This window comes from Monodelphis domestica, chromosome 8, assembly GCF_027887165.1.
Source record: "Monodelphis domestica isolate mMonDom1 chromosome 8, mMonDom1.pri, whole genome shotgun sequence".
Classification (NCBI taxonomy): domain Eukaryota; kingdom Metazoa; phylum Chordata; class Mammalia; order Didelphimorphia; family Didelphidae; genus Monodelphis; species Monodelphis domestica.
Window position 1 is genome coordinate 67,896,204 of NC_077234.1, and position 72,089 is coordinate 67,968,292.

Sequence of the window (72,089 nt, forward strand, 5' to 3'; positions counted from 1 at the left end):
TCTAATTTAAAAGGGGATAAATAAAAGTAGGGTTAATAATTCTATTTTTAAAAACTCTTTTTTAAAAACTTTTTTTAACCCTTACCTTCCATTTTTGAACTGTGTATTGGTTGGTTCCAAGGGAGAAGAATGGTAAGGGTTAGGCAATGGAGATTGAATGACTTGCCCAGGGTCACACAGCTATAAAGTGTCTTGGTCATATTTGAACCCAGGTCCTCCCAACTCCATGCCTGGCTCTATCCACTATGCTGCCTACTGGCTTCCCAAGCATTCTTAAGTCTAGGTAAGCCTCCGCTGGGCTGTGTTGAATGCTTCTCTTCTTTACTCCACAACTACCTCCAAAGTTTCTTCCCCAAATGGCTCTGGATACTCGGTGGTGATTCTGTGCTTATGGGTATCACTAGCCTTTGTCCTTGGAGAGTTTGGGGCCAGATTGCTCTCTGAGAGTGGAATATTGTCTGGTCTTCACACGCTGAAACCCAAATGAGACCTTCTGCCTCTCCCACCTCTGGATGGGCTCAGTCATAGACAGGCAGCAGACAAACATATCCTGGCCTTATTAGAAAAAAAAAAAACTGTCTGAAGCAGACTTGCCAACGGCTTTCTTTGGCCCCAATTATACTGGGCTCTGCTTGACAGGTTTAGCCTGACAGGCAAGGCTTGCCTCAGCATGAGCCCCTGAGGAGGTGTGTGTTTATGTGCCCAAGTAGGGGCAAAATCCTGGACTAACACACCATTCCAGATGTTTTCACAAGACACTAAGGAACCACTTTTCCAAGAGAACTCCTTTTGCTATGGCAGGACCCAAGGGCTTTTTGAGCAGGGGATAAAGGAAAACTTTAGTTAGGTTGGATTCTTCTGCCAACCCACTGTCACCCATCTCTGAGTACATAAATTTTCTTCTCTCTAAAACTCTTTGTAATTATATGGTTATGGACTATTTAATTTATACGATCGTAGGTTCAGAGCTGGAAGAAAACTCAGAATCTTTCTAGCTCAACACCTCATAGTACAGATTTGGAAACTGAGGTCTAGGAAGTTTCCATGATATCATGTGTAGCAGGTGAGTGCAGCCACTAGAATTCCGGAATTTTCTTTCCTTTTCTTCCCAGCCAAAGACTACAACTCTTTGTCTACCAAATCAGAACACCTAGAACTTGGAAGACCCAGAGTTGTTTTCTCCCATGTAAATGTATTGCCTAAGGAAGGTATGGGTGCTAAGGAATATCTCATCCTGCTTGCACCCTCCTAACTTTAACACCAACTGGGAATTCCCAATCCTACTTTATTTTTTTTTTAATTTTTAATTTTTAGACCTTTACCTTCCATCTTGGAGTCAATACTGTGTATTGGCTCCAAGGTAGAAGAGTGGTAAGGGCTAGGCAATGGGGGACAAGTGACTTGCCCAGGGTCACACAGCTGGGAAATGTCTGAGGTCAGATTTGAACCCAGGACCTCCCCTCTCTAGGCCTGACTCTCAATCCACTGAGCTACCCAGCTGCCCGCTACCCCAATCCTACTTTAGAGAAAGGCAAGTTCTTTGATTTTATTGCTCAGGGCTGGAGAAGACATGTCCCTGCTGTCCCAAAATAGAACTTGAAATCTAATTCTTTTACAAAATCAATATTATCAATGGTATTTTATTATTCCTCAAATAATAAAATGAGCATTTCACTTCTGTCATGTTACGGGTCAAATAGGCTTTTGTGATTGGAAGAAGAGCTATGCCCACCATTTGTAACATCATTTGTAAGGGAGATTGGGTTTCAAGTTCCGCCCAATTTTCTTTTGACACACAGTTGGAGGACTGTTTGCATTAGTAAGGAATTTATAAAAATCTCTCTAATAAAACTTTTTCTTTCATCTGAAAAAAAAAACACAAGTTTTTTTTTAGCCTAGGCCCCTCTAACCCTCTTGTGGTATGAACTAATCTTTTTTTCCTTTTTTGTCTTTATCTCTCCTTCTGCCTCTGTATTCTTTCTTGACTCCCATCTATTTCCCATCCCCCCTTATAGGGTTTCTCTTTTCTCCCTTAAATCTGTTGGTAATCCTTCATGAAGTCATGTTTGAAAGCCCCTTACTCCTCTTATTCTCCCCTTTAGAAGGGCCGCCTTTGCCTTGGCCTTTCTTTTAACATCTTGGAGGTTTCCCTAGGCTTTTTTTTTTCCATGCACGTGGATTTATTAGTATAATTTCATTACCTGCTTCTGGCGTTTTTGCTGCATTCAATGCCAGTAATGAGCAATGAGCCTGGAGAATCTTCAGCACTTCCCAGATGGATTAATGAACACTTGTTGTATGTTTTATTAAATTAATGACTACCCTCTCCCCTATTAAATGTGGCATTCATAAGGATCATTTTCACTGTAACAGTGCCCCACTGTCTGAAACTGTGAGCCAAATGTTCATAAAACCAACAGCTCCAGCAATCTCCTCTGCCCTGTCATCTCTGCTGTCCCCTTGGCCCACCAAGAAAGCCTGGACCAATCCTCACCTAGGGAACGGTGTAATGGCGGAGCTGACTCGTCTCACAGCCTGAGAGAGAGAGAGAGAGAGAGAGAGAGAGAGAGAGAGAGAGAGAGAGAGAGAGAGAGAGAGAGAGAGGGAAGACAGAGGAGAGAGAGAGAGAAGACAGAGGAGAGAGAGAGAGAGAGAGAGAGAGAGAGAGAGAGAGAGAGAGAGAGAGAGAGAGAGAGAGAGAGAGAGAGAAGACAGAGGAGAGAGAGAGAAGGCAGAGGAGAGAGAGAGAAGACAGAGGAGAGAGAGAGAGAGAGAGAGAGAGAGAGAGAGAGAGAGAGAGAGAGAGAGAGAGAGAGAGAGAGAGAGAGAGAGAGAAGACAGAGGGGAGAGAGAGAGTGGCAGCAGGCAGGGATGGGGACATATCAAGGAAAGAGCTCGTTTGGGATTTTGCTTGTTTGTTTGCTTTGGGCTTCCTTTGGACCCCTTTGATGTCTTTGGATATATTCATGGCTTTTTAATAATAGTTGACTTTATGTCATGATTTAAGATTTCGAGAACATTTCACATGCTTTATTCCTGTATTTCTCATAGCCCTGTGAGGTAGGTACCATCATTAGTCCATTTTATACAGGAAGAAACTGAGACCGGAAAAAAAAAATGAAGTGACTTTCCCAGAATCCCAGAGCCAGTAAGTGTCTAAAGAGGGTCTTGAGTCCTCTTGTCTATCCCCTTTGTGTGATGCTCTTTCTCCTGGTTGAATGAGAAAAGGGAAATTCCCCAGAGGAAAAAAAAAAAAGCCCTTGCAAGGAGAAAAGCTTTCTCTCTTCCCATTTCTGGGACTCTGGCCTTCTCTTTCCAGGTTCTTGAGGAGAAACAAGGGCCACAATTATTTGATGGGGCTCCTGATCGTTCTAATAGCCCGAAGATATTTGCCTGACTTTTTCTCAGTTTGAAGAGACTCTGAAACTTCCCATGCTTTGGAGTTAAAGTTCCCAAACCGGTTTACCTGCTTCTTTCTTTAAAAATTAAGCACAGATTAAGTCTTGCTAAGGAATGAATGAGCTTCAAGAACTAATCTGCGCTTGTTAAAAAGAAAGAAAGAAAGAAAGAAACTGTACGTCTTAAGAGAAACATACAGGAGAACAAAGTAGGGCGGGCCTGTTTGTCTCCCAAAACAAGATCCTGGCACTTATATCCAAATTAAAGGTCTCTGCTCTGAAATTGGGGCTCACTAATATTTCTCTTCCCTTCCAGATTTGCTGAGCTTATAAATATCAATTACAAGGTCGGAGTAAATTACAGGGATGTTGAATCTGGAATAGCTAAAGCCCTTTAAAGTGTCTATATGAGGATAATAAGGTGATTGTGGAAATCTGCTGAAGGAAATCTCACACATATTTATAGATAATTAATACAGTGTGCGGAAACTGGAAATCAGCACTGAATTTTTTAAGGCAGTAATTTAAAAGTGCATTATGGCAACACATTAAGTTAGCAGTTACCTAAACAAGGAAATGTTAAGATTATTAAGCTAATTAAGGGTAATAAAAACAAGTTAAGGTATACTGCATATCATAAACCTGATTTAAAACACACACACACACCCGTACACACGTACACAACTTAAAGCCTTAAGGAGACTACAAGCCCTTTCAGGCAAGTTGGAGATTGGATTTAATGTATTGGTAAATTCCAAGATCTCTATGTTGCAGGAAAAAGGAGGATGATGTATGAAAAACGCATTCCCTTGAGAAGCGCCAAAAAAAGGGTAAGGAAATGTTTCTGGGTAACCTTAGACCCTTTAGAAGACATATGTGCATACACAAGCACTTGCTTTGGCTCTTTACGAGATGACTGATGTCCATTCCAGAAGTATGATCTTCAGAACTGTTCCCTAATATATCTGATCACACTCATCTTTTAGATCCTGTGCTCTTTATCATGATCTCTGGGCTTCCTCTCCTTTCTATATGAAAGACCAAAAAAGACCTCAAGTCAGATTCTCAGGCGTTCCTTTATCTTAGATTTCTTTCCCCTCCTACAACAGTTGTAGACTGTAAACTGCAAGAAATTTGCTGGAGTAAAGAAAGAGAACTGGGGTGATAATAACTTATATTTGTAGAGTATTTGATTTTTTAAACCATTTTTTATTTCCCCCCATTTACATATAAAAACAATTTTTAATTTTTATTTTATTATAATTATTGTTTTTAATTTAATATTATTTGATTTATTTAATTATTTAATAAATTTAATTTAATATAATTAATAATTATATAATTATTAAATTATACATTAAATTTTTTTAATTCCAAAAACATCTCCTTCTTTTCTACCTTCCCTCCCTTCCTCTCCCTCTTTACCCGTTAGGAGATGGTAATCAATCTGATACAGATTTTTATATGTGCAATCATGAAAATACTTAATTATTAAAGTACTTTACTCACAACAATCCTGTATTAGATAGTGCAAGTAAAATTATTCCCATTTTGCCAATGGAGACACTGAGGCTCAGAGATGAAGGGATTTATTTGTTTATGGTGATAAGAGATCAGAAGAGAGATGGATTTAGGCATTTTTCTGTCTATGCAAGCTCCAAAACTTCTAGGAAAATCTTGTGAGCTAATGTATGCGTGTGGAACACCCTCATTTGAGGGCAGGGTGAGATGTTATTTCTTAGTGGGGAAACAGAAAAGACAGGAGTGCTGGTTGTTGATGGGGAAGCTGCTGTATAATTTGGGGGAAGGAGAAAGTCGAGTTGGGGGCAAAACATGTTAGCCCACCATCTGTTAGCTTGTTATTTTAACTAATTATCCCTGCTAACTAGGTGCTAAGCTCCTTTGTTTCTTTGCTGCGGGAGTGAAAGAGAAGTTAGCACCCTCTAAACTTCAGTGCCTTGGGCAGGGCAAAGCCCCGGTTTTTTCCCTCTAGTTAGGAGGCTGGGCTAGTAAGTAGAAGAGCTAGAATTTAAACCTAGGTCTTTTGACACTAAGACCACTTCTCTTTCCACTTAATTGCTTGGATTTCTGCGATTAACTTGTGCTCTTTGATTGAAAGAATGAAAAAGAGAAAGAATCCAACCTACCCGGATAAGATTTTTTTTTTTTTAATCCGGTAATTAGGAAGGTTTTTTTTTCTTTTTTTTAATGAATAGCCTAATCACATTTTTCCAAGGTAGTTACTATTTTTGTGCAGAGAATTTTTGCAACCAATTATTTTAGGGGTAGCGCAAGGTGATGCCCCCTTTCTCAATTAGCCATACATGTGTATATGAACATTAAAAAAAGATTATGGAATTCTGCTGAGGGAAATCTCATGGGCATTTATTGTAGTATGTGACTCTGCAGCTCCAAATAAAAGCAGGCACAAAATTGCTGCACCTGGTAGAGCTCCCTTGTTAAAAAAAAATGCCACTTAGCTAACTTGGCTATACCCAAACAGGGAAAGAAAAAAAAAAGTAGTCCAAAGAAATGAGAGATATCTCACCGGAAGAACTGTTCAGCTATAAGCAAGGAGCACAAGAAGTTATCGTTATTTTTCATCTAGATGGATCTATAGAAGGAGCTAAGGGACCACAGTATATTTTAAACCATCCTTGTTTTCTTCTTGGTTCCATGGAGGAGAAGATGGTTTGCAGTTGTCCAGATGGAGTGGAGGTGGGGAGGGGGGAGCAGGTAACTTCTTTTGATTTAAGCAGTTGGAATTTGGAATCCAAATCTGGTCTGGTTATATACTGTAACATGCATTCCTAGTTCCTGAGATGAATTTTATTTATGAACTTTCCCTTTTACAAAGGAGGGAATATTCCTCCACAAGAAGAAAAAGAAGTTCAGACTTCAAGTCAGAGAGGTTGGGAAAACGCCAGGGTATTTGATCTTTGTCTTTGAGATTTTTAATCTCAGGCTTCTGGAACCTTTGTCCTGAGGTCTGGTCCTGTGGTTTCTGTGATATCAGGAACTCCCAGGTGAGAAAACTCCCTCTACCAGTGAAGGTCAACACCTCTGCAGCTCATGATCTTAGAAAGTTGCCTAAAACACTGAGAGAATAAATGATTTTCCTAGGGTCAAACAGTCGGTATATGCCAGGTCTCAGCCAGTTCCTTCTCTTCAATGTGCTCATCGACCTCTGTCCTAAGATCCTAAACAATGAGGAAATTTATTTGAAAGTTGAACACAACTTTATCAGCAAGGTCACATCAAGAATTTAGGGTGGACAAATAAAAAATTACTTCCTCAAACCAAATTGATCATTTTCCATACGATCAGAAAAGCTTGCAAGCTTCAAAGCTATTTTGATTCTCATTATAGGAGCCTGTTTTTGCAAGATCCTTTTTCAATTATTTTCACTTTTCATTAATAGTCTTTGCAGTTGTTCTCCACCTCATTAAGCTCCACTGAGATGCTATAACCAAGATGCATTTGACTTCTGTGTTATAATTTGTGTTGATGTTTATCATTGCATGTGACTTTTTTTAGGTATATTATCACTGAAGAGAATTTTCTCTGGTCTTTTCCCCTTCCTTCTTTCCTCCCTCCCTCCCTTCTGTTCTCTTTCTTTCTTTCTTTCTTTCTTTCTTTCTTTCTTTCTTTCTTTCTTTCTTTCTTTCTTTCTTTCTTTCTTTCATTAAAACCAGCTGGGTTTTCTTCTTCACTTAAAAAAAAAAAACCCTGCAGTTTTATTAGTCCCTGTTATTGGAATGTTGTTTTAATAAGCTGTCCGGCTCATGACATCTTAAAAAACACTGGATCACTCATTATCATAAGCCTCCCTGATTTTTATTCTGCAAGGTTTGAAATATCCCACCTCAGAGAACTTTCACTTTCATTACTCGGTTATCAGTTCCTAATTGAATACTTTCTCTTAGAATGTTTTTAAACTCCTTAGCCAGAAATTTCTTTTTCTAATTCTCTCCAAGTGTTTCCTTTCTTAATTTGGTGTTTACACATTGCAGGAATTAGCAGCTTTTATTATCCCTCCCCTTTCCCTCAGCCATTGCTTAGCCAGGTTTCCTGATTTGCCTCCTTTAATCTTTTCTCCTCAGTCAGTCACTTCCAATCCCTCTATTACTTTAATCATTCGAATTGCTCTTCTTTGAACTATATCCAAATATTCAAGTACTAAAGTCCCCAAGAATACATGTAGTAGCACAGGTGTGGTCTCACTGCAGTAACACAGGCAGGAAAATTAAAGTACATAGACATTTCTAGAATATTTCCTAACCTATTTTAATGTCCTTTTTAAAGATTTGGGAATTGCCTGCTTCCACAACTACAGATATTTTTTTCTATAAGAATATTTTTTTAACATGTGAAATCATGCAAAACGTATTTCCATAGTAGCCATGTTACAAAGAAAACAGACAAAGAGAGAAAGAAAGAATGAAAGAAAGAAAGAAAGAATGAAAGAAAGAAAGAAAGAAAGAGAGAGAGAGAAAGAGAGAGAAAGAAAGAAAGAAAGAAAGAAAGAAAGAAAGAAAGAAAGAAAGAAAGAAGAGAGAGAGAAAGAAAGAAAGAAAGAAAGAAAGAAAGAATGAAAGAAAGAAAGAAAGAGAGAGAGAAAGAAAGAGAGAAAGAAAGAAAGAAAGAAAGAAAAGAAAAGAAAGAAAGAAAGAAAGAAAGAAAGAAAGAAAGAAAGAAAGAAAGAAAGAAAGAAAGAAAGAAAGAAAGAATGGAAGGAAGGAAGGAAGGAAGGAAGAGGAAGGAAGGAAGGAAGGAAGGAAGGAAGGAAGGGAGGGAGGAAGGAAGGAAGGAGGAAAATAGAAAAGTTCTAAAATGCTTCATCTGCATTCAGAGTTCATTAGTTCTCTCTAGAGATGGAGAGCATTTTTCATCATGGATCCTTAGGAGCTTTCTTGGATCATTGTCTTCATCAGAGTGTTGAAGTCTTTCAAAGTCTGTCCTCTTTACAATATTGCTATCACTATGCACACTGTGCTTTGGGGTCTACTCACTTCAGTTTCCATGAGTTCATATGTCTTCCCAGGTTTTTCTGAAGTCATCCTGCTCATAATTTCTTATGGCAGAATATTATTTCATTATAACAATATACCACAACTTTTTCAGCCATTCCCCAATTGATAGGCATCTCTTCAATTTCCAATTCTTTGCCACCACAAAATGAGCTGCTAAAATAGTGTACAAATAGGCCTTTTCTTCTTTTCTTTGATCTCTTTGGATTTCACACCAGCAGTGCTATTACTGGGTCAAAGGATATAAGTAGCTATATATCTCTCTCTCTCTCTATATATATATATACACATATATACATATGTGGGATATAGGCATATGGGAGATAGGGATGGGATGAGGTTATTGAGGTTCCTATACTGGGCAAGTTGATTCCACCAGTAGCAGGAGGGAGAGGATCCAAATGGGGATGCTGGAAAAAGAGTTCTAAGTGGGTCTGGTCAGCTCTCTCTTGATTGTTGTGATGGATTTTGGGCTATGGATGGCAGTAATGGTATTTGGCTCTGAATATTGAATAATCTGGTTTGCTTAACCCTGCATTGGAATAGGGTTGGGGTAGGAATCAGCTCCAATCTTCAGGATTTTGTATTTGTGAATTCTGTGGTGGACAAAATACAGGAACTGGTATTTTCTGTTACATTTCACCAGTGGTGTGGGGAAGAACCAGGAGGTGACTTATGTGAAATCACTGCATATATATAAGGTCCTTTTATTTTCTGGATTCTGAATTTTCTGGGTATTAGACTTCAGCTTTGCTCTCTTTCCTATTGATAGGAAGATGTAGTTGAACACCTGAGAAAATTTTTTATTTCAACTGTGAATTTCTCACGTGGAGAGGAGGGAATGTATAGAAACAGAAAAACAGAAGAAATGACAGATAAATTTATAAATGTATCCAAAGAAGACCACAGGAAAGATAGTAACCCTGGTATCCATCCTTATTTAGTTTACTCAAGATCTGTGTAATCAGAGATATCTGAGATATGCTTAATTTACTTTCTTTCTACCCATGTATCTATTCTCATTTAGTTTACTCAGAGATATCTGAGATAGGCTTAATTTACTTCCTTTCTGTTATCATTTTTGTAATTTTATCATCATCATTATCGTCACATTTTACTCCTGAATATAACCTAGGGCAATACCCATGGTTCAAAATCATACATATCAGTCACGAGTCTTGGAGAGAATAACAAGATCTTGGTTGGACCTCATATGTTTTGGCATGTTCTAAGGACAGAAGAAAAAGACCTGCTATTGCTGTGTCACAGACTACCACATTTCCTCATTGTAGCCTTAGTTTGGATATCTCTCCTAGATACTACTGTCTTCCTTCTCAGGATTACCTTATATTTGTTTTGTATGCATTTTAACTTTATCTATAAATGTGCATGTTGTCTTTCCAGTTAGAATATAAACTCCTTGAAAGTAGGGACTCCTTCACTATTTTTGACTGTATATGCCTAATGCATAGCACAAAATCAGGAATATAGTAGGAGCTTAATAAAAGCACATTAATAGATTGATCATCAATCTAATTATTATTAGGTAAGTTCCCTGTGGGTGTGACCTGCATCTTTGTTCCTTGAACTCTAAAAGGATCATAAACTAAATTAAGATACTTTGCTGATTCCTCCTGGCAACCCCTCCCCCCCCCTCCTTTGGTCAGAATAGATGAGGGAGAAGAGGGTGGAGATTGGGTATGTAGACAAATGGTGGTGGTGTCTGTAAATGGAGTCATTCTCCTTTCTTCTTCATCCTCAGTGGTCCTGCAATTACAGCACTCAGGTGAAACTCCATGCAGTACTTCTTTCTTTTTCCCTGGATGACAAGTCTTTATAGATCAACTGTCATTTCAGCTGAAGTCAAAAAACCTTGTCTGTCACTCATTAGAATTGAAAATTGGGTTTGTACTGTATACAGGATCAGCTCCCTCAGCTATTCTGGGTAGGATTTCTATTAAATCCAGTGAAGTTTCTCTCTGAAGGAAGACTGGAGCATCAGACCCGTGATTCGCTGAGGGGCTGAGTTTTTCATTTTCACAGCTCAACATCATGCTTGGTAATAAATTGACCTGAATTGGAGTCTTAAAACTGTCAATTTGCACTTTCCTTTGTATCTTTCCTTCTCCTAAGAATGTGTAGAACAGTGCCAGGGGACGAACATTGAAAGAACGTTTTCCCTTGCCTCCCCCCCCCCCCCATGTAATTTACCAACCCAATTCTGTGTTTTCATTTCAAGATGTATTCTAGTTCCCTGAAAGCCTCAAGGTTAATATAACAAAGTTTTCTTCCCCAAGCTTACAGGTGCTTCTTGCCAATGGGCGATGCCTTCTGCAGTCAATTGATATTTGCCACTAAGTGAATCTGAATGTTGAATCTTACTAGTGAAGAGGACACAGTGAGTGCATCTCTAGGTCAATATTGCATCTAACCACAACAGAATGTAAGCTTCATTCTCAGACAGAAAGCAATGCATTTCTTCAAAGACAAAAAAAAAACATGAAAGAGGGTAAGGCTAAAGATGGAGACAGTTTCTGGGCGTTCACAGGTAAGCTGATCCTTAAAGATCCTAGGAGATTAGTGTTCTATCAAACAACAGAATATCTCTGGCAAGAAGAAAACTAGTGGATTGGGGGAAGAAGAAAGTGCAGGAGTATGGAGGACAGATGTATCTATAGAGTGTAAAAGTTATTCTGATTAGAACTGGGGGAAAATTAAAATCTGGGGAGTGAGCCAGCTAATTTTATTTTTAAGTTTTCCAGATCATATGATTACAACAAGCATAGGCAAATATAATTATAGAAGATGGAAGCTTAAGACAGACACACACTTACCTCCACAACACTGTTCTTTCCTGGTGATGTCACTCTCCTTTTGGTCGTTCAGGAGCAATGATGTGTTAGGACAATAAGATAATTTTTTTTTGCATCTTCCAGAAACTAATGTGTAGATAAACATTTGGCACTTCAGTATCTCTGTGAACCATGTAGGAGATAAATGGGTAGGATCAGAGATTAATTGCATGAAAAACCAAAAATTGGAAGCTAGGAGATTCTCTCTCTCTCTAAGTCTTTGTTTTTGAGAAGAGGAATAAAATAATACCAAGCAAAGTCATTTGGGATTATTTTCAGAGGCTGAATTTTAGCAATAAAAAATCTTAGAGAGACTTTTACCCAAGTTGTAGGGAAACTAAATAGAAAAATGATTATTAATATATAAAAATCTGAAACTTTTGTCCTATTTCCAAATAATATTATTTTCCCCACAACTGAGGCAGTACCATAATTCCATACCCCAACACAATTTTTCCCACTCCACTCACCCTCACCAGAGGCATGTTTAGTTTTAGGTTTGAGGTGAGGAATGGCTTTTCTACTCAACATTGGCCTAACCATCTGAGTGTTTCCTCAAGCTCTAAAATATCTGTATAACTGAGGTTATGAAAAGGTGACCCTGATGAGAGTCTCCTGGGTTCACTTCCCTTTTGGCAAGTCGTTGTTTTAGTTTCTTCATTTATGACTGATTCACTGGATCTCAAACTAAACTGATAAATTTGGGAAAGCAAAAGGGAGTGGAATTCCCATTCAAGCTTAGTCTCAAGGTCCTAGATTGGGGGACATATATTGGAAAATACATTAGTTTTATTTGAGCATAGGTAAATGCAATTTTTCATATTTCTTTTAAGAAGAGATGGATACTCTTTAAATTCCATATTCCAATGCTAGGTATATATCCCAATGAGGTCAGTGGTAAAGAAAAAAGTTAGGAGAGGGACTTATATACACCAATGCATTTATTTATTCATTCATTTATGTATGTATGTATTTTAAACCCTTACCTTCTGTCTTGGAGTCAATACTGTGTATTGGTTCCAAGGCAGAAGAGTGATAAGGGCTAGGCAATGGGGTTAAGTGACTTGCCCAGGGTCACACAGCTGGGAAGTGTCTGAGGTCAGATTTGAACCCAGGACCTCCCGTCTCTAGGTCTAGCTCTCAATCCACTGAGCTACCCAGCTGCCCCCCAAAGTATTTAATAAAGACACTTTTTGCAGGAGCAAAGAAATGGAAGGAAAGTAGAAGCCTGCTTATCAAGGAACAACCCAACAAGTTATGGTACATGAGTGTAGTGGAAAATTACTGTGCTGTTAGAAATAATAAATAGGTGTGTGCAGAAACATGGGAAGACATGGCACAGGAATGAATCAAGCAGATTGATTAAAACAATTCACATGGAAAGAGCAACTACAAAACAATGCTGCAAATGATAATGATTATGGCTTGCCTCAAAAAGGATCTAGCAGAATGCACCTCTTCCCTTCTCTACAGAGGAGAATATGGGTACAGAACACTTAATACAGGGTGTCCCAAAAGTCTTAGTGCTTAACACATTTCTGCCATGTCAGACTTGGTCAGTAGTCAGCTTTGCTGAAAAATTTCCCCCCTTTCATTCTTTATTTTTAGAGGAAGGGAACAAATATTTATTAGGTTCCTATTATGTGCCAGGCACTGTGCTCAGAAATTCTTTTATGAATATTATCTCATTTGATTCTCACAGTGACTCCTATTATTATCCCCATTTTACAGTGGAGAAAAATTGAGACATATAGTGCTTAATTAAGTTGTCCAAGGTCACAGAACTAATATATGCTTCAAGTCAGAGTTGAGCTCAGGTCTTCCTGACTTCAGGTCTAGAACCTCCTAACTATCCAGGTTGGGATAGGAGAGGGAGGATATCTTGGGAAATATAGATGGTGGACAAATAAGAGGGAGAGGTTGTTATACTCTCTACTGCACTTTACCACTGCAGATCTCCACTGTCCCCCTGATATCTTTACTAATTTTCCCAAATGCTAGTCCTCTCAATCCCAAACTACCTTATAATTAACTCTTTTGTATATATGCTCTTTATATGTTTCAAATATTCTTATATCTGTATATTCTATTTCTCCCAGTAGAATATATCCTCCTTTAAAATATATATTTAATATTATATGAAATATAATATAAACATATTTCATATATTTAATATTATATGTATATAATACTATATATGAACATTTATACATATATAGAATTCATTCATAGTAGGTACTTAATCAAGACTGGTTTATTGATTTTCTATATACTTTATATATTTCTATAAACAAAGATTATTTTTAAAAGATGTTTTGGTTAATACTTTGACTTGTTCACTCAGATTCTGTTTCAGATTAATTTTGTAACATTTTGTAGGTTTCATCCAGATGAATTGATCAATATTCATTTATTATATGACATGCTTTGAGTGAGATGATGTTTTTGTGACAGTAAGTCCTATCACTTGGACTTAATGATTTTCATTTGTATTCCAGTCAATGATTAGTCAAGTCACATTTTTTTTTGGTTCTGTGTATATGAGGAAAAACAATGTCTCTCCATAGCATAGAAATCTAAACAGACTGTTATTTAGGCCAAATGAAAACGAGAACTACTGTAAAAAACAGAATTGACCAAAAGATAAACAATTTAGTGATCACAAAGAGATGGGACCTTTGCTTCTTTCCTAGTCTAAAATTAATTGCACTATATTGAACTGATTCACATCTCCAGTTATGTTAACAAATTATGTTAACAAATGTTAATAAAGAAATAATTTTTAATATGCCAGTTCAATACTATTCATCTTTGTCATCATTAAAACAACAAAACTTCTTACAGTTTGTCTTTGGTAAGATATTTGACAATAATGATTTGTCTTTTAACAGCTGTATAGCTTGTTTCCTTGATATTTATGTGTATCTATGCATTAAAAATATCTGCATGATTTTTCTTAAACACTTATCAGGAGAAAAGAAGGGAAGAGAATGTAATACTTTAGAAGGGAAAAGTCCCCTAGGTAAATTTTTTATAACACAGTAGTATTTCATTACTATGTTCCATAACTTGTTCAGCCTTTCCTATATTGATGAGACAACTCCTCAATTGACAATTCTTTGCTACAATAAAAAAAGATGTAATAAATATTTTTGAACAAAAATATTCTTTTCCTTTTTTTGAAAATCCCTTTGGAATACAGACCTATTAATGATATTGATGGGTAAAAAGGTATACACAGTTTCATAGACTTTTGAGCATAGTTCCAAATTGTTCTCCAAAATGACTGGATCAGACCACAACTCCACCAATAGTGTATTCGTGTCCTAATTTTCCTGCATCATCTCAAAACATTTATCATTAACTTTTCTGTCATATTAGCTAGTCTGATTGGCATGAGGTGATACCTGAGAGTTGTTTTAATTTGCATTTCTCTAAATAAGAGTGATTTGGAGCATTTTTATTTATATGACTATAGATGGTTTTGACTTCTTGTCTGAAAACTGCCTGTTCATATCCTTTGACCATTTATCAATTACAGAATGACAGATTGTTTTTATGAATTTGACTTAATTCTCTATACATATGAGAAATTAGTCCTTTATTAGAGATACCTGCTGCAAAAAAATTCCCCAGCTTTCTGTTTTCCTTCTAATGTTTATTACATTTATTTTGTTTGCACAAAACTTTTAAAATTTAATATAACCTAAATTATCCATTTTTCATTTTATAGTGCCCTCTATCTCTTGTTTGGTCCTAAATTCTTCTCCTATCCATAGATCTAACAGGTGGACTCTTTTATGTTCCTCTAATTTGTTTATAATATCCCCCTTTATATTTAAATTATTTACATATTTTGACTATAAACTGGTATATGGTATGAGACCAATATTTATTTCTAATTTCTGCCACATGATTTTTCATTTTTCCCAATACTTTTTGTCAACCTAAATAGATTACAAAGTGGAAAACTGGGAAAAAGAATGGAGGAAAAAGCAGAAGAATTTGGCTATATAAGAGGAAAGATAAGGGGAAAAAACATTTTTTAGGCATCTACTATGTGCTGATTTGATCTTCACAGCAACCCTGGGATATAGGTACAATTATAATTTATATTTTACCACTGAGGATGTTGAGGCAGACAGAGGTTAAATGAGTTACCCAGGCCATCTGGAGCTGGATTTAAATTCGGATCTTCCTAATTCCATGCCTATCTTTTATAAGCTTTAAAGTTTCAAAATAAATTATTCACACAAACTTTGCCAAATGATTCTCTGCTATGAACAATATTTCATGATGCCATATCTATGTTCAAAACTTGATTATCCTTTGCTACATAATAATAATGGCTAAAATTTAAATAGCACCTACTATGTTACAGAACAGTGCTAAGTGCTTTTATAAATTTTATGTCATTGGATTCTCATTGTTATTCCCATTTTACAGTTGAGGTAAATGAGGTAGCAGAGGTTAAGTGACTTGCCCAGGGTCACAGTACTAGTAAAATCTTGGACTAGATTTGAATTTAGATCTTTCTGAATCTACAACCAGCACTTTATCCATTTTAAGTTTTAAAGTTTCAAAATAAATTGACAGCAAAACGTTTGCTACCTAATTTTTTGCTATGCACAATTTCATGATGTATCTAGGTTCTAAACTGAACTGTCCTTTGCTACATCAGAAGACATATTTTATGTCTGAATATCACTCTAATTTCATTTTAGTTACTGGCCAATTGTGTGGATTATTAGTTGGTTGTTTTCCTTCCTATTCAAAGAGGACCAAAATGACATCACTGGATTTAAATGAGACAGAGTTGCACAAAATCAACTTCACTCTCTCTTCCAGAGTTTTCAGAGTTCAGTGGCAAGACCAAAACCAAGATGACTGGTGATGGCTTGAGAGGCTCTTTGATTTCTGACCAAGTTCTCTGCTCCACTGCCTTCATGGTCATTGGAACAAATTTTTCTCATCTGCACATTCCGTCAGGCGAAGTCTTCATATGTGTGGGGTAGATATCTCCCTAAATCACTGACCAGTGGAATGAGTAACCCTATACAATTATTTTAGAAGGGGAAATGAAGAATAATTTTCTTAATTTAAATGACAGGGCATATTTAGGTAGACAGAATTCAATCACCCAAGCAGGACATTGGTAGGGCACTAAGGTTAACTGCTGAAGCCTTATGATAAGTGTTATGTGATTGCCAATGAGTACAAGTGCCCATGAGCATCTAGTTAATATCCTTTTCAATTTATGGAGGAGAGAAAAAATGTATCTGGTGCGAGATTTCCTGAGACCCACAAAATAGATTTCTGTTTATTACAATTCTGATAATATTATTACTACTCACTAATAAAAGCTGGAAGCAAATTGGGCCATTAGTCATTACTACCTGTTATATCTTTTAAGTGGACAATGTTTTTCAAGTAATATGAACGATCTCATAGACTGTAATTATATTGAAGAGTCAGTAACTATGTCGCTTTTATTTTAATGGCACTATCAATTTTATAGATGAAAGTTTGAATGAAAACTTCAGGAAACTTTAGTTATGGGCAGTCAGCCAAAAATGGAATTACTGTACTTAGTAGCTTGGAAGAGAAAATAATTTATTGAAACTCGCATAGATCTCCATTTCTTGTATTTGTGTTCTCTAATGACCTGGTATAATTACAGCCAAGTAGAAGGTTGTAAGCCAGACTAGTCAAACTCTTAGGAACTCAGAGAATTTTAGAACTGAAAGGAACTTTAGAAGCCATCCAGTCAATTCCACTCCAAACCCCTTTCACTTGAGAAATGAGGAAACAGACCCAAAAGATGAAATGAAAAGTGTTTTTTTTAAAAAGCATTTAATCAAGGAGAAGAATTGAATCATATTACATAGCCATAATTCATATTCCCTTGTAATGAAAACTTGTAAAATAATAGATCTAGAAGGTACTGTAGAAATCAGTTTGATAGGCAGCTGGTGGCCCAGTGGATAGAGTTGGGCTGGAGTCAGTAGATTTGAACTTAAATCCAACTTCAGACCCTTACTAACTGTGGGATCCTGAGCAAGTTGCTTAATCTCTGTTTGCCTCAGTTTCTTCATCTGTAAAATAGGTATAATAATAGCCCCTACTACACAGTTAATAGGGTAGGTAGGTGTCACAGTGGATAGATTGGAACCCTAGAGTTATGAAGACCTGAGTTCAAATGTGGCCACAGACACTCCTTAGCTGTGGGACTCTTAATAAGTCATTTAATGCTGTCTGCCTCAGTCTCCTCATCTGTACAATGAGCTGGAAAATCACTCCAAATGTGGTCAGGAAGAGTAGAACATGATTGAAACAACTGAATAAGAAAGCACATGATTTCATAGATGCACTCTTTGTGGTGGCAAAAAATTGGAAAATGAGGGGATGCCCTTCCATTGGGGAATGGCTGAACAAAGTGTGGTATATGTTGGTGATGGAATACTATTGTGCTCAAAGAAGCAATGAACATGGAGATTGGGACGACCTCCAGGAACTGATGCAGAGTGAAAGGAGAAGAACCAGGAGAACATTGTACACAGAGACTGATACACTGTGGTGCAATTGAATGTAATGGGCTTCTCCATTAGTGGCAATGCAGTGATTGTGAACAACTTGGAGGGATCTATGAGAAAGACCATTATTCACATCCAGAGGAAGAACTGTGGGAGCAGAAACACAGAAGAAAAAAACTTCTTGATCACATGAGTTGAGGGGAGACAATTGGGGATGTTGATTCTAAAGGATCATCCTAGTGCAAACATCAACAGCATGGAAATAGGCTCTGATCAAAGACACATGTAATACCCAGTGGAATTGCGCATCAGCTACAGGAAGGGTGGGAAGAGGGGAGGGAGGGAAAGAATATGATTCTTATAACCAAGGAATCATGTCTAAATCGATTAAATAAATTAATTAATTAATAAAAAAAGAAAACACATGATTGTTCTGAGGGTCAAGTTGGATGATATTTGTAAAAGTGCTTAGCTTAATACCTGGCACTTAGTAGGTACCATACAAATGCGTATTCCCTTCCCTTTATTAAATTATAAGTCATGGGATATGGAATCATAGACTTAGAGCTATAATGGACCTTTGAATCAACTCAAAGTAATAAAATTCAGTATGGATAAGCAAAAAGTTCTATTATGTGCTCAACATGGTATGATTGTGGCATAGCTGGGACTAGAGCACAGATTATCTTGTATTCACGGTTAGGCTATCTTACCACACCTTGTGCTGTCCACTGTTTATGTTATGTAGTGAAGATTAAAAATGAAAATTCATTGGTAAACTCAATAATTTCTCCTAGATTACAGAAAGGGGGAAAAATGAAAAAGCAAACTATTTATACCACTGTTGTAGACTTTTGCCCTTGATATCTCTTTAATCAAAGAAGAAATACTAGGGAGAATTCTTCCCTTTTTGGTCAGGAAGATCTGATCAAAAATCATCAATTACTTTTGTCTTTTTACTTTAACCCAAGAATTGCTTTTGTGTCTCAGATTTGGGTCACATTTGCATAACCCATATTTGAGTTTGTTATTATTTTTTGGCAGAGGGGAAGGGGAAGGTGAGGAAATGATAGTATATATGTTGAGCAATAACTTCTTCACTAAGGGGGAAATATTTAGCTTGCTGTGACCAACCTTATTTATTCTTAGAAACTGAATATAAAAATGTAGAGACAAAACCAAATAAAACAATAAAAACAAAGTCCAAAACCTACTTTTCTTCCTCTTCTCTGAATTAGATATAATTCATTTTTTTTAAAAAAAATATGTTGCTTTAAGATGAATAATATGAAAATAGATATCAAGTGATAACATTTGTACAGCCCAGTGGGGTTGATTGTTGGTTCTGGGAGGGGAGAAGGGAAGAGGGAAGGGAAAGAAAATGAATCATTTAACATGGAAAATATTTAAAAATGAAAATAAAAAAGAAAATGTGTTGCTTTTCTTTTCCTCTTTAATGTTGTTATTGCTATATTGAATACATCAGTGCTAGTATTGATATAATGTTATGTTCCTTCCTCATTGAGTTGAGTGCTTCATTAAGAGTCTTTCCTTCCAATCTTATACCTTCATACTAAGAGACTTCACCATGGGTACTTATATCTCATCAAATACCCTCAGTGAATACTCAGTTTCCACGACCTACTCATCCACTCCCATAAGTCTCTCAAATGCATCAAAACTCATTATCTTTTCCTCTACACTTTCTCCTTTCTAATAGTTCTTACTAATACTATCCAGAGCAACAGTCACCTAGGCTCATATTAAAGGTGTGTTCCAAGGTGTGAGTATTTAGGGATGGAGGGATATAACTGGAAGACCTTAAAATATAGTATAGATTCTCCTCTCTCTAGAAAATGATAAGTGTTATATTGTATGAAAGTAGAACACGAGATCAAATAACTTTTCAAGGTCTCTCTCACCTCTGCAATGCTATGGTTTTTCTAAATCACTTGTTCTTTTTAGTACATTTCCCAATCATTGGCAGTTAATATTATTTTAGGATTACCAGAAACTGATTCTTAATCTTGCTTCAGGCACTGAATCTTTGCATACCAAGCTTTCTGTTAACAGCTGGATATTCCTAATTATAGTTCATGGGTTATACATTCATTTGACAAAATCTGTAAGCAAACCTTGAAAGGCAAATATCCCAATTTATAGACATAATTTCTGAATACTAGGACTCAATTATCAAGAGAGTGGGAAACTAACCCTCCTCAATTATTCCTCTCTCTCACACCCCCCACAAAAGAGGTTAAATATATATTACCACCTGCAATCTTAAAGAAAGAAGCCGTTATTAATACTTAATAGCTCAGACATGGGGTGAAATTTAACTAAAGTATAATATCTCTCCTCTTTTAGCATATTTAAAATCATAGATGGGCAGAGCTGTAAAAAAAGGGGATTTGGGGATCATCTAGTGAAAACTGATGAAGAAACCGAGGCTTTGAGAATCATAGACTTTATGAATGGATTTAATGGTCTTAATCATGGACTTAATGAATGGAAAGTACCTGAAAGGTACTTTGAAGGTCATCTCTAAGGAAGCTAAAGCCTTGAAAAGTGAAGTAACCTGTCCAAGATCATATCCATCATTGTACAGGATGGATAAAATACTCAACTTAGAGCCAGGAAAACTGATGCTTGAATACTGCCTCCAACACTAGCTAACCGCGGAGCTACTTAAACCTCATTTTCTCCATTTATTTAAAAAGAAGGAGGTAATATCTGCATTTCTGACCTCACAGGGTTGCTGTGAGGAATAAATGAGAACATACATAAAAAGCTTTTCAAAGCATAAAATACTATATATGCATCAATTATCAATATTGTCATTAACAGTAATAGTGGCATTATTATATTACTAATAGTTTTAGTGATAATAGCAATATTATTATTACTATTATTATCAGTAGTAGTAGCAGCAACAACAATGGAAGCAATCTTGCTATTATTGTTATTATTGCTAGTAATAGAAGCAACGGCATATTATTATTACTACTATTATTAGTAGTAATAGTAATGATAGGAAATAGGAATAGCAATGTAATTATTGTTATTATTACTAGTAATAGTGGAAGTATCAATATTATTTTTATTATTACTACTAGTAATAGTAGAAGCAACAACAATAGTAGTGATATTATTATTATCATTATTAGTAGTAGTAGTAGCAGTAGCAGTAGTGGTAGTGGTAGTCGTTAGGTAGAGTTGGTATTCATACCAAAGTCTTCTCCAACTCTAATGCTATTTCCATGCCAAGGTTGGGATCTTGAGTCAATACTAGAACCCAAGTCTTTCTGACTCTCCACTTTTCTCTCCATTCTGCTCTATTGCTCATAGTAGTTGAAAGATCAAGCAAAGCATTGCTGTTGAATAAACAGGATATAAGTACATTATTGGATATTAGTTTCCCATTTGGAACATCTCCCTCTCTTCTTTGCTTCAGGGAAGGTGACTGATGAAGTTCTTGAGTATGAGAGGTATTTATCTTCTTGTTTTTTTTTTTAATTTATACTGATACTTTAAAATGTATGGTTTTAAATGTGGGAGAGAGTGATATGGAATGAAAGCAACAATTTTATGTTCATGGACCCCAAAGCTTCTACTTTAAAGAGCTTCCATTTAAAAAACACAAACTTTATAATCTAGAACAAAATTAGAATAACCATTAGTATCCCCCCCCCCCCAAATACAAACTTAAAATATGCTACTTTAATTTACTCCCAACAGTACTGGGAATAGGACTTTTAACATAGCATATTTTCTATTGCAGGAATTTTTCAGAAGCTGTTAATGACTGAACTTCTTGATACAAACTGTAAATATACCACCAGAGCCTTTTCAATGGATGTTTACTCCTCTTGGGGTATCGGGGGAATGGCAATATGTCTCTCACTTATTCCAGAAAAGGCAATTACAATGGTCAATAAGTCTACATTCCATGCAGAGTAAAACTGGTTTAAGAATAAAGGCAAACACGTTTTCCCCTTTCCTTCCCAATATTTTTTGCTTTTGTTTGGCTGTGAGCATGTTTAAACTAATTATTTAAGTACTTAACATAATTTAAAGAAAATAAATGAACCAGGAAAAATGAAATTTGCCTATATTTGTCACACATTAGGCTTATTGGCATTAGTCACTATCTAAATGTCCTGGGGGCATTGGTAATGTGAAAAAGTAAATGCATAAAAATCTTGGCTGATTCTATATTTCAAATATACACCTCATATTGGTTCACAGGATTCGCTGGTTTTTGAATCTTCAAATCCATGAGTATACGTTAATTCTTTACTTTCATTTTTAAACTCTTTTTTTGGGGATGAATGGATTTAGCACCCTACTATCTATTATTTAAATTATCCTCTTCTCAGTCCACTACTATGAAAATAACTTGTCAAAGCTGATCATAAGCTGAATATGAAATAAATAATGAATACTATTATTTTTAAAAAGTAAAACAATATTGTTCCATTTAAAAATTAATATGGCATTGAAGACATGGAAAGTAATTTACACTCATTCTTGAGGCATTTAATCAAAGCAAATCTCATTATTATTTTTCTTTTGTGATATCCTTACTTTGCAAAATCAGAAAGGTTTAGAGAAAAGCCCTAATAATAGGTAAGAGGGAAATCAGGTCTTTATCCACAGTAGTTGTAGTAATTATTGAATTGAATTGGAATTGATGCTGTTTAACCTATTGGAGAGAAATAAAAAAGACAAACCATGATTTGATTAATATCTACTAATAGGTTTAGACTGAAAAGAAAAGAACTGATCAGTTGTTTTCCAGTTTCATGGAGTTCTAAGCAAGAGAAAACAGTCAAGCTAGTACCAAAAAAAAAAAAGAGTTTGTTTGAATGTAAGAAAGAATTCTTGCTTTCTACAATTTGTTTGACTTGCACACTTAATTATGGGTGATTGAAGACTACATAAGTGGAGTGTCTAGGTCCTAATGACTTTGAAAGATGTCCAGTGCCACTCATTTTGTGATTGATTGACTATGCAGAAAGCTTCTGTCAAAATAAAGACCATATCATTGCTCTTTTCCTGATAAATATAATATTATTAAATAAAATGAAGGAAATGCTTGATATCTTGTGTCAACATGGCATCATACAGCTGATAACTTAACATTCAATTCAATAAACAAGCATTAAGCAATTACTGTAGACAAAATCCTCTGAAACCCTGTAAAGATAAGAATGAACAATTTCTGTCCTCAAGAATCTTACATTTACTGGTATTTTGTGTCTATCATTCTACTTTGGACACTCAAACTTATCAAAGTCCTTTCTAAATATGTTACCTAGGATTTAACATATCTTTCTGAAAGTGTTCTGATTAAGGCAGATCACAAAGAGACTATTGCCTCCTGTGCTCCTACCATGTACCTCTCTTAATGGAACCATAGATTCCATTAGTTTTTGGGGGCTGCCAAATCACATTGTTGCCTCACATATTTAGCAATGCCCTAAAATTCCCAGATCTTTTTTCACACAAACTATATAGGCAAATGGCAGTGGGTGTGCTCAGGTGTTAATGCTGAGTCTTTATTTCTTAACTGATTAAGATGTTGTTCAGCCAGTGGTAAAGTCTCCCTAACATGCTGTGAAATTCTTTTGAATAAGTTAAATCCTTGACAAAGTATGACCTCATGTTGCCCTGTGTACAATGTGGCCCTTTAAAACCATTTTGATGATTGATTACTAAAGCTATTTAAAGTAAGTCATCAAGTTGTATTCTTGCCACCTGATATTTTATAAGTAGACTGGAGATTAAGGTAAGAAGACCATAGGCAGGGATAAAAAAAAAAGACAAAAAAAATTTAGAGACATCTTTAAGATAAAAATGAGTCTTTATAAACCCAAATGTCCAGATCACAATCTTTCCTTTCCTTTCCTTTCCTTTCCTTTCCTTTCCTTTCCTTTCCTTTCCTTTCCTTTCCTTTCCTTTCCTTTCCTTTCCTTTCCTTTCCTTTCCTTTCCTTTCCTTTCTTCTCTTCTCTTCTCTTCTCTTCTCTTCTCTTCTCTTCTCTTCTCTTCTCTTCTCTTCTCTTCTCTTCTCTTCTCTTCTCTTCTCTTCTCTTCTCTTCTCTTCTCTTCTCTTCTCTTCTCTCCTCTCCTCTCCTCTCCTCTCCTCTCCTCTCCTCTCCTCTCCTCTCCTCTCCTCTCCTCTCCTCTCCTCTCCTCTCCTCTCCTCTCCTCTCCTCTCCTCTCCTCTCCTCTCCTCTCCTCTCCTCTTCTCTTTTCTTCTCTTCCTTTCTTTTCTCTTCTCTTCCTTTCTTTTCTCTTCTCTTCCTTTCTTTTCTCTTCTCTTCTTTACTTTTCTTTTCTTTTCTCTTCTCTTTTTCTTTTTTTCTCTTCTCTTTTGTTTTGTTTTCTTTTGTTTTCTTTTCTTTCCCTTGCCTTCTGTCTTAGAATTGGTACTAGGTATTGGTTCCAAGGCAGAAGAGCAATAAGGGCTAGGTAACTGGAGTAAAGTGACTTTCCCAGAGTCACAGAGCTAGAAGTATCTGAGACCAGATTTGAACCCAGATTCTCCAGATTTCAGATCTGGCTCTCTATCCTGAAACACTTAGCTGTTCCCAGAACATTGTTTTTCAATGAGCTTTGTATAAACTATTTTAATCTGAGTAGAAATGGGGAGCACCTCACTTAAGGTCATCTCAATGACAAATAGTTTGCTTTTGGTTGATGTTTGAAATGATTTATTTTGCCACAATTCTACCCTAAATCCTTTTAATTAACAGCTCTTCCTTACAATTTAGGCAGTCTAGAGATGCCATAGTATGCAGATAGCTTCAAGTTTCCATTTTGAAGGGTAAGGGCTCCATCTTGGGTGTGCACTATTCAGAGTCACTGAATGATGAGGCTGGTGTGAATACTTTTTGATATAACCTAGAGACCCAGAAGTGGTTTTTCTTTACATATATAAAATGGGTTTTCATCCTTGAGTTCATTATATCATGTGATTTTAGAGCTGAACAGAAACTTTATGATCATATTTTTCTACTGCCTTGTGAAAGGAAAATGAGGGTATATAATAGTTGTAATTGAGGAAACTGATAGAATGACTTGTCCAAAGTCACATAATCATGGACTCACCTCAGCCCAGAACCAGGTTTTCTGACATCCTGTTCAATCTCCACCCCCATGCCATATGACCTTTTGTAACTATCAATCTCTCTTGACAATTATACATAAATGATAGTTTTAAAAAGCAGGTTCTAATTTCCACTTATTAACAAGATCTTTGGACAACAAATATAATATATAATTTTGAATGTTTAATAAGTATTTGCAGGCTCCATCATTGATCTATCCTCCCTTAATGTAACCATAGATTTCATTAGCTATTGGGGCTGCCAAATCACATTATCAGCTCACAGATTTAGCAGTCTTTGAGAGCTGACCTCATAATTAAAATTTAACTATGAGTATGAACAAGGTGACAATGTAATACGTAGAGACTATGGCAAATTTGACTCAGAAGAGGAAGGAGAAAATCAGAGGAGACATGAGTGTTGATTATCACCACATCACACTAAGAGAATGTCAGACACTCTTTAAGTTTTATCACCAAGACATTTTTACATCTTTAAAAACATTTTTTATGGTTCTTCCCACCCCTATGGGAACTATTCTAACAATCCCTAATCCTGAGACATTCATAATACACTTATTAGAGTGGGGGAAGGAATTAGCATTTAAATAGTGTCTATTATATGCCAGAAATTATGCTAAACACTTTTTTACAAGTATCATATCATTTGATTCTTATAACACTGAGATAGGTGCTATTATTATCCATATTTTACAGTTGAGGAAACTAAGGCAAACAGGGTTTAAGCGATTTGCCCAGGGTTATACAGATAGTAAATGTCTGAGGCTGGGTTTGAATTTAGGATTTCCTGGCTCCAGAACCATTTTTTTCTGCTTTGAATCATCCCTCTTTATTTTGAAAAAAAAAAAAAAAAGCTCCTTGAGTATAGTAGTTGTTTTCATTTTTTTTTGTCTCTATCCTTGGTGACACTCACAGTGACTTTCATTTATTAAGGCACTTAATAAATGTCTGTTGTATTGAGAAATAAAATGACCAGTGTAATGTATACTTTGCAAAAGCTTCCTGCTATACAGGAGCACTGGACTGTGGGGCAAGAGATCTGGATTTGTATACTAGGACTTTCACTAAATCTCTACATTCTTCACCCTTTTATATCTCACTATCCTATTTTGTAAAATTAGAGTTAAGCTAGAAAACCTCTAAGATTTTTTCCATCAAAAGCATTCTTTTATTTTATTGTGTATATTGTATAATAAAATATATATTTTTATTATCCACATTTTTCCATGTTTTTTTTTAATATTCACACCCCCTTTTCCCCTTTGACCTGGTCTCAGTGCTAAGGCTCCTGTATCGGGAGAAAAAATATTTTAAAAATCAATTTGATCTATTAAAACCTCTATATCATGTTGCTAGGTAGCACAGTGGATAGAGTGCCAGGCTTGGATTTGGGAAGTCCTGAGTTCAAATTTGGTCTCAAACATTTATTAGCTGTGTGATTCTGAGCAAGTCACTTTTTGTCTGAGCCATAGAAGAAAATGGCAAACCACTCCAATTATCTTTGCTAAGTAAACCCCCAAAGGCATCAATAATAGTTGGATACAACTTAAAAACAATAAACAATAAATTCTTAAGTTTTCCTGTATTGGAACAACCTATTCTAAATGCTCACATATGATGAATATTCAGAACTACATCAAAGTCAGGGCATTTGGGACTTCATTCCAGTTTGGTTGCCTCACATTTGGAAAGTTCTGATAGCATTTTCATTAGGGTGGATACTCTCCTGCCCACATAAATAGCACCCCATGTCCTAGATTGCTGTGAGCATCAAATGAGATAATATTTCTCAAGTCCTTTGTGAACCTCATGGCGCTACATGGATGGTAGCTATTATTATTGTTGTTATTATTATTTATTAGCAATCAAAACCTTACGGAAATCTTAAGACATCCAAGGATATTTTCTCCTTCTCTTCCACATTTCATTCTGATTCTAGATATTCCCCATCCTCTCCTTTCTCCATTCCTCCCATTCTAATGACTATTGGTAACAATCTTTTCCAGGATCAGTTTTGTTGGTGTTGTAGACTATGCTGTATCAGTTTATGACTCTACTGATTACATTTTAAGAGTCATGATTTATCTCATTGTGTGTCCACCTCTATGTGGAAAGAAAGTCAAATGTGGCTCCAAGCTTATAGCTCATTTTAAAATAGATCCCATGCCATTTATTCAACTTACAACTACTTTGCCTGTGTATGTTCATCTTACATAAAAGAGGTCTGGCTTTGTGACCTTTCAACGAACCATATGATTTAGTTATACATATTAGCTTCAAATGGATTTACTTTTTAAGAGTCATTCACTCTGTATAATGCTACAGAGCAGCAGAGGAATTTTAATGGAAATTAAACATATTGAGAAAGGTATTTCATGTAAGGCTTAAAATAAAGTATATTGATTATCCGTAATATATTTTTCAGTGGTGTGCAGAGAAATTTCATGTTGGAGAAAAGGAACTTTATCAACAGTAATGACTATAGCATGGTATATGATTCGGTGTATGTGAGCCAATTCCTATATCTATTTCCATGTATTTAAGAAAGGCTTAGTCTTGGTTGCTCAAGAACAGTAAAAGTAGAGGCAGGATATGACCTGGTATCCTCAAGTTATTGTGACCAAACATTTAAAAATATTGTTAATTTCAGAAATATGCACCAAATGAAATGAAAAAATGTAAGTAATAGTCTTATGGAAACCAATAGAAAATATGCAACTTTTCATTCCTGTGGAATTCTAGGAGCAAACTCCAATTTCATGTCAATATTAAGCCAAAATTAAAAAGCTGGAATTTCAACATACCATCATACCTCTCTGCATATGTCCCATAATGATTTCTAATCAACAGATCTAATAGCCTCTTCTCAGCCAGTCTTTGATTTTCCTTCAGCATTTGATACCTTTGGCAATTCCCTTTCTTTATACTCTTCCTATTCTTTATTTCTATGTCTTTGCTCTCTCTTAGAACTGTCTGGCAACCTGCCTGATCACTCTTGAATTCCTTCTTTTAATTAATTTCCCACCAACCTTACTCACTAGGCTTAGGTGTTCCAAGGCTCTATTCTCCACTTATCTCTTCCTTTGCTTCCGTGACTTCAGAGGTGATTGACATATCCACCAAACTAGGAAGGGTTCAGTCACACATTTCCAACTGAATCTCTAAGACCTCCTGGATATCTCCGTGACACTTCAAATTCAACACATTTAAACTGAATTCATCATCTTTTGCCCAAACCCTTCTTTTCTTCTCAACTTTAGTCTTTCTATGGCTTGCTCATGTCATCATCCTTGAGATTTTATACAATGTTGTTTTCTATATGTGTATTTCTAACTAATATATAAAAGGTGTTTGATAAATATTTGTTGTCTTGGATTAGTCATTTAACAAACTGGCAATAAAAATGAGTCCTGCCATTTTGAGCACAAGTTTTTCAGGCTGTTGGATCCATGTAACTAATACTTTCACTTTGGCTTCAAATAAGATTTATTAGCTACTTTTTGTGGGCACAGCTCTATTTTAAATTCTTATGATCATTTAACAGGAAGGTTAAACAAAGGAGATATAAGAAAGTGAAAATGTTGGGTTCAGATTACTCTTTAGAAACAGGCAGTGAAAGGATTCTAAAAGAGGGGAGGGAAGACTTCTTTAAAATTTGAAAAAAAATCTGAGCATGATTTTATGCTGAGAGGAGAGAAGCGGTAGGGAGGAAGGGATTATGTATTGTGAAAGAGGGAATGATTGATAGAATAAGGTCTTCAAAGCAACCAGAGGGGATTAGATCAAATGACAGTGAGAAGGGATAGAGTTCATTCTTTAAGATAGGAGGAAAGAGACAAAGAATGGGTGAAGATATTGAGAATTTTTGATTTGTGGATGAGAGGACTTGTGGGATTTCATACCAGATGGAAAAACAGATAAATAAAATGTAAAAAATATGTATAGATTCATAACTGGAAGGTCTACATACTCACTTTCTAAATAAGGAACTGAGGCACAGAAATTGTTAAATGATTTGCTCAGGTTCTCACATTTAGTAGGTATCTGGGGCAAGATCTGGACCTAGGTCTTTCAGACTCTAAGCCTAATGCTCCATTTATTCTCCTGCAATGCCTTTCTAGATGTGTTCAGAAATTAATAATAACAATGATGATAACAAAAATGTTGGCTTACCCAATATTAATTTAGTGATTACTGTGTGCCAGACATTGTGATAAGCACTTTAAAAATATTTCATTTGATCCTCATAACAACCCTGGGAATAGGTGTTATTACAATTGCCATTTTACAGATGAGGGAACTGGGGCAGGCAGAGATTAGTGAATTTTTTCAGATTTACAGCGAGACTTCAGTCCAGATGGAAGCATAGGATAGAATATAGGATATATATTCTAGCATATACTATTCCTCCTAGGGTCTTGGAACATTATGCAAATATAGTCAGATGGAAAAGAGGAGTAAAATGTCTTTTAGAAGCTCTTCTTCACCACTAGTTTAATATCCCTCCACACATTATTAATCCATGTGCTGCCCACCTGTTCTCTCCCCCACCTTTTTTAAAGATAAAGATGGTAAAGTACCTTTAACCTTCTTGTGTCATCTGTTAACAGTTTTCTTTACTGATTTTAACAGAAGGCAGAATTTTCCTTTATCTTTTTTTTGTTGTTGTTTCAACATATTTTAAGGAATGTTTTCTATTTCTGTCTTTTCCAAAGATATGTTTTCTCTTAGCTTTTGTTAAAAAAAGAATTACCTGAACAAGCTTTTGGCATTTCTTTGTACTTTTCTCAGCATGTTTCATCCTCCTGTGCATTCTGTTTATACAACTAGGTTTTTCTCTCCATATATGGAGTGTGTGTGTGTGTGTGTGTATGTGTGTGTGTACCTGTGTTGGTGCAAAGGTCAATGATCTTTGTGCCCTTGATATCATTTTTCTCAAAGACCATATAATTATCCTATTCTCTTTTGTTTCTCACAATAACTCTTTCTTTGGGTGGCAATGATCTGTTTGTTGAAATCTGCTATATTTAAGAGAATTCTCTTTATTTTTCTCATTTCTCTTTTTTTCTCATAATCCTTTATTGTATTTTCTAAATGTTTATCCAATGTTTTCTTCCCTCTTTAGATCTGAAATTACTGAAGGTTGTGGTTCTTGAATTAAAGATTATGTTGGATCTTTCTCCTAGACCTGCCATCATGCAAGAGGCCATATACTTATAATGAACAGATAGTTAAAGAATTTAATTGGATTTCTTCCTGGGGGATGTCATTTCAACTAGAAAATATTCTTACCTAGCTAGGGTGGCTTTGTTAGAATTTTGATTGGAGGCAGAGAGACTGATTATTCCACCATGATGAACATTCTTTTCTGTCCTGCATGGGCTGTGTTAGGCTTAGGTTAACTGAGGCATGTCCAGAGAACTCTTAGCCCCAGGATGAGGTTGGCAACATAGAACTAGCAGATGTTGTGAATGAATTCAATTCAAGAAACATCTCTTAAGTGCCCAGTTAGTCTGAGGCATTGTGCTAGTTGCTGGGGATACAAATATTAAGACATTCTCACACCATCACTACCACTCCCAATAACAACAACAAAAGCAACTCAGAATTTCAGCCCTATTGGAATTACGCCAACCATCAGATCTAATGTATAGGTATCAAAACGGACTATTTAGAGTGGGAGTCGATAAGCAATTATTGAGGAAATTCAAATGCTGATGAAAGGAAATTAGAAAATCATATGTCTATGTATTCATTCAAAGTTTAATGATCTTTATACCCTAAGTATTATTTTCTCAAAAAATCATCTAACTTTCTTGACCTTCTTTGTTGCTTATATCTCTTTCCTAGGAAACAGTGGCTATTGGGTGTTGATAGGCAAGTGAATTCTTTTTGTATTTTTCTTGTCTGTCCTCCATCTTAGAATCCTTAACTAAAAGAAAATTAGTCAGGGGTCAGGAAAGAATGCAAATGAGAAAAAAGATGATTATTGAAAAAAAAGGCAAATATAGTAGGTTGGGGAAAGATTATGGGTAGGAATCAATGATGAGAGAAGGTAGAGGATAAAGATGTGCAGTCAGTGGGTTAGATTAGAATTGAGAAATTGAGTTAGGTGGCAGGATAGATGGCTGGAACAAATGAGATTCAAGGTAGAAATGGATCTTGTCTTAGAAAGATAAATTATGCAACTGTTCCTTGTAGCAAAATGCTAGCTTTTTAGGAGATGGCCTAGGATTTTTGGGATGACTGTTTTATGGCTATAGAAGTTTTCTGTCCCTATTTTAAGAGATTAAGAGGATGTTGCTGGGAAGGCTGTTAGGTGCTCTCTTTGTCAGTGATTCCAGGTATTCTTTTTGGCATGAGTATTGAGGCTCAACTGAGATGTTCTAGGTGATTTAGAACCAAAGAGAAAGGATATTCATCCAATTTATTTGAATCTGAAACCCAGATGATAGAATAAAGGTGGAAGCCATATTTAATTATGTCCCATTATCCTCTTAATCACTTTTTAAAAAATAATAATGTACCTTCAGTTTTGTCACAATTATATCTCAGAATATTACATTTCATCCGGGGATCACCAGCAGTATAAAGGTAGGGACTATTGTTCAAAGACTTTTTAATGTATTTTAAAATTTACTTAAAATTTACTTTTTATTATGAACTATTATCAACAAACTCAAGTATTTCAATAAAAAAGAATAAAAAGGATTGTATAATAAATTGAACTTCTGTTATAGTTTATTTTTAATAAGGAACAACAAAAATTACTCAATTTGAAACCATTTCTGTATGTCTTTTTTTGAATATCTTAAAATATTTTATTGTTACCTCTGCTTTTTAAAACATAATTCTTGTATCTCTATCACTATCCACTAACTGTCCTTCTCCCCAGATAGATGTCCTCCCTTGTAATGAATAAATATTGTCAAGTAAAACAAATGAACACATTGACCATATCTGAAAAGTGGACATTTTATTGTTCTCCTTCAGCCCATCAGCTCTGTAGCAAGAAGTTAGAATCAGGCACACTTACTTCACCATCAGTCTTCTAAAGTTATGAAGTCACTGTTTCATCAGAGTTCTGAAATCCTTCAAAATTGTTTACTTTTACATTATGATGATTTTGCTCATTTCAATTTTGCCTCAGTTTATACATCTCTTGCCCTTTGGGTTATATTTTTTATTTCTTACAGTATGGTAATATCCCATTTCATAAGTTATATAAAGATACCACAATTTATGTACCTCCTTCCCAATTAATGGACACCCATTTTATTTCTAGGTTTCTGATGCAATAAAAAGTCATGACATGGATATTTTTTTTTCACATTTGAATCCTTTCCTTCTATCTTTGGCCTTCTTGAGGTTTATGCCAAATAAGTACAGGCTGATTGATTTAGGAGTCTCACTATTTTATCTTAAAGCAGTTAGGAAGGAAAGCTCATTGCTAAGGGATAAGCTGTTGGTCACTAATCTAGTATCCTACACCGAAGTTTAGAGTTATTAGATTTTCCCCTCTGACTGACTTTTATACCTTTGGTGTTCCCATAACTCTTGCTCCTCTTACTGGATTAGAATTCTCCCCAAAGTAAAGCTCAAGACCTTTCTCTCATTCTGCCTTTACCAGTCAGCTGTTGAACACATTAATTTTATAACATAGATATTTAATTGTATAACAATATACATAAGGAAATAATAGAATATTCCATCATAAACTTTGCAATTATTCTCCTATAAAAACACACACTCATTAAAGAGGGTACCTTTATAGGAATTATATTTGGGAAGGCTTCACATGGGGAACACATGGGCATCTGCACATGTAAGGATAGCTAGGCAGGGAAGACTTCAGACTAGCATGCAAACAAGGAGGGAATACTTAGCCTCCATTGCTGTGAAGCTTCTAGTGTTTTCTACCAACGGCATTAGGCTATTCTTAGACCTGCTCTCCTCCAGCTTGGGTGTCCTGTGCCCTTTCTAGGTCACCATATTGTACAGTGAAAAGATACTGAATCTGAAATCAAAGAGCATGGGTTCTGGAACTAGGGCAAGTTATTTAATCTTCCTGCCTTTCATTTTTCTGATCTGGCAAATGAGGGGTTTTGACCAGATGGCCTCTACAATCCTATAGCATGAAAAGACTACAGCTCTTGAAATGTACTCTGAAGAAGGCTCTTTCAGTCTGAACTGTCAATCTTATCGTTGGCATACTATGATTCAGCCATAGTTCTTGGATGAAATGATATCCTTATAGACATCTGCAACTCAATCTTTCATCTAATGATGATACTCTCCCCTGGATGGGAGCTATAGCTCCTTTCAATCAACCTCATCAGCCAATGACTATGAAGCCCTCTTCTTAAAAGATAAAGATCTTAAGGATGAGATCAAGTCCTTTGAACTTGCTTTACTCTTGATCTTGTCAGGGAGGTTGAGAGATTACATTATATATGAGGATAACTTTTGATTTTAGATTTATTTAAGGAAATGCTTTTAATGGCATCCCAGAAGTCCCTCAACTCTACACAAAATGGCAGCAAGTCTTATTGTTGAGAGAATTCTGAAGGTGTTGATTTTTGGTCCATTTTCTCCAGTATCACATCATAGTCTAGTCTTTCTTTAAGATCTCTTATCACTTCCTCTTCTACTCATATATTAATTCCTTTCTCCTCATTCAGCCTGGTCCTCTTCCTCTTCCTCAAGATTCCTTGAATCTTCAGAGCTGCTTCTCCAGTTTGGTCCTAAGCAGAGCATCTTGGTTAAAATCTTCACACTTACAGGCTCAAGTGATTTATCAGTGGAAGGAAACATTCATTTAGTACAACATGCTCATTTTACAGAATAGAAAACTGAAGCTCATAAACCCCCAAAGTTAAGTCATCTTGCACAAGGTGACACAGATGGCAAGAAGCAACTATAAAGTTTAAATTCATTTTTTCCAGTTTTCCTCTCCCCCCCCCATGCCATACTGCTTGATGTTGGGCAAGGGAAGTGATTCTCTAAATCTCAATTTCTTCATCTTTCGAATGAGTAGTTTGGACTAGATAACCTAGATCCCAGATATCCTTCTAGCTCCAAAGTCTTGTGATTACATAAGGGCTGACATAAGACAATAAATCTAATATGCTTTTTTTACTTTAATCTACATATCTAAGTGAAATGACAGCAGCAGTTTATCTGATGAATTTGATAAATCTTTAGCAACTAAGCTTCAGTGACTCACTATTGTCTCTAGAATAAAATACAGCCTCCTTGGTCTGACATTTCATAATTTGAGTTCAATCTATCTTTCCATACTGGTTGAATATTACTCTCCTTATGCAACATTTCAATCAAATTGACCTACTTACTCTTCTTCTTATGTAATAGTCTATCTCTCACCTCTATATCTTTGCATAGGTATCCCCTATGCCTCTAGCATCTCCCATTTTCATCTCTGCTTTACAGAATTTCTAGCTTCTTTTGCAGAGTAGCTTAAATTCCATATCCAATCAGATATCTTGTTGCTTTCCCCTACTTTTCTGAAATTATTTGGCAATTTCTGTCTATGCATTAGATTTATTTATGTCTCTATACAAGTATTCCTATTCCATTTTGCTGAAATAGAATGCAAGCTCCTTGAGGGCTGTTTAACTTTTGTCTTTCTGTTCCCAGTATCTAGCACAGCATATCTGGAAAATAATAAATTGCTTGGTGGTAGTAGTGGTGATAGTTAATTTAAAAATGATTCCCCATCCACTCCTAACACATCAAAACATTTTTCAAAACTCAAAACAAATTGAGAGAATCCTTCTTTATGCCCAAAGTCTTTAATTTGTGTGAGCAAGCCCAATTTCTTCATATTATAACATCTCTCAGCTTTGATCTCATCTATGTATAGAATTAATAATAGGTGCTTATTTGCATTAAAACTTACTAATATAAATTATGCATATATTTGAATAAATAAGCTTATATAATGGCAATGTAAAATAAATCACACTTTCGCTATTTTTACCTAATTGTGTATGCAATGTTTTTCCTAGCCACTTTTGAATATCTTTCATATTCATGAAAATTCTATAAAACATATTTGCAAAATCATTTACTTTTCAGACACAGTAAAATGTATCATACTATACTCATAGTGGTGCCATTTATAGCACTATGTTTTTCTTACCACCAGGGATTACTTAATGATCACAAAAAAGGAATGAAAGAAACATGATATTTAATTATTCCACTGCTAAAGAATGTTTGCATCCAGCCAGTGTAAATGTTTCTTGTAATAAGAAGAGGAGCACTGTGATGAGTAAAACACGCATTGCATAAGACAAAATGGGACTCATCGCAATCTAGGATCATAGGTTGACAATTGGAAGGAACCCAAGTGGTCAACTAGTGAAATCCTCTAGTTAGAGAGGAGGAACCTGAGTACCAGAGATGTAGTGTCAGAGGTAGGATTCAAAATCAAATCTTCTGATTGCAAATTCAATATGCTTTCCACTATACCATGCTGCTGAGACTGAAATATATTAATACCTATAAAATCCCCAGTAAAATCTTCCAAATTAGGACCATTATCAGGATTAAATATTGACTCTTTTGAGTCTTGTATTTTCAAGTAGATCAGTTTAGGTTTCTGCTTCAGCAGTGACCTAACAGGCAGAAACCTAAAACATAGAATCACATTTTATGGAATATATGATTTGCATATAGAACTGAGATCTTCACTCACTTCTCTTTGACAAGAGTGATTCTTGTGAACTTTTCTCAATTATTTATATAGTTACAGGAAAGAATAATAGATTAGGAATGTGCCTTTGTCCTGGAAAGAAATCTACCTATACTGTGGGCAAGAACTATCTTGTTGCCTTCAGAAGTAACACATGTGTGAACTGTAAAGCATCAAAACAGAGAAATGAAAATAACAGATGACATTTATTTAGCACTTTAAGGTTTGCAAAGAGCTTTGTATATATTATCTCTTTCAATTGTCAAAGCAATCCTTTGAGGCAAGGATGGCAGTTATCATGATCATCCCCATTTTACAGATGAAGAAATAAAACCCAGGGAGATTAAATACTTTGCCCATGGCCATACAACAAAGATATTTTGGAGATGTTGTTGAGATACAGGTTATTCTTTCCTTCAAAATGTCTTTCCATTATATCTTGGTAATCTTGTCCACCATTCTATCATGATTGGTCACAAATAATAAAGAAAAAGCCAAGATTTAAACCCCATTCCACATTAAACTTTAAAGTAAACATGCATGTATTAAGTATCTACTCATATTTAAAGGCACTATGTAAATGGTAGCAAGGATTTGAAGATGAATAAATTATGCTTCCTATCCTCAAATAACTTAGAATCTGAACAGTAAACACAAGAGCACAAATAACTACCAAAAATGAAATGTGATTTGTACATTGGAGAGGTACAAAAAAAGTACAATAAATGATGCGGAAAAAGAGAAATTACTTCTCATGTATGTAGCTAGGTTATGCAGTACATAGAGAGAACATTGAGTCTGGATTATAGAAGATGAGTTCAAATCTGATTTCAGATTCTTACTTATGTGTGGCTCTTGGCAAGTCACTTAATCTCTGTCTTCTTCATTTTTCTCACCTGTAAAATGCAAATAATAATTGCACCTACTTCTCAACATTGTCATGAGGATCAAATGAGATATTTGTAAAATGCTTGGCACTTTGACTGTCATATGGTAAGGGCTTTATAAGTTTCTTGTTCCCTTCCCTCCTCACTCTTATGATTATGGAGATCTGACTTGAGATTATGGAGACTTGACATCTGAGATGACTTGAAGTAGATGACATCTGAGTTCATCTTTAAGTGTTGTGAATGATTTCATCTAAGAAAGGCTTTCATCCTATTCATCTTTCCTGGTACTCTTTGCTTTTATCCCATTTGTTTCTGATCCCTTTTATTGACCAAGTCACTCTGAGGTGACTAAATGACCTCAGAAGTCCTTTATCACTCTAACTCTGTGATCCTATACTCCATCTTCCCATATCCTGACTCACTTTTTCTGCCTTTTTGAACAAATCAACCTTTATGTTCACTGATGAAAACGTTAAATATCCACAGGTCCAGAACTGACCACTAGAAAACAGTTAGACCATTTGTTATGTGTTCCCTGGTTGACATTGATTCATTGATAACCTCTTCCTGGGTCTGCCTTTCCAATGGATTGTGTACTCACCTAAGAATCATGTAATTCAGACCTTATTTATTTCCTATTTAATTGATGAGTGTGTTGTGTGGTAGAGAATCAAAGACCCTCCTAAAAGTCAGGATTGATTACATTTTTCACTTTTCTTTGGTCTACCAAGCCTCACCAGAGGAGATTATCCCATTCTGAGAGGCCATTTTCTAGTTAGGGCCATGCTATTTTTTCTTTTCAAGGTATTTTTAAAATTCTTTTTTGATAATTTTTCTCTCCTTTTAAAAAGACATTCTTAAGCATTGTTGAGTTTATTAGATGATCAAAATACAAACTGAAAGGGCATTCTTGAACTCATCTGGGAAATAGTGTACTGTAATGACAGATACTTTCTACTTTTCTTTGAAGGAGAGAAAAGCTATCAGTAGTCCCTATGTTTTATTAAATTAAAAAAAAAAACCTTGTAGTTCATCTAGAAGGATTTCTACTTACTAAGTACAGCAATGATGGTTTTAAAACTGACTCTCAAATTACATTTGTGCTACCCATAGCTTGCTTGCTTTCTAATTTCTGTGCTTTTGAAGGTGCTATTTAGGGTTGAGAAAGAACAACAAAAAAGCTTGAGGTGGGGCATGGACAGTATTTATCCAGACACTATAAGTGTCAGAGGGAAGATTCTAATTGAGCTTCCCTGACTCCAAGTACAGCACCCTGCACCCACTAAGCCATTATCCCTTTCATGAAAAAAAAATGGGTATAGTAGTGACGTGCTAGTAAATGTTTAACAACCAGGTCTCTGAAAATCATGACTCACTTTTAAGTTTAATATGTTCTATTTATGTTTAAACTTAATGTTGTTCATCACTTTCTTAAGTCTAGAAAATCAAGGAACCAATTGTTTAAGCCCCCTTTTTTTCCTTATAACATTTGGATGCTACATGCTCTAGCCAAAAAACAGCTCTTGAGAGTTGCTTAATTTGGTTCCAGCACACTCCTGAATATCAAGGCAATATCAAATCATGGGGTTTGCTTGAGAAAGATACTAGAGTGATTTGCCATTTCCTTGCCCAGTGATTTAGAGCAAACAGAGGTTAGTTAAGTGACTTGTCTAGGGTCACATAACTAGTTTCAAGGCAATAAGCATTTGAGCTAAGTGGATGGCATGTAACCATTCAATGGATTTTTTAACTATGATACATTGATTTTAAGTATGCATTCCATTGGTGAATGAGGAAGATATTAAATACCAGAGCCTGGAACAAAGAGAAGTTGATATTTATTTTATTTTTCAACACATTTCAACAATAATCATTCAGTCATGTCTGACTTCTCATGACCCAGTGGACCATACTAGCCATGGGGTTTCTTTGAGAAAGATTCTAGAGTGATTTGCCATTTCATTGTCTGATGGTTTAGGGCAAACAGAGGCTAGTTAAGTGACATGTCCAGGGTCGAATAATTAGTGTCTAAAGTCCAATTTGAAATCAGGTCTTCTTTTTTTTTCCATCTTGGAGTCAATACTGTGTATTGGCTCCAAGGCAGAAGAGTGGTATGGGCTAGGCAATGGGGGTTAAGTGACTTGCCCAGGGTCACACAGCTGGGAAGTGTCTGAGGCCAGATTTGAACCTAGGACCTCCTGTCTCTAGACCTGACTCTTAATCCACTGAGCCACCCAGCTTCTTCCTCAGGTCTTGCTAACTACAGGATCAGTGTTGTAACCATTAGATAAGCTAGCTATTTTAATATATAGGTACCTTCTAGTTAGCAATTCCCTTTGACAATGCAAATATATGCATTATCTGCAAACTGAGGTCTTAGAAAGTTGCCTGTGGCTTTGAAAGGCGAAATAACTTTCTCCAGGTCACACAGACAGTATTTGTCAGAGGACATACTTGAAAACAGGTGTTCCTGACTCTCAAACCAGCTCAGTGTGTCATGTTGCTTCTCCAAAAGGAGAAGGAGAAGAGAAGGCATATAGAAGCAAAGCAGATCAAAATCGTGAGGTTGGCAGGTTATTTTCTTAAAATTAACAAGATAATATGTTTATTCCCAAAAATAAATGGAAGATTTTTATCAACCTATTTTAAAAATGACTTTTGAACTTTGTATGACACGCTTAATTTCTTCTCAGACTTCAGGATATCATAAAGTACATCAAAAGTCTTAAGAAGATGAAGTCCTTTTGCCAAATCATCATTTTTCTTCTTGCAACATGAATAGGTCATGTACATACTCTTTCAATACCAAAATCTTTCAGTGCAATAAATTAATTTAATTACTGTTTTGTGGAGAATGAAGAACCATAGGAGTCTCATTTAAAGCCTAGTTCCTTTTAAGAAAATGCTTAAATTACCTGAGCACGGAAAGGAATTTCCTATAAATTAGAAAAACGATCTATCTCCATGTAGAACATCTCTTTTTATTGTAGCTGTAGGTAGTATCCCTGTACCCATTCCATTTACACCCTAAAGCCAGTGCATTAAAGCCAGAAGGAAGTTGTCACTTGCTAAATCGGATGATTTCTTAGGAAAAGGGTTGCCAGAACATACCAGGCTATTGGGGCAGTTAGGTGGCACAGTGGATAAAGTGCTGAGAATGGAGTCAGCAGGACTTCTCTTCCTGAGTTCTAATTTAACCTTAGATGCTCATGAGTTATGTGACCCTGCACAAGTCACTTAACCCTGTTGAGCCTCATCTGTGAAATGAACCAAGAAGGAAAAAGCAAAATGTCCCAGTATCTCTGCCAAGAAAATTGCAAATGGAATGCTCAAGTCAGACGCCACCGAAAATGACAACAACCAAAACACCAGACCATTATATAAGCCCCAAACCTTCTTTAGGGATCAGATATTAAAATTAAACTCAAATGGTATAATTCAGCTAAATAATGATATATATGAATATTACTTTCATCCCTCTCTATTTGCTAGCTATGGTGCATGCTATGTGTGGAAACTAAAGCAGTATGGAACATGAACCCAAATGCACATGGAAATCTATCGGTATACTTCCACAACATGGTGTCAGTGCAAGGGAAGAAACCCAAGACCAGGCATTATTGCCTCACATTCTTCATTCTTAATTGGTCTGCCTTCTGTATGACTCCAAAGATTCTCCTCACCCAACCTAGATGAGAGCTAGGCAAACAGATAGCCAGATAGCTAGAACCAAAACCAGAACCCCAAACCAAACCAAACCAAACCAATGAGGAATTTTAGTGGTTCAGTTTTGTGTCAGGTACTAGATTACAGAAGCAACAATAGTACCTGCCCTCAAGAGATATAGACACAAAGTGATGCCTAGAATGAATGGTTCAGATTTCACAGATGAACAAAAATTGAAATGGTAGTAGGAAGAAACTCATTCAATTGCTATAAACTGAATTTTCTTAATATCCTTTTTTTGTGACACGGGAGGAAAATGAATGCAAAATATACAGGTTGGAAAGTACTAGCTGGCACAATTGAAGTGTTTTAATTAATGCCCCCCAACACATACATACCCCCATGCACATTGTACCCTTCTTGTGACCTGCATATTAATTTAATAAGGAAAAACTTTCAATATTTCCAATGCAAATAAAGTGAAATAATTATGTTGGGATTTGATATGAATAACTGAGAATTAAGGAATGCCTTGATGCAATGCTACTGTTAAAAGTCTTTCCTTATTGTCATATTACTACTCTGTCCTTCTTTAATTTACTTAAATAAATTATTTTGTATTAACTTTATCTTTATTTATTTGGTTGCAGATTATATTCCCTGAGCAGAATGTAAGTTCCCTGAAGGCAGGGATTGTGTTCTCCCCCCACTACCTGCTCCTTTATTTTTGTTCCTAGAACTATGATATTGTCTAACTGAAGATACATGCTTAATTATTGTTGGTTGAGTTGAATTGAAAATTCAGTTTCACAACATCCTTGGACACCATGTTTTTATAGTCAAAAGTGTCAAAACAAACTGGAAAATGGAACACTTCAAGGAAAACAAAACAAAACAAAGAGTTTTGAATCTGTAAAAGGTTCCAGAGTTGGAAGGTACCATACTGGTATGACTCAATTCTAATAAAGGGAGATGAACTTTTGGGCCCATAGGAAGTTTCAGTTTTCATGTCTGTTCCTACTTTGGCCCAAGTCCCAGTTGTAAAATACTAACAAGTGCAATTGGAAGTGATTTTTGTGGCATTTGATGCCTGTCCAGCAGAAACTGGACCAAAATCAATTAAATCCATGGTAACAATCCTCAGATACCAACAGGTTGGCATCTTAAAATCATCAGGCAGTAGACAAAATCCCTCTATCAGTTTTATGCCCCCTAAATCCTTCTTTTTATCTAGCATTTTTCAAAGCTGTTTCTAGTTTCTGCCCCAAATCATTTCACGAAATTCTATGGTTAACTCTCCACACATCATAGCTGATATATCTTGACAGACATAAACTAGAATTAAAGTGAAATACATGCACTGTTTAAAAGAAAATCATCTATGTCATGAATAAGAAAAACAAAACAGATGGAATTGTCTCTGGTCATGCATCAGAAGACTTTCAGACTCTCCTAATGTAGACTAATTTAATAAAGAAAAATCTTTCAATATTCCAAATGTAATAAAGTAAAAAATGTAATTCTGTAACCGCATTGGAATTTGGTATCAATAGCTGAAAAAATAAGGAATGTCCCAATGTGATGACATTGACATTCATGAAGACTATATTATACATTGAAAGGGTGTAATTGAGGTATGATGGACACCAATTGCCCTGCCACCAAACTGATGCTGTCCTTATATTAGCATATTCAATGTTATGTAATAGATCTAGTGAATGGAATTATGGAACATAAGAAAAAATAATAAGAGGAGAAAGAAGGAAGAAGGGACCTTAGACTGATAATCAGTCACATTTGTAAAGTACTTCATGGTTGCAAGTTGTGTTACATACATTATCTTATTTAATTTTCACAAAGGGTCATTTGAGGCGCTAGGTATATTATTCTTATTCTTATTTTACAAATGAGGAAACTGAGTCTCAGAGGTGTTGAAGTGACTTGATTATTATTACCCAGAGGCAGGAATACAGTCTATTTTTTTCTTGCCTTTCCAGCTCCTGTAATCTCTCAATCACAACATAATCAGGACAAATTCTCCTATCACTTCATCCTCACTAAGTACTTCAGTTCCTCAGAGGTCATTTCAACCTAACAGTCCTTCTCAGGCTTTCTGTTTCTCTTCAATACTTTGAAAGAGAAGTTAGTTTGGTAGAATAATTTTCTTAGAGCCATTGAAAATGCCAACCTTTAGAAAGTACATTAAAAGAAAAACATTCTTGTTGTTTATAGTGAGGGTGTCCCAGATTTCCACCAGTGGAAAGGCTAATCATTTCAAGATTGAAAAGACTAGTGACTGCTTCTCCATCTGACGAAGAAGAGGGAGAGGAAGAGAAGGCTTTACTGAGTATTATGGGACTTGAATAAGTATGTGTCATCATTATTTCCTGCAGGCAAGTGGAAAAGATTAGGCTGGTTTATGTTGAGACCATGATGTAGCCTACCATTGGTTACAGTTGATTAAACAAGAATGAATCATTGCTGAGTTCCATGTAGGTATTTACTTGCTTTTACCTTATAGGGCTGTGTGGTCCATAATAACTGAAGTACAAAGATCTTCTCTGCAAAGTTTGCATGTATGGTGAATAAGGTGATGGGTCTCCTGCTTGGAGAGATAAAAACATAGTAAGAAATGGTGTTATGAAGTCACCTTACCTATGCAGAATTTCCTCTTCTTCCTCCCTTCTTTCTGATAATGAATAGTATGGTATTAAGTACTCTAATCACAGGCAGTTTTAGTTCTGTATAAGGAAATTGAGGTCCTTTTTCAGGGTCCAGGAAGAAAACATCTCAGATGCCAAGTGTCCTTGGGGATCTTCATTACTGGAAGTGGGAACTGTGCCAGAGCTTGCAACACAGCTTTATAAAAAAAGACAAGATAAATGGACTTTTAGTGCAGTATTGTGCCAGACTTTTAATTTTCAGGAAATTATTTTTTTAACCTAGTTGAGAGTCAAGTCAATTTGTGAATTAGTTGAAAGGGGGCGGGGGAACCATCTGACATTTTAAACTAGAGAAGCCTGCCACAGAAAACAGATTTCTCTTGGCAATCAAGATAACTTAACAACCATAAACACATTGTCAGAGGGAAAAATTACATTTTCCTCAAACACAGATCATATACAGATGACTGATTTTTCTTTTAAGTTTAAGCACAGAAAAACTGTTTATATATTTCAACTTCTGACCTAGGTTGGCATAACAATTTGAAAGTTCCGAATAAGGATGTCTAAAGGGCTTTCAGATCTTTGGCAAAAAGCTAGAGAAGAGCAATCTTATATAAGAATAAACAGCCTAGAATGTTGATAATCAGAATGAAAGTGTTGTTGCAGATAATTTGTGATGTTTTGCCCACATTTTATTGTGGCACATAAATTAGCAGTCACACAAGTGCAAGTGAAAAGTGTGCGTGTGTGGGAAATTGCTTTGCTTGATTTATTCATAATATTGTGGTATGTGTTCATTTGCTTATGTGAATACCTGGTCCTGTGGTATGATGGGTGTCCAATGATAGCTATAATACATTAAAATGACTTCACAAGATAATTTATCAATAATCTGGTAACAGCATCATAGAGATCATAGACACATTGTAGATATCATTCAACAAAATGAAAAGAAATGGCAATGATAGGAATTTAGCTTTTCTATATTTCTACAGTTGAAGGTGAATTAGTGCAGGGTAAATCTGAGCAATACATTTACCTTTCCTTTCCCTTCTTTCCTCCCTTCCTCCTTTCCTCCCTTTCTTTCTTCCTTCCTTCCTTCCTTCCTTCCTTCCTTCCTTCCTTCCTTCCTTCCTTCCTTCCCTCCTTCCTTCCTTCCTTCCTTCCTTCCCTCCTTCCTTCCTACCTTCCTTCCTCCCTCCCTCCCTCCCTCCGTTCGTTCGTTCCTTCGTTCCTTCGTTCGTTCGTTCGTTCGTTCATTCGTTCGTTCGTTCGTTCCTTCCTTCCTTCCTTCCTTCCTTCCTTCCTTCCTTCCTTCCTTTTTTCTCCCTCCTTTTCCTTCCTCCCACCCTACCTTCCTCCCTTCTTTCCTCTTTTTCTTCCTTTCCTTCTAGAATCTCAGCATTAGAAGGGAACTCGGAAGTCATCTAGTCTATCCCATATCTGAAGCACGGATGCCCTCTACAACATTCCTGAGAAATGATTATTCAACCACTGCTTCACCATCATCCTATCAAAGCTCATCACAGAACTACTACTTCTTCCACAAGGTCTTTCCTGATCTTCCCTACTTTTAGTGTTCCCTAAAAATTCAGAATTGTTTTAATAGCTAGTGAATATTCATATCATTCTAATGTCTACAAAGAATTTTATAAACAATATCTAATTTAATCCTCACAATAACCCTGGGAGGCAAGTACTATTATTATCCTCATTTTCAAGTTTATATTTACTTTGTATAATGTTAGTAATTTATGCATACTCTTTCTGAATCTCTCCTCCCCACACTCTAGTTCTAGATTTTTAAGCTCATTTAGCCCAGTGAATATTTTAACTTTTGTCTTTGTGTCCCTAGTGTTCAGTGGAGTACCTTTTGTGAAATATAGGATAAAGATCTGGCTTCAGAGTCAAAAAGACCAGGATACAAATCCTGCCTCTGACACTTAATGACTGGATGAGACCTTTAACCTCTCAGCAACATTCTAAAACTATGAATTGCATAAACAATACTAATCTATGCTGGTGTAGAAAAACCCTCCTAGAGAGACACAGATTATATACAGAGAGAGAACATGCTATATCTAGGAAATCATGGATCTAGAGAAATGTCTGTGCTTTCTACATAAAGTAGGCATTTAATACATGCTTGTTGAATTGAATTTAATTGAACAATGCATTTCATTTTCCATTGACCTAGCTCACAGAATTGATGTGAAGGAAGTCATCTCAGGAATTTAAAGCACAACATAAATGCGAGCTTCAGTGATTTTCTCTTATTTCCTCCACTTACCCAAGCAACTAGATTTTCTTGAATATTTCATATGCCCTCTCACCCATTTGACTTTGCTTAAACTGTTCCCTGTCATCAGAAACTCTTCCCCATCCCCTTATATATTTTTTAAAAAAATCTTGTCTGTCCATTAAAGTTTGATTCACAAGATGTAGGAATTGTAAGAAATCTCTGAAGTCATGTATTCCAAATCAGACTTGAGGAAGAATACCCTCTGCAATACAGCCAAGTTGCTTTGATGCAAGGAGGGCTTGTTCGGATTAGAGAACATTACTTTGTGGACAAACAAGTCAGCAAAAGTTCATGATTTCTTCTAGTTCTATTCAGTAGCACATCAGTTGGAGCAAAGAATGTGAAGGAAGTAGAAATAATGCAGGTTTCAAATGTGGTGGGGGGGATTGGTGATAGTTTAAGAGCCCAAGGGATTCTAGGGCAGAGATTGTGGTTCATAAGGCAGAGGGAAATAGGAAATGATAAAAGATTATGATCAGATAAATCCATTTCATAGTTACTCTTTCAATTGGGCAGTCATTGTTTGCAACCAAATAGAAAACGTTCCATCTCTCTCTTTAATTCGATCTTGTTGATTTCAGCACTCTACAGACTTATCAACATCATTTTCAACCTTACTGTGTTATCTCTCATGCTATTATATATAACAAATAATACATATAAGATGTTATCTTGTCACTCTCAGTTGCATATGTTATTCGTATATACATTATGTGCTAATATGTATCTTGCCAATCAAGATAACTTAACATCCATAAGCACATTGTCAGAGGCAACAATTACACTTTGTTCAAGCACAGATGATACACAGATGACTGATTTTTCTTTAAAATTCAAGCATAGAAGACAACTACACACCCACACCCACATACTTTATATATATATATATATGTATATATATATATGTGTATATATATATATGTATATTATCTGCACACCTTTGCCTCTGTCACTAAACTTGGCAGTATAACTCCCCCGAGCCTTGGTTTCTTTCTTCATGGATAAATCTTGCATTTTTAGAATATACTCGCTATGGGGTTCATAGTTCCTTCACAGACATGAAGATTCTTTCTCTGAGCAATCATGTGGGGTGGATAGAGCAAGCACTATTATTCCCATTTTACAGATGAGAAAACAAACACAAAGAAGGTTGGTGACTTCCTTCAAGTCACACAGCAAATCAGTTTCAGAACTGAGCTGAGACCAAGTTTCTGGAGTCCTGATCTAGTGATTTTCTTACTATATCACGCTGTCTCCCTAAATACTTGGTCAGGAAGGCCTGAGAATTATAGAAAGAGAGAAGATTCTCTCATTCCCACCCGCCCCCAGTAGGCTTGACACTATCACATCTGTAGAATTAAATTGAGAGAAATCGTTTATGTGAAGCATTTTACTGTCATCTGAAATGATATTGGATAGAGGCCCATCACTGAGGTGTTTTGTTTTTCTTTATGTTTTTTTTCTTTGGAGCTTGGGGTATTTTTTTCTTTAAGGCACTCTATGAATTCCAATATTCTGAGTAAATTATAGTGCTCCACGTTGAAGTGCTTCACTGTGAAATATGGATGATTTGTTTTTGATTTGTTTATTGATATTAGAGCCAGGCTTGTCAGGATGGACCATGGCGCAGTCAGTGCAGCTCAAATTTCATAGGGGAAAGCCAGCCTATTAGCAGGAAAAATTAGACTGAGTGGAACCAAGTGAGTACATTATAGAGCCTGTGGACCTGACTTTGGTGGAATGTCTGGAAAAGACAACCTATCCAGCCTTTGGAAGATTTAATTTCTATGGTTCTATAGGCTTTTCCTCCTCCCATTAGTCTATGTCAAAAGTCTGAGCTCTTAGAACTGCTAGAGATTAGAAAAAGAAAAGACCTATGAGGTCATCTAGTTCATCATCCTGTCAGGGGAGGACCACTCTGCTGTTTGGTCTGTTCCCATTTTAAATGATTTTGTTGTGAAGGGTGAAGGAGCAAGGGATTGAAAGAGGGAAAAAAATAACCTGGAAGAACATATTTTTCACCTAAAGATGTCAAAAGTTTTGAATGCTACTTTTTTGTCTTTCATTCCTAAGCCACCAGCAAAAGTGTTGAATGGCAGTTTTCTTTCTGTCAACAGGCATACCTTTCACCATGCTAACTGACTCACCTCTGAAATTCTGATTCAGGTTGCACTATCTCTAAGAAGTCATATGGCAGAGCGAGGGCTTAAGGTTTTAAATACTATTAGAAGAAAACCCCAACTACAGTGGATAGATGCTAAATGCACTTTTCCTTTCAACTCTTTTTTTTTTAACCCTTACCTTCCACCTTGGATTGACTCCAAGGCAGAAGAGTTGTAAGGGCTGGGCAATGGGGGTCAAGTGACTTGTCCAGGGTCACACAGCTGGGAAATGACTGAGGTCAAATTTGAACTTAGGACCTACCTTCTCTAGACCTGACTCTCAACCCACTGAGTGACCCAGCTGCCCCTCCTTTCAACTCCTTTTGAGAACATCCATCCTGATTCCTTGGGACTCAGAGGATCATATAGTGAGTTCTTATGGAAGTCCACCAATGGAAAGGACACTTACAAGAGTTTGGGAGACCCAAGTAGTAGTAGTATTGTTTCTTTCCACTGACTAACTAAAGATCTTTGGGAAATGGTTTTGTGGTACTTCAGTTCCCCTTTTTAAAATTGAGAAATTTTAATTTTTGATCCTTTCTTTTAAAGTGTGGAACATGTGGTAAGGGGGTATAATTGGTTTCTTTCTCTCTCTATTTTTAAACCTTTACCTTCTGTCTTAGAATTGACAGTAAGTAAAGTTCCAAGGCAGAAGGGCAGTAAGGACTAGGCAACTGTGACTAAGTGACTTGCCCAGGGTCACATAGGTAGGAAGTGTCTGAGGCCAGATGGTATCATTGATTTTTGATTATTGTTAGGGAGTAATTTGGAATGAGATAATAGACACTTTAAAAGTGCTATGGAAACAAGATGAAGAATATACTAGAGATGAAAGGATAGCTTTCTCCCTTTGAGAGACAAAAAGCCAGGAAACTTAAGCCATCAGTGGAAAAAAAAAAACTAAGGCAAACAGGGGAGATAACCCCCAAATAAATGAAGCTATGAAAAAAGAACCAATGAAGAAAATAGGAAAAGAGACAAGGTATAATTCAATGTCTAGTTATGTTCGTGGTTTTTCTTCAGAATATCCAGAAAGAGAAAGAATATGTTAACCAGAAAATTCAAGTGCTGAAAGAGAAAAGTATATCATACCTAGCAACCTTGACAAAGAAGACATTTTTTCACTAATGATCTCTGACTTAGAATTTTACTTTTTGTCCTTTGGTTCAAAGTTTAGGGCTAGTGTTGGTTCAGAAATAAAAGAAGATGTAGATACAGGGAGCCAAATAAAATTGTGTTATTCCATTGTCAGCATCACCTGCTTTCTTATGTAACATGATTTTTAATTGTCTGATAAAGAAATTAAAATATTGAACATCCCTGAGATCTGAGTCAATTGAAGTATTCTGGGTCTGCATGGAACTCTGCAACTTCTCTTAGTAATGTTCAATTGGGCTGATGTGACAAGAGCAATAGTTGGGGGGACAGCTAGGTGGCTCAGTGGATTGAAAGCTATGCTTTGAGATGGAAGATTTTGGATTCAAATATATGACCTTCAAAACCTCCCAGCTGTGTGCTCTGAGAAAGTTACTTAACCCCCATTACCTAGCCCTTGTTCTTCTGCCTTGGAACCAACAGTATTGATTATAAGATAATATATAAGGGTTTTTTAAAAAGAGAAATATTTGAGGTGTTAATGCCCTTTGAGAAATGACATGCCACATTCAAGTCAACCAGAATGGGCAAAAAATAAATTACCATGTAGTCAAAAACCACTTGGAACATAAAGAGTTCAAATGACTGCTGGGGCATTCTTAACATGGGAAACTCTTGGAAAATGGTATCCTGGCCACAAGTCTGGTTTGACAAAATTGATTTTGGGGCCAGGAACTGCTAGTTACTGCAGAAATTAGTGGTTGAGGGACTTATATGGAGCATATCACCATGATGAGACAATTTAGAACCAGCAGTATAAATGATTGAATGTATGTGGTGACATTTGTGGGTAATAATGGAGGCACTGATAGATGGAAGCTAAAGGGAGTTGGTGGTACTAACTAATGGATGGGGGACAGAGAAACACCTCATGTTGGAGGTGGTGCCTGAATTGAGTTCTGAAAGAGACCATAGCTTCTAAGAGGTGATTCCCAAATTCTAGACAGGGGGAGAGGGTAGGAAAAGGCATAGAGATCAGAGATCAAATGTTGTAGACCAGTTTAATTATTAATGTATATATTTTTGTATTTATTTATTCATTTATCCATTTAAAGTTTTGAGACTATTCTTAACCATGATTTTACTGATTGTATTTTATTCATGCTTATTTTTATATATTTAATAATGCTGACTTTTAAAATATAAAGTCTTTATATGTATATATACAAATAGATGCATAAACACATGTAAATATAAGTGTATGTGGGCATATGTATGTGTGTGTAGGGACATGGAAAGCATTATGGTGTCATGGACAGGTAGCAGGTTTGTAAGCCAGGAGGACTACTGTTCAAGTCCTACCTCTGACATATACTTACTGTATGATCTTGAACAAATAACTTACTCTCTAAGTACCCTCTAAGAGAACCTTCTAAGACATTAAGCTGCAGATCAGGAACCAAATGCATTGGTAATAGAAGTTTCCTTAATTAGGAGTGCTTTATGCAAATAAATCAAAGGGTCCAGTCCCTGTGTCTATTCATATATATATATGATTTCCCAAAAGTCTTGTGAAGGTTTACGCTTTAATTAATAAATAACTCAAAATAGTAATAAGACATTGGGGGCACCATGTATGTATTATCTGAACGCTAATGTGTTTTTTAGTTTTAACTTTCTCATTTTCTGGTAATTCGTATTATGTATTGACTCATTATTACAAACCATGTGGGACCTGGTGGAGTAAGAGCTAGAGTGTTAGGTCTGGGCTCGGGAGGACCTGAGGGCTCAGATACTTCCCAACTGCATGCCTCTGGACATGTCACCCAACCTTTGTTTGATTAACTTTTCTCAACCATATCATTGAAATAATAACAGCATCTACCTTGTGGGGTTATTGTAACAATTAAATGAGATAATATTTGTAAAAAAAGAGCTTAGCATAATGGCTGGCACACAGTGGGCACTGTACAAATGCTTATTCATTTCCCCCATGACAATCCTATTTGCTTCTTTCTTTCTCTTTTTTAAACCCTTACCTCCTTACTGATTCCAAGGCAGAAGAGCAGGAAAAGCTAGCAATTGTGATGAAGTGACTTGCTTAAGGTCACACAACTAGAAAGTGGCCTAGGCCATATTTGAATCCAGGATCTTCCATTTCTTGGGCCGTCTCTCAGTCCACCGAGTCACCTACATGCCCCTGACAATTATTTTTCAGTAAATTTATAATATCTGGCTTTAAAATTACAATTTAATATACATGTGGATATACAAATTCTTATCTTTATATATATCTTGATTATTAATGTCACATTTCTATGACCCATTAATTACTTTTATTGAAAATATTCTTTTCCAATTTGTTCTTATCAGTTGGGTATCACTTGCTTTGCCATTTTGCTTTTTTAATGAAAACACTTATTATTTGAGTTGGGGGAGAGGATAGTAGGGATGAGTGCCAGGAAAATCTATGTGGTCATCCTGGAAGGACATAAAAAATGAAATCAAGGCTGAGAACTTCCAGAAGGAAAAGATTGCAGAGTGGCTAATCTCTGGATAGCATCTCTGAGTAGATGTGTGCTGAACACAGCATTCATTTTGTTTCAGAACAAATTTGTGGCATAGTGGAAGCCACCAGGGCACTGCTGACTTTAACCTAATGTGGTGAAATGATTGTGGTAGGTAGACTGCTCAGATGATTCAGGTGTGAGGAGCTGGAACACAATAGAGATGATTGTAGGAAGAGGGTATGGGCAACCTTTGTGAAGAGGAGAAGCATTCGCCCTTAGGCAACTGATGATAAACATGGGCTAAGGAAGAAGTGGAGGCAGCATCACCTGTCCCAGACACCAGACAAGTTCAAACAGGACAAGTAGGACTCACAGGTTCCAGATAATGAATGGAGATCAGAAAGAGGGAAGAAAGGAAAAGAGTACTTTAAAGTGACAGCTGTAGAAGGAATGAAGAAAAAACATAAAGGATCAAAGAGAGAGGAAAGAGAATAAGAGCCATAGAAAATAAAATTGCCCTTCTAGCTATCAAAGAGAAGGGCAGTTTGAGATAGAAACAGTCAATACATATTGAACAAAGATGATACAAAAAGAGGAGAATGATTATAAACTTCATGAGGGTCAGATAACACCTCTGACATTTCTTGTATAACAATCCCAGGACTTAAAAATGTTATACTTAACAGTAACCATTCAATCAATTCATGTTTAGGGTATCTAGGTGGTGTGGTGGATATAGGGGTGGATTTGGAAGCTGGCAGAAATTAGATTGATCCTGCTTCAGACACTTAATAGTTCTGTGGACTTGGAAAATCACTTAATTTCCCATTTTCAGTTTTCTGGTTTGTAAAATGTGAATAATACCTCACAGAGCTGTGATGGTTACAAGGATACCTAAAGTGGTTTTGAAAACTTTGAGGAGCTATAATACCAGTTATTATTATGTTTGGTTCATTGACAGTATTGGCAGCCAATTAAACTATTCTTATAAATTGGGTTTTGAAATCGAGAGGACAGAAAAAAACTCTGTCAAATCAAGTATTGATAAAATGAAGAAAGATATTGTGTTGTGGGAGATATTTAATGCTGGTCTAAACCAGGGTTCTTTTTTTTTTAAGAGGAAAAGAGAGATGGAGACAGAGAGATAGAGAGAGACGGGGGACCTAGAAAGAAAGATTGATATTATTCATCCTTCATTTTTAAAGAGGACCAATGGTATAATGGTGTTGATGCTTTGATTTGTATTAGTTGGAATTAAGTGAGGCAGAGATGCACAAAGTCATCAGCCTCTTGTTCTCTTCCAAAGTCACTAAAGTCCAGTGGCAGGACAAAAGGCAAATGCCCAAGGAAAGTCTGCAATTTAGTGACTAGTAAAACTAAGCATTCAGGGGTGCATGCTTCAGCTGCCTTCATGGTCATTGGAATAAATTATTCTCATCCAGCCAGTCTGCTGGGAGGAATCTTACTACAAAATGGAAATATAGATGAACAGAGACACATATAGAGAGACAGACATTGATAGAAACAAAATATGGGAAGGGGGACAATAAATAGACAAAGATGAGCAAAGGCAGAGCAGAGAGAAAGTTACCAATTCAGGTAGTTTCCAAAGCTTCCCAACTGTAAGTTGACTCTGAGAAGGCCAATTGAGTCTGTAAAGGTGCCAGTGCCCTATACCCACATATTCTAAGAGGATGAAAACAACTTGACTGGGTTTCTTTTTAGCTACTGACATCTAGTCAAAGCACAATTAAAGGGGATAATATAGAGAGAGACCCAGAAAGCTGCTTTGTAGAACTGTGAGAAGGGTAAGGCTTGATTGATTTTATTTTAATTTTTTTTTCTTTAGGAAAAGACTGTGTAATGAGAGGAGGCATTCAAAGCTTCAAGGAGCTGGGCTTAGCATGAACTTGCCTTTTGTACACCAGGGGAAGGAAGTCACATGATGGCCTTCCTACTTGCTAAATGGAGATATATAACATCCATTAAATATGAAAAAGTAGGTGAATTAAGCTAGCTTTCCAATGGAGAAGAAAGAAGAGATGGCTAGTTAATAATACCTTTGTCCCTCCCCATCCCCATGGGATCAGAGAGAAGGAACTATTTGAAGGGAATCGGTTCCTTCCCACCTGCTTAAGATAAAAAGAGAGAAGTGATAGAAAATCACTGGGGAAACAAAACACTTCAGAGACTTTATACAAGTTACCCTGTGGTTAGACATCCCTTCCTCCAAAACCTCTCTGAATTTGGACTCACATGGACTTGGTCAAATCCTGAAGGCCTGATCCAAAGAGGTTAATTTCTCTCTCTGTCTCATTGCCGTTAACTGGGAATTTTTGATGAAACTTTCTAAGATAAAGCTTATGTATAGCTTGTGTCTAGCATTTCCTGAATTGACTCTCCCATTCTTATAGGATGAAAATCCTACTCTGATGCCTTAGTCATCTGAAGATGATCCTGGGTTTTCAATGGCTATGCCAGGGAAATACAAATTTTGGGTGGTTTAACTAACAGAAGAGTTTTGAGTGTGAATACTGTGAGTGTTGATGTCATTACGAAAAACTTCCTGATATAAAGAAATATAAACCAACAATTTCTTCTCTCAAAGAGCTTACAATCTAACTGTGAAGGAGATAAAATTAAGGGCATGCAAAAAGATGACTAATAATGTAGAACATTGGACTTAAAATCAAGAAGATGGTGAAAATCTCACTTCAGACCCTTATTAGTCGTGTGAGCCTCATATGTAAAAATGCAGATAATAATAATGCCTACCCCCTCAAGGTGATTATGAGGATGAATAACACAACGTATGTAAAGTACTTTGTAAGACATAAGGGGTAAAATCAATGGAAGTTATTATTACTATTATTGCATCTTCTAAATGATTAGATTTGATAATCAATGACATAGGAGAAAGGGAGGTGCCCATATTACTAAAATAAGGTTGGGGTGGAGATAAGGGTCTTCATGAATATGGAATTAATGGGAATGGAGAAGAAGGAAAAGATGAGAAATATATATATATATATATATATTGTTTCCAACATGTTTGCTAATAAATTTTGTGACAGGTTTTCTATGGCAAACATTATGTTTTTTTGATATACATATCTATATTGTAAAGATACTCTAATAATAATTATGAGGAGAGAATTAAAGTTTACATTTTATTTTATATGATTTATATATAATTTAATATAATTATTTTATGTAATATAAATTTATATAATATTAGATAAGATAATTGAAATAGTATTAGAAGGAAGGAAGGCCAATCTTGACACTTCTTGGTAGAAAGTTCATGAACTAGAAATTGAGAAACAGACATTTTCAGACAAAGACAATATAGTGCTTTGTTTCCTTTGACTATGTTTAATTCTTACAGTGGATCATTTAGAAAGGGGAAGAGTCGGTGGGTAGCAATAGCAATTTTAAAAAATTAAAAGAAAGAAAGAAAATGAACCTAGGAATCATTTAAAAAGTAAATAGAAGAGATCAGAAAGAATTTCAGAAGGAGATGTCAATAAACAGGGTAGTTTACACAGCACTGGCCCCACAAACCTGGAATGTTATTTCTCCTCACTTCTGCCCCTGGGAGTTTTTAATTTCCTTTAGCCCATGTCCTAAATCCTGAAGGAGATTTTTCTTGGTTCCTCCTTGTGCTAGTGACTTCCCACATGAATTGGACTTCTATCTATTCCACATGATTCTTATAGTCTCCTAATTATTTGCATGTTGTGTCTTCCTTCACTCAAATGCAAGATCCTTGAGGGATAGGACCGTATTTGCATACATACATACATACATACATATATATATATATATATATATGTGTGTGTGTGTGTATATATCAGAGTGTCTGGAATGTAGTATGTGCTTAATAAATGTTTGTTTGTGGTTAGTAGAGTTCAATTTTAAATGCATTAAAAAACTTAAAGACCATATTTTCAGTGTTTTACTTTTATATATTAAAACTGATATTGTTGTTTGAATTAATAATTAAAAATAAAATTTGTATAGAAAATGTTTTAAATAAAATAAAGCCAAATACCTCTACTTTTAAGAGATTTGCTTAAATATCTTGCCTAAATTAAACTTATTTGAAACATTAAAAAAAAAAGATTGACAGTTTAGCTGGTAGATTTTTTATTACTGTCACCGTTTGCCGAGATTTTAAGGTGAATACATGTTTATAAATCATAATTGTGGGAAAGTAAAGGAAAAGAAAAGGGATAAAATCACCAAAAAAGGCACACAATTAGTTGTGTAAGTATGACATGATTCTTTCAACCTGACAAGAAAACTAAGGGTTGGAGGGAAATAGAAAGACTTGGATGAGGGAGTGCAAATAAAATATAAGCATAAAATGTCTATTGGGAAGAATCTTCCAGAAATTGCTAATGAAGGAAAAGAGTAGGCTAGAAATAGGGAATCTAATTAACCAACCAACCAACCAACCAACCAGTTAACAAGCTGTCCAAACTATGAGACATAGATGTTTATTATGTATAAGACACAGAAAGAAGTAATTAAGTGACTATACATAATTCACTCCATGGGAATAAATTTCCTGTGGTCAGAGCCATCTATAGGATTTGGAGAAATTGCCAATGGTTTTTTATTTGGTGGGTCTCATTTGGTGGGTGCTTAGCAGTGACTCAGGGAAGTAGTATTCAGGAAGAACTGGGAGGGCAGAGTATGAGGTGGCTCAACACCTGGGGCTAAAAATGCCCTGAAGCTATCACACATATAATCATATTGTACAGGATTCCCATCAAGAAAAGAGGCATTCTCCTGCTCCATTTAGCCTACTGCTCTCTCATGATTCTCCTTCCCCTCCATGACTATTGTTGATGTTCATTATGATCACTTGCATGGATGTTTTTGGGGAAGAGGGTGTTAAATAAGCCATATAATTAAGTATGATATATAAAGTCTTTATTCAGTTTAAGACATTTTACTAGTGGCTGAACATGCAAAGGAAAGCAAGCATGCACAAAATACAAAATTAAAAAAAACACAAATGAGTATTGGCCCTTGAGGAATGAACAGCTTAAATAAATAGAAAGCATATACAACATGATACAAATATGCTCAAGAAGGAGAGAGTTGGAGAATGAGGAGAGCATTCTCATAGAAGGTGGCACTTGATCCCATTAGATTGTGAGCTCCTTGACTGCAGGGGCTGTCTTTGACTTCCTTTTGTATACCCAGATCTTATCACAGTGTTTAATACATAGTAAGAACTTAATAAATAACCAACTGCTTTTTTATTGACTAATCTTTGAAGACGGCTAGAGATTCCAGGCAAATAGAAGAGGACACAAGCACATGGACGAAGGAGGTGGTATATTATGTATAGTGAGTTGTATATAAATTGGCCACTTTTCCTGGAATGTATTATGTGTGAGTAAGTAAGGGGGGAAATTGTAAGGATGATATTAGAAAATAAGTATTGTTTTATTAGTTTAGGGATAAGAAGTAAAGTAGCTGCTTAAGAAAAGACCTGGAGTTTGAAGCAGTGCTGAGAGAGCATGTTAATTTCAGATGTGACAGTTATAACCATTTTTCTGTGTCAATTACTCTCTGGCAATTGGCAGTTGCTCTCTGGAAGTTGGCAGAGACGCACTTCAGAGATTCTCTCTCAGGAGGTAACATCTTTGCCTCTCTCTCTGTTTGAGGGAAAGATCTGAAGGAGCTTAGTGTTTTCCTTTCTCAACTTGGAAAACACTATTGAATATCTATTGTGGTTTTCATGAATTGGTCTATATCTGAGAAGACCAAAGAAATATCTGGTCTTTGGTTTGGACTCTGAGAAGTCTTAACAGACTCAGAGTCCTAACTTGATTCTTGTTGAGACTTAACCAGCTAGCCTTTGCTATTTTGTAATTTGAAGGCAAAGTTAAGATTTATAAGGATATTAATGGTAGTTTTATTTAGATAGTATAAACTTGAGTTAGTTAGATCAGGAAGGATTAGTGTATCCTGTGAAACACAGGAGAAGTGGTTCCTTGCAGAACCTGGGAGTTTATTTGGGTGGATTTAGAATCCCTTAGAATTAGAAATCCTTTTTTATCCTTATATTGAACCATTTCAATAAATATTTTATTTTATAACTTGCCAATTTGTTTTTACAAAGGCAAATATTCTGAATTTCATACAAGAGGAATCAGGTAACTACCAATGATTTTTAAAGTGGTAGTGGAGAGAAATGGTGAAATTTTTGAAAAAAATATCAATTTGATAACTTATGGAAGAAGATTCTCTTATGGAGTGGAAAGAGATGGAAAACAAGGAGTCTGATTAACAGGCTCATAATTGTGCAAGTGAGAGAGGATGAGAGCCTAAACTTGACACTGTTGGTGGTCAGAATGGACCAGTTTTGATAAATTTCAGGAAGGTAGGATCATCAAGTCTTAGTGACTGATTTTATTTGAGAAGGGAAAGAGGTAAAAGAGTCAAAGATGATAGCATGGTTACATCAGTAAGAATGGACATATTTGGCCTGGTGGGGGGAAGAGATGAGGTAGAGGGGAAATATATTGAGAAATGCTTTGTTCTTCTTGAGTTTTAGATTCCTTGGGACATGAAGGTGGATACATCCATTGAGGAATTAGTACTATGAGTCAGGGGTTTAAAGTACAAATTGGGGATAGATAAGTAGATTTGAGAGTCGAGAGATGATAATTAAAACATTTTAATGAGATTGTTATGGCAGAATATATAGAGAAAAAAGAAAAGAGGGCTTAGGACAGGGATGAGGGGTTGCCCATAATTAGTGAACAGGATGATAATGATGATGATAAACCTTAAAGGAGACTAAGGAGGAAAGAACTGGGCCCCCAAAATCAAAGAAGACAATTTCCTAGAGGAGGTCAGGGTTAGCAATGTCAAACAATTCAAATAAGGCAAAAAAGGAGAAGTATACTGAGAACAGGCCATTGCTTTATCAAGTAAGGTATTGATAGTTATCTTGGAGAGAAAAATTTTAATGTTTCTGCCCTGGCAACTCTCAGGAAAAGAATAACAAGCAGTAATATAACTTTCCAATGGAGAACCATAACAAATAAAAATGAGTTAGAGGAATTCAGTAACTACTGACCTATAAACTTACTTTTTTATCTACATAAAATATTTATGAGAATGAGTTATAAATGTATATCTATGTATGCATATAATCACATACATACACAATGAAAGAGAGAGAGGTGGGGGAAGAAGAGAGGGAGAGAGAAATATCTAATAAAACTATGAAATGAAAAGGGAAAAACAAAGTATATTTTCACAATCACAAAGGAGATCAAAGTGAATAATATATATTATTGTTCAATCATTTAGTTATGTCTAAATCTTTGGGACCTCAGAGACCAAACACTTATTAGTTATATGACACTGTGCAATTTACTTTACCTTTGCCTCAGTTTTGGTTGTTTTGTTGTTGTGGATCATGTGAGATAACTGAGAAGTGCTTAGCACAGTGCTTGACATTTACTAGTTGCTTAATTAATGCTTAATAAATTAATATTGCCCCCCTTGTATTCTAGTTCATTGCTTGTTCTTAATGTTGTTGTTCAGTCATTCAGTCATGGCTGACTTTTTATGACCTCATAGATCACAGCACACCAGACCCTTCTATCTTCCACTAACTCCTTAAGTCTGTTCAAGCTCATGCTACTTATTTCCATGACACTCTCCATCCATCTCATCCTCCGCCATGCCCCTTTCCTTTTGCTTTGAATCTTTCCTAACACCAGAGTCACCTTTGAGTCAAGTCTTCTCATTAGGTGGACAAGTGTTTAAGCTTTTCAGTATTTGGCATTCCAGTGAATAATCTGAATTAATTTAAGTATTGATTGATTTGATCTCTTTGCTGTCTATGAGATTATCAAAAGTATTCTCCAGAACCACAAATCAAGAGCATTCTGTTTTTCCTGATTCCAAGTACCTCACTTTATCCACTGTGCCACTAATTATAATCTCTTATAATATTTATAGTTACATTATATATAATTACAATAGATAAGCATATATCCACATATATGTGTACTCATATATGTGTATTTATATATATCACACAAACACATACATATAGGTATCCCTTCCATATTGCAAGAGTTAGGGGCATGGAGCTCTCACGATCATGAAAATCAGTATAAAATTTTTTGACTCTTCATACGAAAGAAGTATGATTTTTTTTCTTTTATGGAACTTTTATAGTAAGTTCCTGTAAAATTTGGGTTAAGTATTTTGTCATAGGTTATATGTAGGTCAATGTGAAGATATTTCACAATTCTAGTCTTTGTGTATTCTCTGTTGCTTTTGCATTCTATAGCTTTTTACTTATTTTAACCTTAAAAAAAGAAATTGTGCATATTTGTAGTATTAAAAGATAAAATATACTGTTATTATACACACACACACACACATTCCTTTGTAGGTACAGTTTCCTCTATAGTAGAGAAGGAAACAAAGTCTGTTATACCCAGAGATGATCAATAACAGTTATGGTTTTTGTCATTGATAGTGTCTGCCTTTTTGATTAAGTCTTTGTAAATAGTGAAGTTGCATAACTAAAACTTCTTGTAGATTAAACGACTTTATTTCCTAAGGAGGAAGACTATGTATGAGCAAGATTTGGCATTCAGGGAATGTCTCTTGTGGCTTCAGCAGGAAATATTATAAGTGGTTGTGATGCATTCTACTTTGTAGGTAGAACTTTAAGATGAAAGTCATTATCTATGTGCAAGATGCTATTATTTTGTTGTTGTTATTTTATAATTATAATCATCTTTTAGTCAGAGGAAGATGACATCCAGCCAGCTCCACCCAAAGGCATTTCCAATCTTTCATAGTTAGGTTAAGGAGATAATTTAGGCATTTTAATCTTTGTTATTCTGAGGGGAAAATGTCAAATGACACATATTAGACAAAACATTTAGTCTTCTGTTGGTGAACTCTGTAATGATGATCATAATAAAAGGTTGATGTGATTATGTTTGGAATTTAAGACCTGTACTTCTCTAAGATATATTCTGGCTACTGAAAATTCATGTCATTGCATGAGGTTCTTTATGAATGGAGAGATAAAGGATCCCTGGGAGATCACATCATAATAAATACACATCAGAAATAAGACCAAGGCAAATTACTCCACCTCATGGTACCATGTTACCTTTAGTCTATTTCATTTATTTTCTTCTTGTGAATTATCCAAACTAAAGTCAATTTTATTCTTGTCCAGCTTTATCATCTTACCTAGCAAACTCCTAGATAACTTCCCCACTTACTGCCAAGCTCAGAAAATGCAAATTATGTTAACTATTTGCCAAGGAAGACAAAACTAGTCAAAATTCCATAGATCCCTATTTAGTCGTATAGAGGAAAAACAGAGGCCTCTTGCTGTATTCTAAGATGAAGTACAATGAAACAAGAAGCATTTATTATATACTTGCTCTGTTAAGCACCATGTTAAGTTCTAGAGATATAAGAAAAAAGCATAATCTTTGCTCTCAAGGAGCTTAAATTCTAATGGGGGAGAAGGGAAATTGAGACAACATAAATCTAGGAAGGGATGGCAGTAGCATTTGTGAAGACCAGCAGACACCTCTTGGAGAAGGTGGCATTTAACTGACTTGGGCTTTAATGAAAGCCATAAATTCCAAGTGTCAGTGGTTGGGAGACAGAGAATTCCTAACCTAGGTAACAGCCAGTACAATGAAGGGCATGGAGAAAGGAGGAGTATCACACACAAATAGTTTAATGTGATTCAATTAAAAGTTTGTGGAAGGGAAAAAATGTAAGACTGCAAAAGTACAAAAGGACCAAATTGCAGTTAAATGAAAAATAAAGGATTTTATACTTGATCCTGGAGATAATAGGGAGCCACTAGAGTTTATAGAGAAGAGCACTGACAGTTGACTTATGCTACAATAAAGTTATGTATTGGATTGGAGTGCAAAAGGCTTTTGAACTAGATGGCATATTGAATTACCTTTGGATGCCAATGAAATTTCTGTAAAGCTATGTACTAAAGCTGAAAGCAAGACCAAGTAATGGAGGATGACTACAAAAGCATACCATTGCCTTGAACAAATAGTGTTAGGAATGCTAGAACACTGCATGAGCTAAGGCTAAAGAAGGAGGCCAAGAAAAACAAAATCTTTTTTTTTTAAACAATTTTTAGGTGGAAAAAAAAGAGGATCAAAATAAAGATGGGATTTCATCTTTCTTTTCAGAGCTAAAAATAACAGATAAATAAAAATTATTTATTGAAGGAAGAAGCATGCTTGTCTGTCCTTGAGTTGCTTAGGTTCTTATAAAAAAGATACCTATGAGAGAATGATAATTTTGGAAAGGAAGTTTTTCTACAGAGGAGGGATATGAATGAATGTTTATATAAGATGAGAACCTCAAATGGATGGTGACAGCCCTCCAAACCATGCCATCTGATAACAGACTGAAGGATCTGGTGATAGTTATTCTGGAGAAAGGAAGATTGTCTTCAAGCATTTGCCCACTTGTCATGAGCAAAAGGGATTTAATTGTTTTATTGGTTCAAGGAAGGGACCCCCAGAAAAAGTAGTCATACATTGTAGAGAAGTAGATTTTAGTTAAAATAAGGCAAATTTTCCTAACAGTTAGAATCAATTAAAAGAGAAAAACTTGCCTCACAAAGCAGTGGGACCTTCTCCTTCACATGGGGTCTTCACATGTACCAGATCACCACTTGCTGGGAATATGTCAAAGAGAGAGAGAGTTTAAAAGATCAAGTATAAGTCATATTTAATGACCTCAGTAATCCCTTCTAACACTGCCATTTTAAGATTACTTCTCCCTTAATAGGTATTAAATAATCAAGAGATAACAAAAAGCTATCATGATGGCTTTTATGATGCTAGTAAAGTATCAGGGCAGCTAGCTGGCATAGTAGATAAAGTTCTGGGCTTTGAGTCAGAAAGGTTTATCTTTCTGTGTTCAAATCTGGCCTCAGACATTTACTAGCTGTGTGACCCTGGGCAAGTCACTTAAACCTGTTTCCTTCAGTTCCCTTATTTGCAAAATAAGACGGAGAAGGAAATGGCAAGTCACTCCAGTATCTTTGCACAAAGACTCCAAATGTGGTCACAGAGAGTTGGACATAACTGAAATGACTGAGCAACAACAGTCAAAAATCAAACTAACATTCCTCAATCTTTTTAGCCAAGGAGTCAAATGTAAACTTGCCTGGGAACACTTACAGATTGAATGGAGGACCTCCATGTTTCACCATCTATCTGGTTATTTGTTCATTTAAATCTACCATTCCTAGTCACCCAGCCATATATAGAGTATGCGCTCAATAAGTATTTGTTGAATGAATGAATGAATATAACCATATGTTCACCTTCCATCCTCCATGTTTTGCTCACTCTAGTTAATACTACTTCCAGCCTGCATTCCAAACTTGCCAAAGGAAGAACAGTCATTCTAAAATTCATGATCATAAGATTTATAACTGAAAAGGAATTTACTTAAAGAATATGTTGTCCAAACCTTCCACATTATAGAGGAGGAAATTGACAGAGGAACAATAATTTAGCACAAATCATGGTAAGTAGTAAAGGTGATATTCATATCTAAATCTTTTACCTCTAAAGATGTTATATAAAGGTTTAGAAGAAATTATTTCAATAATACTATGTTTTGGGCAATACTCTCTCTATTCCAGGATCTGTTCACTCAATGTTAATTTTCCTTCCCAACTGGCATGTCTACAAATAATACCAAATATGAGAGGCAAAATATTATGGGGGCTATAAAGCCAAGTTTGTAGTTTGGAAGAATTGAGTTCAAGACTGAATTCTTACACTGATTTTGTGATAGTGTGCAAGTTACTTCATTTCTAATTATTCTAAGAAACTCTTTAAGATTTCAATTTGCTAAGGGCGATAAAAGAATGTCTACCCTTTGATCCAGCCATAGCACTGTTGGGTTTGCACCCCAAAGAGATAATGGAGAAAAAGACTTGTACAAGAATATTCATAGCTGCGCTCTTTGTGGTGGCCAAAAATTGGAAAACGAGGGGATGCCCTTCAATTGGGGGATGGCTGAACAAATTGTGGTATATGTTGGTGATGGAATACTATTGTGCTAAAAGGAATAATAAAGTGGAGAGATTCCATGGAGACTGGAACGACCTCCAGGAAGTGATGCAGAGCGAGAGGAGCAGAACCAGGAGAACATTGTACACAGAGACTGATACACTGAGGTATAATCGAACGTAATGGACATCTCCATTAATGGCGGTGTAATGTCCCTGAACAATCTGCAGGGATCTAGGAGAAAAAACACTATTCATAAGCAGAGGACAAACTGTGGGAGTAGAAACACCGAGGAAAAGCAACTGCCCAACTACAGCGGTTGAGGGGATATGACTGAGGAGAGACTCTAAACAAACACTCTAATGCAAATATTAACAACATGGCAATGGGTTCGAGTCAAGAACACATGTGATACCCAGTGGAATCACGCGTCGGCTACGGGGGTGGGGGGGAGGAAAAGAAAATGATCTTTGTCTCTAATGAATAATGCATGGAAATAATCAAATAAAATATTATAAAATTAAAAAAAATTTCAATTTGCTGATCTGTGCTGGATGGATGGACTTTCAACGTTGAAGGGTTCTCCAACATAAATATGAAACTCAAATTTGAAGTTTAACAATTAATTCCACAGATGTGATCAGATCCAGGCAGACAAATCTATACTCACTGAAAAGACAGGAGGTAGAATTGTAAGAGAGAAAGCTAATGGGCTGATGCAGACCAAAGTCTAGGCCTAATAAATCAACCTTGTTTTCTCAAATAAGGTGCCATTTGTCTGGTATGATCCAGATATTGCATTTAAAGTTCATTTTTAATACCAGACTACAGTTGCCTAAGACATCCTTTTCTCTTGATAAAGATAGTTTACCTAGAAGTTTAAATTAAAATTTGTCAATCAAGTAACTATGGAATCAGAGACTAGAGATTATACTTTATCTAGGAGATCAAATTAATATCAAAAGATTTGTAAAAAATTACCTATGGAATCAGAGACTGTTGGTTTGGGGAAGGTAGGGTAGAAATATCCCAATCTAGGGAGATAGGAGAACATAAGAAAATGAACACTGAATCTAGTCAGAAGACCTTGTTTCAAAACTCAGCTCAGATGCCATCTGTGGAGACCTTGGATAAGTCACATAATCCAATTTCGGTCTCAGTTTCCTTATCTATAAAATGAGGAGGTTGGATTAGATGATCTCTAAAATATTCTTGGCTCTAAATTTAGACTACTATAGAAGGATTGGAAGAAGGTATTAGAACCTCTCATCTTTCACTCGGGAAGACTGATAATCCAACTACAACAGACATTTAGAAAGTGCTACTATTTACAGACGATGGCAAGCACAGATGGGCTAAATTGGAAAATGAAAGGTGCAATGATTAAATGAGACATAATCTCAGTCTTTCCAAAGTATCAGTATTCTTTGGTGGAATAACCCTTATCAATGGGTAGGAAGAGGCTGATGCTAAGGAATGATTTCTCTTTTAGTTGCCCTTTTCATAGTTGTGTGCTCCTAAGCAGGCCATATGTTTAGCATGGTCTTGAGTGATTTCTGGATTTTTTAATTTAATTTTAATAATGTTAATTTAATTTTATTTAATTTCTGGATAATTACCCCTTACTTTACATTTAAATATTGGCATTGTCATTCCCTGCTACACACTTTTTTGGTAGTCTAATAGGAGCTGGGAGGAAAAGGGGTTGGGGAGGGGAATATAATGTTAATCTCTAGTGAGAGACCATATTGTATAGAATCAGGTTCATAACATGGAGTCTATGCATTTTTAATATAAGGATTATATATTAATATTTCAATGTTTAATTTTGTACCCTTGAAATCATTTTTCTGAGACGAGGTTCATAGATTCCCCCAAACTGTCAAAGGGTCAATAACACACACTCAAAGTGAAGAACCCTTAAAAGAGAGGTAGGTGAGTCATGCTCAGAGTTAAGAAGTATAGCTTTAAGCCCTACTTGGACCCTTAATGCATCTGACACTGGATCCTTTTAATGCCTCAGGTAATTGTCTAATAAAACTACAGGTTGCTGCATAGTTACTAATTAATATTGATAGAGGGAGATGTTTTTGTTTCATTTCGTTTTTCCTACCATGATTTTCCCTCCATCAAGGAAATCATAAATTTAAACCAAATCATACTGTTTTGTCTACAGATCACTCTTATTAACATTTCTTCTACCAAGGGTTAAACTGAAGTTTAAACCTAGCTTAAATTAGGCTCAGTGCCAGACACATAGTAGGGTCTGAAAAAATTCTTGGTGAATGTAACTGCGTGATTATTTCCAATCTTGATGTCCACTGTATAGGATTATTTTCTAATTCTTGTATCTTGAGAGCACCTTTAAATTCAAGGATTGAACCAAAGCCAAGCTACAAACAAAAACCATTTATATCATTCAGCCAAAGTTCTTTTGGACTAAACCATCTAGAACTTTAAGACAATGATATTGGATTTTTTGTGAACTTCCCAGAAAGTTCATTTCCATTAAGTTAGTCATAATTTGCTTCTTTGTTTCAAAAAAACAGTTATATGGCCTGATCACTAATCTCATTCACCACACTTGGCTTTGAATGACCTTTCTGACTTATTTCTAAATAATAATGATGACAAATCATCTTTTTAAACTTTACCTTTTATCTTAGTATCATTAAAAATACCTCATATCTTTCATTTTGGAATCAATGCAAAGTTCCAAGTCAGAAGAATAGTAAGAGCTAGGCAATTGGGCTTAAGTGGTTTTCCCAGGATCAAAGAGCTAGGAAGTATCTGAGGCCAGAATTAAACTGAGGATCTCTCATCTCTAGGCCTGGTTTTCAATCCCCTGAGCCTCCTAGCTGATCCTTTAGTATCAACTGCAACACAGAAGAGCAGAAAGGACCACATCAAGAAATGGTCTACATCAAGGCTAAGTTACTTGCCCATAGCCACCTAGCTAGGAAGTATCTGAAGCCAGATTTAAACCCAGGTTCTCTCAACTTCCAGCCTGGAGCTCCATCCGCCATGCTACCTAGCTGCCTGCCCTAGTAAATCCACTTTCAAAGGGTGATCATTTGTCACCAATAAGAATAAAGCAAATAATATGTCTACTTTCCTGAAATGAACAGCAAATGAAAAGAAGTGCTTTGAACCTAGTAGGAGAAAGAGGCAGCTGTCATGAACCAAAGAGCTTTCCCTCTTCCAGTTAAATTTAATTGAAAGAACACATAGAGCTCTTGCTCTGTGTGAGGTACTATGTGAATTGTTCTGAGATCTTGGATCTATTTTTATATTGTCGTTCTATTTTTCTGGGTGGCTTAGGAGGTAGGGTATTTGAGATGGGGGTCATCAGTTGAAGAGTTATTGCTTTTTGATGAGAGCATAAAAGAACACTAAGGAGCAGCTCTCCTTTTCTCCTGCCTCTCTAAGCAAACACCACACAGCCAAATATTTGGAAAAAGTTACTCTGGCCAGGATCAGAGAAAGAACTTGTAACTCTAGAGTATTCAGTGTAAATAATTCATGGAAATCAAATCAACCCTCATTCAAAATCCTTTTGAGTGCCTACTGTGTGTCCTGTAATGTATTTAATACTTTTCTTTTCCCAGTTTAATCTGAAAAGCATTTATTAGGACCAATAAATGCAAGGCATACAGCTTAATACAAAGACCCAATGAAAACTAACCTCTGCCCTCATGGAGGTTACATTCAGTATTCTACATGAACAGATGTTACTTGCAGTATTTTTTTTACTTTAAAAATAAAGGAATTAAAAAAATTAATTTTACTTTACTTTAAAAAATAGGAATAAGGTTGTGGACAGACTTAGCAAAACTGACTATTTTGTTTTAATTTTCCATTTTGTAATACATTGATTTGAGTAAGTTGTTTTTCAGTAAGATAAGCACATGTGTGATATGATTAAGTATATAATGAAAGTGTGTGGGTAAGCATCTATAAGCATATGTGGACCTCTGATAGCATTTATTGTTTGGTTATTAATCAGTTGTATTTGACTCTTTGTGACCCCATTTGGGATTTTATTGGAAAAAGTACTGGAGTGGTTTAGAATTTCCTTCTTCAACTCATTTTACAGATAAGGAAACAGAGGCAAATAGGGTAATGTGCCCTACCCAGGGTCAAACAGCTTGCAAATGCCTGAGACTGGATTTGAAATCAGAGAAAGGAGTCTTCCTAAGTCTAAGCCCAAGTCTAGCTCTCTTTATCCACTGCGCCATCTAGCTGCCCTCTGATAGGACAGAGCACCAATTAAAAGTATTGTAGACATATTTATTAATAATTTAAGCAATGGATTGCCTATGCCCAGATAATGCTGGTCATGACTGGGACAGTCTGTATTTGACACCCAAGTAGCCCATGTTCCTTTGAGGACAATGGCAATAGAAGAATACTTTCCAGAGGACTACCAAAAAGGGATGGGACAAATATTCTTCTCCACAACACGTGATAAACAGAAATCATATGTCTATGAAAAGGAATATAATTCAGACCTGTCAGCCAATTGTCACCCTTTCTCATTCCTTCTTTTCTGGGATAGCTATAGTTGTAATAATTTATTTATTTACTTTTTATTTTAAAATTTATTTAATTAATTTAGAATATTTTTCCATGTACATGATTCATATTCTTTCCCTCCCCTCCTCCTTTCTCCCATCCATAGTCAACAAGCAATTCAACTGAATTTTAAGGTGTGATAATTTAAAATGTCCCTCTGTTTTTGCTGTTTTGGGGGGGAAGTCTAGCTTCTCTTATAATAGGCTATCTCTGCTCTGGATACTTATTTTTTGAATACCACAACTTTGTTAGTTGTTATTAACATGGACTTTTCCTCCAGTGTATAAAATGTCCTGGACAATTATGGTGGACCTATTACCCTATGAGTAAGAGATACAGAAATGGAAATATGACACCAGCTATTAGAGCAGATGATGTATAAATAAAATCTTGGAAAGCAAACACATGCCCAAAGATATACTTCTTTTTTCCTGTCCTATTTTGAGTTCTATATATATAGATGCACATACACCATTCTATCCTTTTTCTGGAAAATCCCACTTCTCATATTTATTTAGTTTTTTTAGGAGGGAAGATTTTCCTAGTTAATGGCAAGTATTTCCCTTCCTGTGACATTAAAGATGGCAAATCAATTAGTCCTGTCTGAATGAGATCTCCCTCCCTCCTTATAAAACCCAGGCAACATCAAGTCTACTTTTCCTGGCCCTTATGTGGAGGTGTCAATTGCTGTCTTCATATGTGGGTGTCCTAATGTGTGGAGGTGTCAGGCGCTGCCCTAATGTGATGGTGTTAGCAGCTTCCTTGAGTTGTAGGTGTTAGTTATTGACTTAGTGACATTTTTCCCTTGATGCCCCTGTCCCCATTCTTCATTTTCCCTCTGCCATGCCTCTTAAGTGTTACCTTATGAGTTAAAACTGCTTTAAACATTTATTGGCCAGTCTATTTCTATTGTGAAAACTCTTTTGAGTCCCTAAACTGTGATAGATGATCGAAACATCAACTTTATAACCATTGATGATATCTGTTGTAGACTAAAATCTACAGGATGTCCCAGAAGTCTTAGTATGGTTTTAAAGCTATTAAGGACTTAGGCTTGCACAGAAAAGAAATTAAGTAGTCAAGACAGAGCTGCAAACTTTTAATACAAATAGGGTTTATATTTGTCTGTTCTCAATTATCCTAGTTTTTCCAATAGCTAAGGTGTTAGAATAAAAAAAAAGGCATGTACTCACAAAAAGAAATGCCTTGAAAGTTACCAGTGAATTGGGTATTTCCATAAAAATTCTCTCCCAAGCAGAACACCAGGAGGCACTTTTATTGTGAAGTTATAGGTCATTGTGATAGAATCACCAAATTTATCCCCAACCTATTCTTGAAATAAGAATGTTTTATATTAAATAGATTTTTAAATATCTACTCTCTGCATGCAATTAAGACTAATTTTAGATAACTAGTAGTATAAACCTAATTTTCCTCTTAATTTTCTGTCCCCTGTACATTCAGAAACCTAAAGAGGTTATTAATTTCTTAAATATGAAGGTCATGTCATCCATTCAGGTAGTTAAAGTATATTCCCTGAGCTAGAAAGCAGGTGGGAGTTGTACAAACCTTGCAGGCTGAGTCATGGAACCACAGTCAGGGAGCCTGATATGTGTGCCCTCATTTCAGGAAATTAGAGATTCATCTGATATTTTCTGTTCAGAATTCTACCCCTTCTCCCATTCAATCTGTTGACAGAATTTCAAAACTTTTTTCTCTTTCAATCTACATCCCCAAAAAATACCTAAGAGAAGAAACATTTGTTAAGTCTCATGACATCTCAGAAAAGAGATGATTTTCAAAGAGAATGAGACCATTGGAAACATAATTAAGATCCTTGAAAAAGTTTCTCATTTCAGCCTGTTTTAAACTTTGCCTGATTGGTAGGTCCAATTTTTGGTTCACCTGGATCAGCTGAATTCCAACCAGTTAAGAGAAGGAGAGGAGGAGAGAGGAGAAAAAAATGTGAGAAAGAACAAAAGTATTTGTGTTTAAAATAGAAAGGACCCTTTTTTCATTCTCCTTTACCTTTTAAAATTATTTGTGCATATTATTTTGAATGCCCCAAATTTTAGATTAAAAGGTGGAATATAGTTCTGAAAATCCATGTTATTGTCTTCTATAAGACTCATCTCTACCATCTGAGACTTATCCTGATTCCTGTCTCATCTGTAAGCTGGTAGTATCATCCCCTCAAAAATTATCCAAAATGTATCATATAAATATGTGTATATAAATATATATCTTAATTGCCTATATTTTATATGTACTTATGAAAGGATGCAGGTGCCACCCCACTCCCAATGAATGTAGTTATATCAACCAATAGTATTATATGAATAGGAGTTTTTCTACATTTCTTTTTTCCTAGAAATATGCAAATAAGTTCTTAATTAATTAGAGGAGATTATAGGCCTTTTGACCATGGAAAGAAAATAGTTTTACACAAGAAACATCTTTTTTAAAAAAATCCTTATCTTCCATCTTAGAATCAATATTATGTATTAGTTCCATGACAGAAGAATGGGAAGGACTAGGCAATGGGGATTAAATGATTTACCCAGGGTCACAAAGGTAGGAAGTGTCTAAGACCAAATTTGAACCCAGGACCACCCATTTCTAGATTCCCAGACCTTGATCTCACTCCACAGAGCCACCTAGCTGCAAGCTCCACCCCATTCCCAGGAAACATCTGGTGAATGGCTAAAAGAATCAGACATAGCTCTGGACCTAAATATAAATACCAATCAGCAGCAGAGGGACCTAAGTTTGGGGGTCAAGGGTTGTAGAGTTGGAGCCAGGCCACTGGAGAGGAGGGAAGAGAATCTCTTCTCTTCTTCCTCCCCATTGACTATATCACCAAAGAGACTGACCATTAGCAGACATTACATCCATTTGGGAAACGTGGGACCTGATCCAGCAGGAAAAAACATATCCGTCTGAAAGAAGAGAGAAGCAATGAGGAAAGGGAGTGATGGAAATCATCATCTGGGAAGAGAAGCAACTTTAAGGAGCATAACCCCTAGCAGTAGGTGTTAGCCAATATGTGCTCAATAGCCAATGATGTGCTCAAGAATGGACTTACAGAACATAAAGCACCTTTGAGTTATGCCTTTTCCATACATGTATTCCAAACATTTCCTTCACTTCCATTATACTCTAAGTTTGAGCCCCTCCATCCCAAGTATATAGGTATATACTTATGGATAACATGCCTTGGGCATATTTATTTATTTTGGGGGGGAAGAGAACATTTTGCCTCAACTATTCTTACTTTCTACTCTTAGTAAATGCTTTTACTAAAAGATAATGAAAACCACTGACTGACTATTTATGTGAAACCCATTAGCAGGCACCATGAGAGACAGTTCTAGAAACCCAGATGCATGGGATTACCCTTAGAACTATTAGAATAATAGTGTCCGCTTTTTGGGAACTGTATCCTGTGAAAGTGAGGGGGAAATTTGGGGGGGATATTATAGAAAGGGTGCTATGTATATGTTTATATTGCTTCCTTTGATAGAATGTAAGTTCTTTAATTTTAAAGGCTGTTTTATTTATTCTTATCAACCTTAGCACCATTTATCTTGCATGGAAAAATTGCTTAAAATACTTTTAAAAATTGATTAGTTAATTTGGAGTCAAGTGTATGAAGAGAGACACAATTAAAAATCTACTCCAAATGAACATGAAAGCTGACATGCCAACACCTTTCTTTAGCTTTGACTAAAACAGAAGTGTCAAACATGATGACTGCACTACTGAGTTCAGCCTGAGCCAGATTAAAATATAATTGAGAAATATTTAACAAAATAAATAAAAATATAGTAGAAAGTAGGAAATGTTGATATGTAGTTTTCTAAGTCAATATGTGACTCACAGACCTCCCTATGTATTAGCTAGTGGTCTCCATTTCCATTTGAGTTTGAGGCTGATGGTATAAGAACCTCTGGAAGACAGCATCACAGAATATGAAGTAACATTATTACACCCAGAGATATTATCCTGACAGAGAATTTCTTATCAAGTAACAAGATAGGACACAGTCAAACACTTACTTCCCTTTGAATAGTCGAGTGATTTTTTTTTTGTCCCCTTCTAATGGCACTCATTGCCTATTATCTTTTTTTGGTGATAATTTGACTATACATATTATTCTTACAATTGACTCGAAACTTATGGAGACCAATAATAGCATCATACTCATCCTTGTAGACTTAGCCCATAGTAAACACTCAAAAATGTTTAATCAATGAATAGTTTGAAAGTCAAAACCAGAGGCTTGCTTACATACAGTCTTGTTAGTTCATTGAAAATTAGTCTTAGAAATGCAGTTTTCTTAATATGATAAAATCTTATCAGAAATGAACTGTTCAGCAATTTCACCTGTTGAACTTATCTGAAAAACAAGAAATCATCAATAAAAAAGGGCTCCACAATTTAAATACTGATTACATCATTCATGCAAGAAATAAA

General features: G+C 35.9%; 1 long non-coding RNA gene across 1 annotated transcript; it reads right to left on the reverse strand.

Annotated features, from left to right (window-relative positions):
* Positions 1–4,015: 4,015 nt before the first annotated feature.
* Positions 4,016–58,526, reverse strand: LOC103104159 (uncharacterized). The gene is made up of 4 exons (XR_471998.3): positions 58,369–58,526; positions 42,735–42,822; positions 11,263–11,403; positions 4,016–4,426 (listed from the first exon to the last, which is right to left on the reverse strand). It is a non-coding gene; the product is annotated as an uncharacterized LOC103104159 (long non-coding RNA).
* Between the last annotated feature and the right edge of the window lie 13,563 nt (positions 58,527–72,089).